This window comes from Callorhinus ursinus, unplaced genomic scaffold (genome assembly GCF_003265705.2).
Source record: "Callorhinus ursinus isolate GAN/ISIS: 27379988/994484 unplaced genomic scaffold, GSC_fseal_2.0 scaffold1, whole genome shotgun sequence".
Lineage (NCBI taxonomy): Eukaryota > Metazoa > Chordata > Mammalia > Carnivora > Otariidae > Callorhinus > Callorhinus ursinus.
The window spans coordinates 37404347-37465294 of NW_027397063.1; the positions used below are offsets into that span (position 1 = coordinate 37404347).

At 37.9% G+C, this 60948-nt stretch overlaps 2 protein-coding genes across 6 annotated transcripts; one reads left to right on the forward strand and one right to left on the reverse strand.

The window, feature by feature from the left end:
* Positions 1 to 25091: 25091 nt before the first annotated feature.
* Positions 25092 to 32998, reverse strand: CLDND1 (claudin domain containing 1). 3 transcript variants are annotated; one of them, XM_025873234.2, is made up of 5 exons: positions 32841 to 32998; positions 31144 to 31453; positions 28964 to 29074; positions 26698 to 26835; positions 25092 to 26541 (listed from the first exon to the last, which is right to left on the reverse strand). In XM_025873234.2, exons 2-5 carry the CDS (start codon positions 31433 to 31435, stop codon positions 26321 to 26323), a joined length of 762 nt encoding a protein of 253 aa, XP_025729019.1. In that variant the 5' UTR covers positions 31436 to 31453; positions 32841 to 32998; the 3' UTR covers positions 25092 to 26320. The 3 variants fall into 3 exon arrangements, with proteins under 3 accessions (XP_025729019.1, XP_073748532.1, XP_073748535.1); XM_073892431.1 differs by having other exon boundaries at positions 28964 to 29095; XM_073892434.1 differs by lacking the exon at positions 32841 to 32998 and adding an exon at positions 31665 to 31836 and having other exon boundaries at positions 28964 to 29095.
* Positions 32999 to 40661: 7663 nt separating this feature from the next.
* GPR15 (G protein-coupled receptor 15) lies at positions 40662 to 60682 on the forward strand. Of its 3 annotated transcripts, none has more exons than XM_025873238.2 (2): positions 40662 to 41618; positions 60426 to 60682. In XM_025873238.2, exons 1-2 carry the CDS (start codon positions 40764 to 40766, stop codon positions 60513 to 60515), a joined length of 945 nt encoding a protein of 314 aa, XP_025729023.1. In that variant the 5' UTR covers positions 40662 to 40763; the 3' UTR covers positions 60516 to 60682. The 3 variants fall into 3 exon arrangements, with proteins under 3 accessions (XP_025729023.1, XP_073748556.1, XP_073748551.1); XM_073892455.1 differs by lacking the exon at positions 60426 to 60682 and adding an exon at positions 59644 to 59696; XM_073892450.1 differs by lacking the exon at positions 60426 to 60682 and adding an exon at positions 56989 to 57082.
* Positions 60683 to 60948: the final 266 nt, after the last annotated feature.

The window sequence follows — 60948 nt, forward strand, 5'->3', positions numbered from 1 at the left end:
TTGTGCTCTCTCTAAAATAAATAAATTTTTAAAAATCTTAAAAAAAATATATAGGGTATCAGAATGGATAAAAAACAAGACCCAGCTATATGCTGCTTATAGGTGCCTGCTATATGCCTACTCATTTTAGACACAATGACACCTCCAGACTGAAAGTGAGTGGATGGAGAACGATTTATCCCATGCTAATGAACATCAAAGGAAAGCTGGAGTAGCCATATTTATATCAGACAAACTAGATTTTAAAACAAAGACTTTTTTATTTCTAAAAAGAGATGAAGTATCCAAAAAGTGAATCTTACAATTATAAATATTTATGCCCCTAATTTGGAAGCAGCTAAATATATAAATCAATTAATAACAAACTTAAAGAAACTCATTGATAATAATACAATAAAAGTAGGGGACTTTAACACCCCGTTTACAACAATGGATAGATCATCCAAGCAGAAGATCAACTAGGAAACAAGGGCTTTGAATGACACACTGGAGCAGATGGACTTAACAGATATATTTACAGCATTTCATCCTAAAGCAGCAGAATAAACATTCTTTTGGGGTGCACATAGAACATTCCCCAGAATAAATCACATACTGCATCACAAACCAGACCTCAACCAGTACAAAACAACTGAGATCATACCATGCATATTTTCTGACCACAATGCTACGAAACTTGAAGTTAACCACGAGAAAAAGTTTGGAAACACCACAAATACATAGAAGTTAAAGAACATCCAACTCAGGAATGAATGGGCTAACCAGAAAATTAAAGAAGAAATAAAAAATACATGGAAGCAAATGAAAATGGACACACGACAATCCAAAACCTTTGGGATGCAGCAAAGATGGTCATAAGAGGGAAATATATAGCAATACAGCCTTCCTCAAGAAGCAAGAAAAGTCTCAAATACACAACCTAACCTTACACCTAAAGGAGCTGAAAAAACAACAGTAAATAAAGCCTAACACCAGCAGAAGAAGGGGAATAGTAAAAATTAGAGCAGAAATAAATGGTATAGAAATTAAAAAAAAAAAGTAGAACAGATCAATGGACTAAGAGCTGGTTCTTTGAAAGAATTAACAAAATTGATAAACGCCTAGCTAGACTTATCAAAAAGGAAAGAGAAAGGACCCAAATAAATAAAATCATGAATGAAAGAGGAGAGATCACAATCAGCACCTCAGAAATACAAACAATTATAAGAGAATATTATGAGCGGGCACCTGGGTGGCTCTGTTGGTTAAGTGACTGCTTTCGACTCAGGTCATGATCCTGGAGTCCCAGGATTGAATCCCACATCAGGCTCCCTACTAAATGGGGAGTCTGCTTCTCCTTCTGACCCTCTCCCTTCTCATGCTCTTTCTCTCTCTCATTGTCTCTCTCTCAAATAAATAAAATAAAATCTAAAAAAAAGAGAGAGAATATTATGAGCAATTATATGCCAACAAATTGGGCAATCTGGAAGAAATGGATAAAGCCCTAGAAATATAGAATCTACCAAAACTGAAACAGGAAGAAATAGAAAATTTGAACAGACTCGTAACCAGCAAAGAAATTGAATCAGTAATCAAAAAATCTCCCGATGAACAAGAGTCCAGGGCCATATGGCTTCCCAGGGGAATTCTACCGAATATTTAAAGAATTGATGCTTATTCTTCTCAAACTGTTCCAAAAAATAGAAATGGAAGGAAAACTTCCAATCTCATTCTATAGACCAGCATTACCTTGATTCCAAAACCAAAGAGCCCACTGAAAAGGACAATTACAGACCAATATTCCTGATGAACATGAATGCAAAAATTCTCAACAAGATACTAGCAAATTGAATCCAACAGTACAAGAATTATTCACCAGGATCAAGTGGGATTTATTCCTGGGCTGCAGGGTGGTCCAATATCTGTAAATCAATCAACTTATACATTACATTAATAAAAGAAAGGATAAAAACCTTATGATCCTGTCAATAGATGCAGAAAAAAACATGTGACAAAACACAACATTCTTTCTTGATAAAAAACCCTCAAGAAAGTAGAGATAGAAGGAACATACCTCAACATCATAAAGGCTATATATGAAAGACCAACAGCTAATATTATCCTCAATGGGAAAAACAGAGCTTTTCCCCTAAGGTCAGGTACATGACGGGGATGTCTGCTATCACCACTATTGTTCAACGTAGTACTATTGGAAGTCCTAGCCTCAGCAATCAGACAACAAAAAGAAATAAAAGGCACCCAAATCAGTAAGGAAGAAGTCAAACTTTCAGTCTTTGCAGACAACATGATACTCTGTGTAGAAAATCCATTACTTTCCATCCAAAACTTGCTAGAACTGATATATGAATTCAGCAAAGTCACAGGATATAAAATCAATGTACAGAAATCTGTTGCATTTCTATACACCAATAATGAAGCAACAGAAAGATAAATCAAGGAATCCATGCCATTTATAATTGTAACAAAGCCCATAAGATACCTAGGAATAAACCTAACCAAAGAGGTAAAAGATCTATAATCTGAAAACTATAGAATACTTATAAAAGAAATTGAAGAAGACACAGAGAAATGGAAAAGCATTCCATGCACATGGATTGCACGAACAAATATTGTTAAAATGTCTAAACTACCCAAAGCAATCTACACATTCATTGCAATCTCTTTCAAAATACCACCAGCATTTTTCACAGATCTAGAATAAACAATCCTAAAATTTGTATGGAAACAGAAAAGACCTTGAATAGCCAAAGGAATGTTGAAAAAGAAAACCAAAGCTGGAGGCATCACAATTTTGGACTTCAAGCTGTATTACAGAGCTGTAATCAATAAGACAGTATGGTACTGGCACAAAAACAGACACATAGATCAAAGGAACAAAATAGAAAACCCAGAAATGGACCTACAACTATATGGCCAACTAATCTTTGACAAAGCAGGAAAGAATATCTAATGGAAACAAGACAGTCTCTTCAACAAATGGTGTTGGGAAAACTGGAGAGCAACGTATAGAAGAATGAAACTGGACCACTTTCTTACTCCATACACAAAAATAAATTCAAAATGGATGAAAGACCTAAGTGTGAGACAGGAAACCATCAGAATCCTAGAGGAGAACATGGGCAGCAACCTCTTTGACATTGGCTGTAGCAACTTTGAACTAGACATGTCTCTGGAGGCAAGGGAAACAAAAGCAAAAATGATATATTGGGACTTCACCAAGATAAAAAGCTTCTGCACAGCAAAAGAAACAATCAACATAACTAAAAGGCAACCTACGGAATAGAAGATATTTGCAATGATATATCAGAAAAAGGGCTAGTATCCAAAATCTATAAAGAATTTATAAAGAATTTATCAAACTCAACACCCAAAAAATGAATAATCCAGTTAAGAAATAGGCAGAAGATGTGAACAGCCATTTCTCTAAAGAAGACATACAGATGGCTAATAGACATATGAAAAGATGCTCAACATGTCTCATCATCAGGGAAATACAAATCAACCATAATGAGATACCATCTCACACCACTCAGAATGGCTAAAATTAACTCAGGAAACAACAAATGTTGGTGAGGATGCTGAGAAAGGAGAAAGGGGAACCATATTGCACTGTTGGTGGGAATGCAAGCTGGTGCAGCCATACTCTGGAAAACAGTATGGAGGTTTCTTAAAAAGTTAAAAATAGAACTACCTTAAGATCCAGCAGATCCAGCAATTGCACTATTAGGTAGCTATCCAAAGGAAGCAAAAATATTGATTCAAAGGGCACATGCACCCCAATGTTTATAGTAGCACTATCAACAATAGCCAAGTCATGGAAAGAGCCCAAATGTTCATCAACTGATAAATTGATAAAGAAGGGGTATACATATACAATGGACTATTACTCAACCATCAAAACCATGAAATCTTGCCATTTGTAATGATGTGGATGGAACTAGAGTGTATTATGCTAACTGAAATAAGTCAGTCAGAGAAAGACAAATACCACATGACTTCATGCATACATGGAATTTAAGAAACAAAACAGATGGACATAGGGGAAGTGAAGGAAAAATAAAATAAGATAAAAACAGAGAGGGAAGCAAACCATAACAGACTCTTAACTATAGGGAACAAACTGAGGGGTGCTGGAGGGGAGTGGGTGGGGGGAAAGGCTAAGTGGGGGATTAACATTAAGGAGGACACTTGTGATGAGCATGGATTTTTATATGGGTTAGTTATATTTAAGTGATGAATCACTAAATTCTACTCTTGAAACCAATACTATACTATATGTTATCTAACTTGAACTTAAAAATCTTGGGAAAAAATAGAAATCATCTGTATCTTGCAAGCAGAAATATTATTTTTAATGAAGTTCAGCTTATCAGTTCTTCCTTTATGGATCATGCCACTGGCATTATATCTAAAAAGTCACTGCCAACCCCAAAGGCATCCAGATTTTCTCCTATGTTTGTTTAGAAATCCAGAAAAACAGTTAAAAGAGTTGACGTGGCTGACGGTTGGGGAAGGCAGGAATTATAGTCCGGTTATAGATATCTTTTTTCACTTTAAGCCACGTAAAATAATATGGTTTCCAAATTCTGCATATGAATTATTTTGATAAAAATAAAAGATAAATTTGAAAACAATGGTAACAATATATTACATTCAGCATCAACATTTTGTTCCTTTCCACTTCTAATGTTTATGGTTGAAAACTAAGTTAGCATTTTTGGGAAAGATCTGTTAGCTTTGACTGAAATTCCAAGCTTCTTTTGGCTTCTGTGTCCACCAAAAATAACAGAAACTCCTTGAGAAAAGTGTCCCATTACAAGAAGTAGCAAGAGAATATGCACCATATTTGCCAAGGCAGGACCTAAAGAAAGGTAAGTGTTGCATACAGGGAGTGAAGGAATTGTTGGCAAAAGGTGAGAGATAGGCTTCGGGTATCTAAAAAAGGTAAGGCTTTATGATGTTCATCTTGAAAAATGCCAGAGCTGGCTTAGGCAGAAGGCAGACAGGGCCCGATCCTGCCACAGGTCCTATAAAATATTGCAACTACGGGACATATTGGCCCCTGTGGAAAGAAAACTTCCTTTCTATCTCACTGTGACTTACGCTCCAGTTAGTTATTGCTATATGGCCCTTAAACTCAGTAACTCAACACAATAATAGTCATTATATTATGACGTCCCATGGTTGAGGGGTTGACTGTACTCACCTAGGCAAATTCTCACTTAGTATACATAGTTGCAGTCAGATGATGCCTGGGCCTGGAATCATCTGAAAGGTTTTTCCACTTACATGACTGGCCATCGTGCTGGCTGCCAGATGGGATCTCAGTCAACATGGGGTGCCTACTTGTGACCCCTTGTTACAGGTTGAATTGTGCCCCTAAGAAGATTTGTTGATGTCCTAACTGCCAGTACCTCAGAATGTGACCTTACTTGGAAATGAGATCTTTAATTAGGTAATCAAGTTAAAATGAGGTCATATGGGTGGGCCTGAATCCAATGTGACTGGTGTCTTATATAAAAGGGGAAATTTGGACACAGAGACAGATATGCAGAAGGAAGACAATGCAGAGAGACAAACGGAGAATGTCATGCGAAGATGGAGGGTTGGAGTGATAGAGCTATGAGCCAAAGAATATCCAAAAATGCCAGCAAACCACCAGAAGCTAGGAAGAGGCAAGGAATGATTCTTCTCTACAGGTTTCAGAGGGAGCGTGGCCCCACCAACACCTTGATTTCAAACTTCTAGGCTCCATATTAGTGAGATGATAAATTACTGTTGTTTCTAAGCCACTCCTCTTGCGATACTTTGTTATGGCAGTCCCAAGAAACAAATACATCTGAGATTCCTTACAGCAGGGCTACTGAGTTCCAAGAATGAGTGTCCCAAAAGAACAAGGCAGAGGTGCATGGCACTTTGAAGGTCCGATTTTGGACGACACATAATGGCACTTCTGCTATCTTTCATCACCGAGACAGTAACAGCATTTTACTTACATTCAAGGAGAGGGGGCAGAGACCCCTTGATGGGAAAAGCATCAGCATCACATTGTAAGAACGTGTGGAATGAGATACAGTGTGTTGGCCATCCCAGCTTACACAGATTATAAGGGTTTAGGAGAATTGAGAAAGATAAGAGAACAGGAGTGAGGATACACCAAGGGCTGAGTTCAGAGACGGAATGTTAAGGACTGCTTGACTCGCTTGTTCTTTGTAAAATTTGTTTTCCCCGGAATAAATGTAAGATGGTTGTTTTGAAACAAAAAGTGAAGCAGTGAACTCTGAGTTTGGCTCTTCAGTTTCTGGGCTCCTCAGATCTTCCCTCACTTCTATCCCCTGAGTAAGCCAAAATACTAAGAGAGAGGTACAATTATTATCCCCATGTGACATGCAAGAAAATAAAGCCCAGTATGGTTTAGTCCCTTGATCAATACCTCACAGTAGTATTTGTGAACTGAACCCCCAGCTAACTACAAAACCCACGTTCTCACTTACCACACAGGAAGTCCCAAATATCCTCCAGGGGTTGCACAGAATTGTTTTAGTTTAGCCCAGACAGTGCAGAAGAGCATAGTACTTTTTAAAAATTAATTGCCAAGATTTAAAAACCAGGAGAACATTTATAAAAGCAAATTTTAACTTCTTTTTAAAAGTTGGGCGATCTGGCAACAATTAGTTCTTTTTATGCCACCTACCTGTCCCCTTTGAACATTTGAATGGGTAATTTTGCATTAAAAAATACTGCCTCTCATCATACTTAATTATTTCAATACTTATTACAGTAAAAACATTTGCCAACTTGCTATTATAAACTATAAAATAGGCTGTTATAATTTCCCACTGTTTCAGCTCAGTTTTTATAGTGAAAACATTAAAAAGAAGAGAAATAACCAAAAAGGCCCACAAGGGAGAATTTATTAATTCACTGATTAATTAATATGTAGTCAGATATATAGTGGGTGATTTAAAAAGCAAAAATAACTAACGATAAATAAATAATCTAAATAAGTTTGTTTTTCAAAAGGAAAATCTTACATAGTAGACAGTTAACTGTTGAACAATACATTATTTTTTTTAATTGTTTCAGTTTTATCGGGCAGGAGGTATAGGTATGAAATTGATAGAAATATGATGGAACAAAGTCAATATAACTCATTTTAAGTAAATATATGTTTTCCTTTTATTAACTGGAACTTATTATTTTACTTAGTTTAAATTATCTTCAACTTTTTGCATTATACTTTTATGTTTGTTTTTGCTGCTGAGTCAATACCAACCCCAGGAGACAGACACAAGACTAGTTAGTCTTGTTTAACATGTTCACAAGGCAATTCTCTTTCATAAAGAAAGGAAAGCCAAATGCTAATGTGGGAAAGAGTGCATTATCAAATTAGTATGCTAATTTTGGAGAAATGAATCATTATACGCTGATATTACTTACAGACACATTTTTTTTTAATACTTTAGAAGGTAAGGATAAAAGACCACATGTGAAATAAAGGAAAACTGACTGAGATAAAAGTCCACACCTTTCTGTGAAGAGAAAAAAACACGGGGAATTTTTTAAAGCAGAACTATACATCTGTGTGGAACTAATTCTTCATAAAAGCAAAGAGGGAACGTGAGAAAAGAACCGCCTTTGGGCTGTGACACTGATGGGCAGGCTAGGCAGGCACTTAGGCTTACAGGAATGTCCTCTCAAAGGAGGCTGTGGGACATATGTTTAGCATATTTGCCATAAACTTGAACCTAGACTAAAAGAGTTACTTGAGGTGACCACAACTGGGTTCAACAGGGCAGAGAAAATTGATTTATTCGTCCCTGGGAGACCACTCCTAGACTAACTCTATGAATGTCAGAGTAATGTAACTGGAGGGGCTCCAAGCTATTCTCCTAGTCAAAGTATGTTTCCATTTTTATAGCAATGACATATTCCACGATTAGAATATTGGGACAAATACAGTGAATAGATTTTATATTTCCTGCCAAATGAGCAAGCAATAGCACAATTAATTCATGAAGAGTATTGTTCATGGACTCAAAAATGAAATATGTTATGTTTCCACATTAGAGAAAATGATTTGTGTTCTGTTTTTAGTGGCAGCCCACATTCCACATGACTTCCAAGAGGGCAGAGGTGTGGTGTGCATTCCCAGGGCTTATTGCAATGCCTGGCACCAGCTGAGGTATTCAAAGACTATATTAAGGAAGAAAGAAAGGCAAGCAAGAAGGGAGAAAGATAAGAAAAAAATTAAGAATAAGGTCTTAGAAGTCCAGGTGTTAAAATGGAAATAACTTACCTGGAAGTTATGACTCATTATCCCAACAGCACAAATCAATTCAATAGGTATTTTGGCAGTGATTCAGAAGAAAACAGTCCAGGGGAATGAGGCACAAACCTAGGAAGCCATTATTCTCACATACCAAAAGCCAGGTAACACCCCAAACGTGTGATTCCTGGAAGGCCAGGGGCAGCCTTGGACAGGAAGAAGCAAAACTAAAAGTCTGCTTCTTCCTGGGGTCCCTGAAACAAATTATCTTCTTAGTTTTATGTTGGCTACACTGGAAGTGTGACTCTCAAAAGGACACATCATCTGAGCACTCTCTTCAACTCATCACAAGAAACAAATGTAATATTGAAATTTATTATGACAAGAATTCTTGCAGAAGCAAGCTATGACCACCGAAGAGAGGAAGTTGTTGACATAATTTCCCCAGTAGCCTGAGGGCTGTCCTCCTTTTTACTGCTCTCCAGTGTCCTCCTCAGCCCCTCCTGTACAGTGAGCCATCTTTCTTCCTGCCGACCCCAGGAAAGCACGTACTGAGCTCCCGTTAGTGCAGGAAATGACACAGGGCTACATACAGTAAAAAGAATTATATAGGCACAATCCCTCCTCCCTAGAAATGTATCTCATGCAGGCTATTTAAAAAGGAAAGAAACGGTACAGGATATTTATAGTGTATTCAATATAATTGACTAAAAGTAGACCAATAGAACTTCATTCTCCACAATGCTTCCCCTCTCATTTGTTTCTTCTACTTAACTAATTTCATAATTAAATATGTAGCCCCTCCTTAGAGAGAAATACTCACTTTCAAGATAGAAGATTTATTACTCTCCTCCTGAGGCAATGTGCACCAAGAAAATAACTTTTATTCATTTGAGGACTGATGAGAGGAAACAGTGAAGCACACAACTTAATAATTATATGTATACCTACATGGTTACATCTGAAAAATGAGGATTGTGGATAACCAGACTTAAAAGATTAGTTCATACAGGGTGAAAAGTCAACTGCATAACTTGCTTATTTATTCAATAAGTACTCATTGAGCATTTCACCAATTAGTGTGCACTGTGCTAAACAGTGGTGTACTATGAGGGAAGTCAGACAAGATTCCTGTTCTTGTGGGTTTTAACTAACCCAGGGGAGGAAGATGATAAACAAAAATTATTACAATTCAGTGTTTAACAGTATTTAAATATAACTTACACTGTCATCTCAGTTTAATCAGAAGCTCCACATTCCAAATTGAGATATTAGACCCCCGTGCAGGATTTGCAGAAAGTAGGTCGAAAAACCTATCTTGGGACTTTCAGGGTCTCGCTCTCCACAAAGATACATAAACACTTTGGGATTAATCAGAGTTTGAAAACTAGGAGAGAGACACCTCTGGGGAGAGGTTTTCTTACAGGTTTTCCCCAAGTCCCACCCACTGTGGTGAGGAGGGAGCTTGCCAGTAGAGAAGGGTTTTACTGAGGGAGCTTACCATGTGCCCCCTGGCATTTGAGAAATCTGTGGAAGAATATTTGACTCATACTTGAAAAGTCTGACAATAAAAGGGGTTGGCCAGATGAGCCTGAAGCATGAGTTGAGTTGAAAGGGACTTAGCTGTTCTTGTTTCTTGGGGACTAAATGCCTCCAAATGTCTCTCTTACAGGAGCTGACCTGGAGTCCTGGTTAAAAAAAGAGAGAGAGAGAGAGAATGAGAGAGAGCTTCTGAACAACCTGAGAGCAATATGACCCCAACAGAGAGAAATCACCCTACCAGGAACCCAGGGACTGAAGGGGGAGTGGTAAGCACACAGCTAAAGGAGAGACATTGATTTCATTTGTTAAAAGTAATATATCCTGCTACTTTACTGAATTCCTGTATGAGTTCTAGCAGTTTTGGGGTGGAGTCTTTTGGGTTTTCCACAAAAAGTATCATATCATCTGCAAAGAGTGAGAGTTTGACTTCTTCTTTGCCGATTTGGATGCCTTTTATTTCTTTTTGTTGTCTGATTGCTGTGGCTAGGACTTCTAATACTATGTTGAATAGCAGTGGTGAGAGTGGACATCCCTGCCGCGTTCCTGACCTTAGGGGGAAAACTCTGTTTTTCCCCTTGAGAATGAAATTCGCTGTGGGTTTTTCATAGGTGGCTTTTATGATATTGAGGTTTGTACCCTCTATCCCTATACTCTGAAGAGTTTTGATCAAGAAAGAATGCTGTACTTTGTCAAATGCTTTTTCTGCATCTATTGAGAGGGTCATATGATTCTTGTTCTTTCTTTTGTTATTGTATTGTATCACGTTGATTGATTTGTGGATGTTGAACCAAACTTGCAGCCCAAGGATAAATCCCACTTGGTCGTGGTGAATAATCCTTTTAATGTACTGTTGTATCCTATTGCCTCGTATTTTGGTGAGAATTTTTGCATCCATGTTCATCAAGGATATTGGTCTGTAATTCTCCTTTTTGATGGGGTCTTTGTCTGGTTTTGGGATCAAGGTAATGGTGGCCTCATAAAACGAGTTTGGAAGTTTTCCTTCCATTTCTATTTTTTGGAACAGTTTCAGAAGAATAGGTATTAATTCTTCTTTAAATGTTTGGTAGAATTCCCCTAGGAAGCGATCTGGCTCTGGGCTTTTGTTGAGCGCTGTGAATTGTGCAAGACTGTTGAATCACAGATCTGTACCTCTGAAACAAATAATACAATATATGTTAAAAAAAAAAAAGAAGAAGAAGAAGAAGAAGAAGATAGCAGGAGGGGAAGAATGAAGGGGGTGAAATCGGAGAGGGAGACGAACCATGAGAGACAATGGACTCTGAAAAACAAACTGAGGGTTCTAGAGGGGAGGGGGGTGGGGGGATGGGTTAGCTTGGTGATGGGTATTAAAGAGGGCACGTTCTGCATGGAGCACTGGGTGCTATACACAAACAACAAATCATGGAACATACATCAAAAACTAATGATGTAATGTATGGTGATTAACATAACAATAAAAATTTTAAAAATAAATAAAAATTTTAAAAAAAAGTAATATAGCCTGAAGGTCTGCAGAGGGAGGGTCTCTGAGAAACTTCCCAAAATGGCTTTTAAAAGAGAAAGAACCAATAATTGTGCTTGAGCTACATGTCCCAACGTCTGATGACAATGGTACCAGCCACATTATACTGTCCTTCTCCCTAACCTACTCTTCCCACGGTTTGACCACAGAGAGCCAGAAAGTCTCTGTCCATGAAGGAGAAAGTGACCGAGGGCAGAGAGAAGCCGACTAAGTCCCCTCCCCTCCCAGCCAGAGACAAGCCTAAGCTAAAAGAGACAGTTTCAACTTTGAATGGCATTTTAGTTTTAATATTTCACTAACTGACCTGGATTATCAGACTGGACTGAACTTTTTTCATGTCCCTCTCAAAAGGACTTCATTATTATTTCTTCCCTTATATTAAGGTATGGGATGATTGGATCCATGGAGTTTAAAAGGAGTGATGACATGTAGAATCACTCCCCAACTTGGACTTTACTACCACATTCAAGAACTTCACGTTGTGGAGAGTGTGTGAAATAATAAGAGGGAGAAAGAGCCCAAGATAGATGGTCAGAGAAAATTTGCTCAATAAGTAAATATTAAGCTTGATTAGGAAAATCAATAGGAGTTAGCCATGCAGAAAAGTGGGAGAGCATGGAATGGGGGGTCAGAGAAAGCCATTCAGGAAGAGAAAAAATCCTTTTGGAAGCCTGTGGTGGGAAAGGAGATTATTCTAGATACTGTGACTGCATAACAAACGACCCCAAAATGTAGCAGCCAAAAACAACAAATTATTTTTATCTCTTACAGTTTTGAGATTGATTAGGCTTAGCTGAGTGGTTCTTGATTGGAGGCTCGTAGGGTTACAGGTCTCTCCATGTGGCCTGGGCTTCACAGCATGGCAGGTAGGTTCTGAGAGGGAATGTTCCACAAGTGAGTATTCTAAAACCAATTGTTTCAAGAGAACCAATCTAAAGCCACATGACCTTTTATGATCTCATTGTATTATTTAAATCAAACTCTATTGGTCAAAGCAATACAAGTTAGCCCAGATTCATGGGAAGGGGACAGAAAACACACCTTTCAATCGGAGGGTGATCAAAGAATTATAGGGTCATGTTTTTAAACTACTGTAGGTATGGCCCATTGAAAAAAAATCAAAAGTCAGTTTGTTTGAAGAATGAAAATTGCCAGCGAGAGTGTAAGGCCATTTTAGGGTCTTGGAAGGTATCCTAAGAATAATGGGACAAAATGAAAAGATTGCTGATAAATAAATTAATTATCAAGAGCAATTTAGGAAACCATAAAAATTATTTGTTGAGCCAAATAACTGACTAATTTCCTTTGAAGGAAATAAATCATTGTTTATTAAATATCTATTAAGATGAGTACTATTTTAGTAATCAAGAGAGAATGGCATAATATTGGGCAGAGTTCTTTGAGAACAGATCCTGATTGGAAATATATGATGAAATTTCCTCCTTATGAAAATTTACCTCTTGATGAATATGCCTTTGAAATGAGGCATTTCATTTTCACATCCATTAAAGTTCTCATACTCCCCTTGATTTACCTATTAAACTTGTAACTTTATTAACAATGCCCTGATTTCATTGTAGAACTTTACTTCATAGTTTAAATATAGATAAGGATTGAACTTTACTTCATAGTTTAAATATAGATAAGGAGGGACTCCATCAAACTTCTCCAACAGTGTTGAGTTCTGAAATTTTTTTATAGTTTAAATATAGATAAGGATAGATAAAGATTGACTCCATCAAACTTCTCCAACAGCGTTATGATTTTTTTATTCATGTGTTATTATTGAATATGTGTTTGTTTTTTTTTAAGATTTTATTTATTTATTTGAGGGACAGAGAGAATGAGAGATAGAGAGCACGAGAGGGAAGAGGGTCAGAGGGAGAAGTAGACTCCCCGCTGAGCAGGGAGCCCGATGTGGGCCTCGATCCCGGGACTCCAGGATCATGACCTGAGCCAAAGGCAGTCGCTTAACCAACAGAGCCACCCAGGCGCCCTATGTGTTTTGATAGTATCTCACAAAAGGAAAATATTACAGTAACATACAGTAAACATTACAATATAAATAACAATTTGTTCATGAAAACTAGTAGTGGAATTGAAAAGGGCTTTTTGGGCAATTAACTTTCTCCCAAAATTTGTTGACTGAATAGTCATTATTCCTCAGCTTTTTCAACAGGTGGCTCTTAGAGCCAATCTGTATACTACTGGTGATGACATTTCTTTAACATTAGGTGGCACCAGGCTCCATTACTTTTTAAAAATTTTAATTCCATTATAATTAACATACACTGTTGTATTAGTTTCAGGTGTACAATATAATGATTCAACAATTCTGTACATTATTCAGTGCTCATTACAACAAGTATATTCTTAATCCCCTTTACCTATTTCACCCTTCCTCCACCCACCTCCCCATTGTTAACCACCAATTTGTTCTCTGTGTTTAAGTCTGTTCTTTTGTTTGTCTCTTTTTTCTGTGCTCATTTGTTTTGTTTCTTAATTTCCACATATAAGTGAAATCATATGGCATTTGTCTTTCTCTGACTTATTTTACTTAGCATTATACCCTCTAGATCCATCCATGTTGTTGCAAATGGCAAGATTTCATTCCTTTTTATGGCTGAGTAATATTCCTGTGTGTGTGTGTGTGTGTGTGTGTGTGTTTACACATGCTACATCTTTATCCATTCATTTATGGATGGGCACTGTGTTCCTTCCGTTATCTGGCTATTATAAATAATGCTGCAATAACCATAGGGGTGCATATTTCTTTTTGAATTAGTGTTTTCATATTCTTTGGGTAAATACCCAGTAGTGAAATTACTGGATCATATGGTAATTTTATTTTTAATTTTCTGAGGAACCTCCATACTGTGTATGTTGGCCTTCTATATGTCTTCTTTGGAGGAATGTCTATTCATGTCATCTGCCCATTTTTAATCAGATTATTTGGTTTTTTTTGGGTGTTCAGTTGTATAAGTTCCTTATATATTTTAGATATTAATCTCTTATCAGATATGTCATTTCCAAATATATTCTTCCATTCAATAGGTTGTCTTTTTGTTTTGCTATTTCTTTTCCTGTGCAGAAGCTTTTTATTATTTATTTATTTATTTATTTTTGGACTTGTAGTTGGTAAAAACTTTAATGCACTTCTTAGGTAAGGACTAAGTGTGGAAGGTTCTTTTTTTTGTTACATTAATCACCATACATTACATCATTAGTTTTTGATGTAGTGTTCCATGATTCATTGTTTGCATATAACACCCAGTGCTCCATGCAGTATGTGCCCTCTTCAATACCCATCACCAGGCTAACCCATCCCCCCAGCCCCCTCCCCTCTAGAACCCTCAGTTAGAAGCTTTTTGTTTTTATGTGGTCCCAATAGTTTGATTTGGTTTTGTTTCCCTTGCCTTAGGAAACATTTCTAGAAAAACATTGCTATGGCCAATGTCAGAAAGTTACTGCCTGTGCTCCCTTCTAGGTTTTTTATGGTTTCAGGTCTCACATTTAGATCTTTAATCCATTTTGAATTTGTTTTTGTATATGATGTAAGAAAGTTCCTCAGTTTATTCTTTTACATGCAGCTGTCCAGTTTTTCCAGCACCATTTATTAAAGTAACTGTCTTTTCATCCAAATGGCCAACAGACACATGAAAAAGTGCTCAACATCGCTCGGCATCAGGGAAATCCAAATCAAAACCTCAATGAGATATCACCTCACACCCGTCAGAATGGCTACAATTAACAAGTCAGGAAATGACAGATGTTGGCGGGGATGTGGAGAAAGGGGAACCCTCCTACACTGTTGGTGGGAATGCAAGCTGGTGCAACCCCTCTGGAAAACAGTATGGAGGTTCCTCAAACAGTTGAAATTAGAGCTACCATTCGATCCAGCAATTGCACTACTGGGTATTTACCCCAAAGATACAAATGTAGGGACCCAAAGGGGTACGTGCACCCCAATGTTTATAGCAGCAATGTCCACAATAGCCAAACTGTGGAAAGAGCCAAGATGTCCATCGACAGATGAATGGATAAAGAAGATGTGGTATATATACACAATGGAATATTATGCAGCCATCAAAAGGAATGAGATCTTGCCATTTGCAACGACGTGGATGGAACTGGAGGGTGTTATGCTGAGTGAAATAAGTCAATCAGAGAAAGACATGTATCCTATGACCTCACTGATATGAGGAATTCTTAATCTCAGGAACAAACTGAGGGTTGCTGGAGTGGTCGGGGGTGGGAGGGATGGGGTGGCTGGGTGATGGACATTGGGGAAGATATGTGCTACAGTGAACGCTGTGAATTGTGTAAGACTGTTGAATCACAGATCTGTACTTCTGAAACAAATAACGCAACATATTTTAAGAAAAAAGAAAAAGAAGAAGATAGCAGGAGAGGAAGAATGAAGGGGAGTAAGTCAGAGGGGGAGACGAACCAGGAGAGATGATGGACTCTGAAAAACAAACTGAGGTTTCTGGAGGGGAGGAGGGTGGGGGGATGGGTTAGCCTGGTGATGGGTATTGAGGAGGGCACATTCTGCATGGAGCACTGGGTGTTATGAACAAACAATGAATCATGGAACAGTACACCAAAACAAATTATGTAATATATGGTGATTAACATAACAATAAAAAAATTTAAAAAAAAGTAACTGTCTTTTTCCTATTGCATATTTTGCTTCCTTTGTCAAAGGTTAATCGACCATATAAATGTAGGTTTATTTCTGGGCTCTCTATTCTGTTCCATAGATCTATATGTCTATTTTTGTGCCAGTACCCTACTGTCTTGATTATTACAGTTTTGTAGTATATCTTGAAATCTGGGATTGTAATACCCCCAGTCTTGTTCTTTTTCAAGATGGCTTTGGTTATTTGGCGTCTCTTGTGGTTCCATACAAATTTTAGGATTATTTGTTCTAGTTCTGTGAAAAAATGCTGTTGGTATTTTGATAGGGATTGCATTAATTCTATAGATTGGACAGTATGGGCATTTTAACAATATTTTTCTTCCAATCCATGAGCATGGAATATCTTTCCATTTGTTTGTGTCATCTTCAATTTTTCATCAATGTTTAATATAGTTCTGAATTGTTCTCTTCTAATCAAGTTGATAAAAACTTTAAACATTTTCTAGAGTAAGCTCTTCCTATGAAATATGCAAAAAATCACAAAAGCCTAAGTGATTAACTTAAATTGTCCACTTGCCATCACAACTGGCAAAGAACTATACCCACATCCTCTTCTAGGTAAGAGAGGGAAGGCTAAATCTAGAAATCTCAAAGTTACCTTGCAGAACCTGTTACAGAGCATTCCCTCCAAAGTGTTAAACTTGAGCTCTTGTCTATTGATTCTAATTCTTTCCTAGATAATGTAATTTCAAGCATATATTTTACAATGGGACTTTCTAATAATTTCAAGGATTATCACTCAGAAACCTCTTATTTCTTGAGTGACTACTCTTTGCAAGGCAATGTGGAAGATGTTGGGAGATACAAAGAATAAATAAGCAATAAGTTCTAGTACAGAAGATTAATGCATATTAACCAGTGTTATGCAAGGTAGAAAGTGACCAAAGTCATTGGGCGCCTGGGTGGCTCAGCTGGTTAAGCGATTGCCTTTGGCTCAGGTCATGATCCCAGGATCCTGGGATCGAGTCCCACATCAGGCCCCCGGCTCAGTGGGGAGCCTGTTTCTCCCTCTGACCCTCTCCCCTCTCATGCTGTTTCTCTTTCTCTCTCTATCTCTCTCTCTCTCTCAAATAAATAAATAAAATCTTTAAAAAAAAAAAACCCTAATGCTTCTCGTCTTTAAAAAAAGAAAGAAAGAAAGAAAGTGACCAAAGTCACAAGAAAGAAGTTACTCAGTGTAATTTGGTTTTGTTTCCCTTGCCTTAGGAAACATTTCTAGAAAAATGTTGCTATGGCCAATGTCAGAGAAATTACTGCCTGGGCTCTCTTCTAGGTTTGCAAAGTTCAAAAGAATAAATATTTTAGATGAGCTTTAAATTATCCTACTTGGTAAAGAAATGGTTATGATTTTTGAAACTGTAATTTCAATAAAGTGATATGGACAGGATTTGAATATGTGGAGAATAGTATTCCAGAAATAAAGGCAGTATAATAAGAAGCATGGACCTAAGAAAGCACAAACTGGGAACAAGAAATAGTGAGTTTGACCAAAGCCAAAAGAGAGGAACAGAAAACACTGCAAAGATAGAAGTAGCTAGTGCTAGAACTTGGATGGGAGACTAAATCTAGACTATTCTAGATTGTTTCTATAAGTAATGGGGGATCATTGAAAGTTTTCTTTTATTTATTTATTTATTTTGTATTATTATGTTATGTTAGTCGCTATACAATACATCATTAGTTTTTGATGTGGTGATCCACGATCCATTGTTCTCGTATAACACCCAGTGCTCCATGCACTACGTGCCCTCCTTAATACCCATCACCAGGCTAACCCATCTCCCCACCCCCTCCTCTCTAAAACCCTGTTTGTTTCTCAGAGTCCATAATCTCTCACAGTTCATCTCTCCCTCCGATTTCCCCCTTCCTTTTCCCTTCCTTCTCCTAATGTCCTCCGTGCTATTCCTTATCTTCCACAAATAAGTGAAACCATATGATAAGTGAATTTCTCTGCTTGACTTTTTTCACTTGGCATAATCTCATACAGTCCCATCCATGTTGATGTAAAAGTTGGGTATTCATCCTTTCTGATGGCTGAGTAATATTCCATTGTATATATGGACCACATCTTCTTTATCCATTCGTCTGTTGAAGGGCATCTCGGCTTTTTCCACAGTTTGGCTATTGCGGACATTGCTGCTATGAACATTGGGGTGCATATGGCTCTTCTTTTCACTACATCTGTGTCTTTGAGAACATAGACAGTAACCTCTTTGACATCGGCCACAGCAACTTCTTTCAAGATACATCTCCAAAAGGTAGTGAAACAAAAGCGAAAATGAACTTTTGGGACTTCATTAAGATAAAAAGCTTCTGCACAGTAAAGGAAACAGTCAACAAAACAAAGAGGCAAGGCAGGGAATGGGAGAAGATATTTGCAAATGACACTACAGATAAAGGGCTGGTATCCAAGATCTATAAAGAACTTCTCAAACTCAACATCTAAAAAACAAATAAGTCAAAAAATGGGCAGAAGACATGAAAAGACACTTCTCTGAAGAAGACATACAAATGGCTAACAGACACATGGAAAAAATGTTCATCATCATTAGCCATCAGGGAAATTCAAATCAAAACCACATTGAGATACCACCTTACACCAGTTAGAATGGCAAAAATGGTCAGGGAAAGAAACAATAACTGTTGGAGAGGTTGTGGAGAAAGGGGGAACCCTCTTATACTGTTGGTGGGAATGCAAGTTGGTACAGCCACTTTGGAAAACAGTGTGGAGGCTCCCCAGCAACTGCACTCCTGGGTATTTACCTGAATGTTTTCTTTTAAAGATTTTATTTATTCATTTGAGAGAGAGAGAGAGAGAGAAAATGAGCAGGGAGGAGGGGAGAGGGAGAAGCAGACTTCCCACTGAGTAGAGAGCCTGACACAGGGCTCAGTCCATCCCAGGATCCCGAGCCATGACCTGAGCCCAAGGCAGACACTTAACTGACTGAACCCCCCAGGCGCCCCTCATTGAAAGTTTTTATTTTATTTTATTTTTTAAAGATTTTATTTATTAGAGAGAGAGAAAGCACATGACATGGGGGTAGGGTCAGAGGGAGAAGCAGACTCCCTGCCGAGCAGGGAGCCCGATGTGGGACTCGATGCAGGGACTCCAGGATCATGACCTGAGCCGAAGGCAGTCGCTTAACCAACTGAGCCACCCAGGCGCCCTCACTGAAAGTTTTTAAATAAAAGGTTGATGTGATCAAATCTATGCTTTTGCGAATTGGACTGGCAGGGTGTGTAAAACGGATTACAGGAGAGAACCTGCAGAGAGGAGACCAGCAGAGAGGCTTCTGTCATCCAGTAGCCTGAACCTGGGTGGCTTAGGAGGGTTTTAGTGACATAAATATCATGGGAGTAGAATCAAAAAGTCTGGATAACCGACTGGATGTATTAGGCACAGAAACAAGAGGAGTTGAAGATGTTTTCACCTTTAAAACTCTAGGTGATGGAAGAAACATAAAGAAAATGGGAACTGGAGAAATTATGAGAAGAAAGATGAGTTTAAATCTGAGCATATTAAGTTTTAGGTATCATGAAAATATTCAAATGGAGCTGTCTTGAAGGCATTTAGAAAGCTTAGACCTAGAGCCTGGGAGAGAAGGCGAGGCTGGGGATCTGAAATCATCTGCAGATTAATTATGGTTACCATTTCTTGAAATCCTAAGATGTGCTGGACACCATGCTAAGTGTTCAGCATGTATTATTCAAGCCTCATAACAAACATGAAGATAGACATTTTTATCCCACTGAGATGTAAAAAAAATTGTTTAAATTGGCAAAGATTCTCAAGCAGTAAAATGGAGAGCTGGGATTTTCAGTAGATCTGTCTAAATCCAAGGCAGTTCTTTGGATGGGAAAGTCTTAAATGAACCAGAGGGTAGCACTGCTCGTCTGCCTAGAATGGTGTGCAGCATGCAGAGGAAGTCCATACCTCCCTGCTGTGGAGGAGAGGAGAAGGCAACAATGTTCTCAACTTAGACACCCAGGCCTCTTCCCTTTTCTCATCTTCTTATTTCAAGGAAGGGGGTGATAGTTGCAGAGTTGGGATGTTAAATTTGTTCTGACACCTCTAAGTAAGGCCTAGAAGGGGTTTATAGCCCTAAGTGTTTGAAGTCTTTCTAGAATTTTTTTGGTTAATTTCTCGTCTTACATGCCCTTGAATGCTCCTTTAGGTCCAGGGCAACAAGAAAAGTGCCACTCTGCAACTTATTATAACTGCTCACGACTAAGACCCAGAGGCTGGACCTATGGTGTGTGTTCCGGAAATCCGTTGCCATGCTTATTTCTTAAAATGAACCATCCGAATCAAACTGCATCGCAGGTGGTAGCAGTTGATTTTAGGAGCCTGAGAATAAGCCATGGAAATCCAAGTTCTTCCTGTTCCCTCAATGGATGTGGATTTAAACAAGATAAAGACAGATTTTTGAGGCAGCTAATCTTAAATCACCAACTGATGCTTAGCAAAATCATTGAAAAACCAAAGATCCCACATTAGTGGGATCTTTTGTTTGAGACAAAAGATAAAAACAGAAGCTTTAAACATTCTTCCACTTTGAGATGCAAGGATGGCTAAAAAGCCCATGTAGTGAATGAAGCACTGTCTGTTAGAAACTGGAACCTGGAAACTGGATTCTCCCCGCTAATGTAGCACCAGCCCCAGCCCTAATCCCTGCTGGACAGAAGTCACAGGACAAGCCACACAGCAGCTCCAACTCCTGCACATCCTAGAGCCTGACCACACAGGACAGGCAAAGGCTGCCTCCGCCCTGTGTGCCGTGTTGGCCTCCAGAAACGAATACCTACCGTTTATTAAGCTCTTGCATTTCAGGATCTATTTAACTGTCACGGTAACCTGTCGAGGCAGATAATATTTTATCCTCATTTTCTACATCCATTCTCAAGCACTTCTGGTTTATGTAGAGGCTAATGTCAATCATTCATGCCTCTGTCCTGTGTGATTCTAACCAAAACAGTAGGAATGCAATGAATTGATAAGCAGACAGGGGTCAAAGTATTCAGTTTATTTATCAAGGCCTAACCACTCCAAAGTACAGGGTCCCTGAAAGGACCAGATTAAAGAAAGTAATTTGGAATTGAAGCCAAAACAAATGAGTTTCCCTATACCTCTTGCCAAATTTGAACCTTAGGATGAGCCACAGGAGGGGTGTATTGGATCTGCAGGCACACTCTTCGTACACATCTCCAACCAGCAGTGGTGGGATGGATTGGGGCCTGTCTCAAAGAGCCAGGTATCAGCAGAAGAGAGTGCTGGAAAGTACAAGAAAAAAAAGGGCTTGGAGAAAGCAGGCACTGTACCAGGTCTGTTTACCTGACAGAGCCCACTCTCAACTTTCTAACAGTCTGCCTAGGAGAGAGGGAATCCCATTTCTTGCTTTTAAACGTAGTTTCAAATACAGTTTTCAAACATGGTTACCCACAGAATCACTTTGAAAGATTTTAAAAAATCATAGTGACCTGGCCACACCCCAGACGGAATAAATCAGAAAATCTCTGGGGCACAAATATTTTTTAAAATTCTCCAGGCAATTCCAATGTGCAGCTGAGGTTGAGAACCACTGCTTTATAGGCTTGGTGACCTCATCCCCTCTTCATGCAGCCAGTCATAACTAGCATTTTTTTTAAAGATTTTTATTTATTTATTTGACAGAGAGAGACACAGCGAGAGAGGGAACACAAGCAGGGGGAGTATGAGAGGGAGAAGCAGACTCCCTGCTGAGCAAGGAGCCTGATGTGGGGCTCGATCCCAGGACCCTGGGATCATGACCTGAGCTGAAGGCAGACGCTTAACCAACTGAGCCACCCAGGTGCCCCCTCTTTTTTAAAAAAAAGATTTTTATTTAAATAACTAGCATTTTTTGACTGACTACTTTATGTTCAGCAATTTACATAATGCTCATTGCAACTGTATGAGGCAGGTATGATAATCATAGCATTCCACAGATGGGGAAAGTGGGGCTTGGAAAGGCTAAGTGACAGACCTGGGATTACAAATTTAGTATTCCAGAATGTCTCCTGAGCTAGATACTTAACCATCACACACTGTGCTGCTTTTTGTGGATGCCATAATCCTAGCAATATCTCCAATCATAATATATTCCTTCTTTTTTAGGGAGGAGTAAAAAATGACTAGAGAAACTGGAAGCGTTCATTCCAGTATTTCCTCACGAAAAAGAACATAAAACTCCCCCTACGTAAGTTGAGGAAGAAGAGTAAGGGTTTCCAACAACTAACTTTTGTAGAGATTTGGAGAATGTGTGGTAGGGAGTAGTAATAAATCAACAGTCAAAGATGGTTTAAATTGTTGAGCAGCTAAAGTCAAAGAGCATAACGTTTTAAACAGAATGAGTTTAATATTTGTGAACAGCCATCCTTGGTGTCTTGAGACTGAGAATAAGAAAACTGGAGAGCACAGTCTATGGAGATAAGCCTTAAGCCTACGGATTGTGAAGGAAGGGGCCGTGGGAGGTTATGGGAACATGGGAGTCCTAGTCGCTCCTGAACATAGCAGTGACAATACAAGCGGCATAGACAGCAACAAGAACAGAAGTCTAGACAGAAGACTGAGAGGGGCGGAAAGGCTGAAGGAGAGCTGGGGTCAAGTTCACACCGAGACACTGAGTGAGAGATGAAAGGTGATGCATTACCCAACAACTCGAGTATTTTAAAAGGTGAAGACAAAACAGAAAAAATTACCTTTTTCTCCTTATTTCGTATTTTGAAAATGCTGCAAAGGTAGAAAGTAATATAAACTGGATCTCACTTTATGTAAGTTTGCAGAAAGTGTGTAAATGTTAATATGTCAAATTACATATTAACTTTGCTAAAAGAATTTTTAGCACTGAAGAGGAATTAAAGGACTTATGGCAATTTCTTCCATAGAGCAAATAATCTAATTTATTCTTTTTGCAATTTAAGTCTCATATAATGAATTCGCAAGGTGCCAGCACCATCATAATTGGATCCAAGGGAAAATCGTCTGTTGGAACACCTGATGAGCAATAGAAAAATAATCCCTATACACAGATGTGTTTCTTTTATTCCTCTCTTTTCAAAGGATGAATCATTATTCCCTTGTGAGTAGAGGGCTGAAAGGACAAGACTCCACCCATGGCGGTCAGCACAGAGCTCCATCAGGCTTGTGAAATTATAATTTGCCTCTTCAAAGCTGAGCCCATTCATCTGCTAGGAAATCTCAAAAAGTGTTCTAACAGGCAAAATCAGGTTAATTCAATAGGCTGTTTTCATTTCTGGTGAAAGTTCACATGAGGATTATTTTTTAAAATGCCCTCACACTATCTTCTCATAGTCAGTTGAACATGACTGGATCTGTTTTAAATAGTGCTAGGCTGCAATTTGGTGGTCTCTAGAATGGATAAACAAACTAAATTGATCTGTTCTACGCTCATCTCGTTTTTCTCCCTGGTGTGACTAATCAGTCCACCTTTAAGTGACTTACCCGCTCTTTCCCTTCCCCCACCCCAACACACACACACACACACACACACAGAGAGAAATACTTTAAGCAGGCAAACGTTAACACATTACTATTACTAGATTATTAAGTTATTGAGACCCTTGAGTATCATGACATACATAGTAGGTGCGGTGTTAACTGAACAAATAAATTCTTCTAGGATTATTTTGCCCTTTTTATTGTGTCAACTTTTACTGTTTTTATGGCCATCTCTAAAAATTTTTGAATCTTTTGCCGAAAAGGATATAAAAGATATTTATTCACATCATTTAATGAGATGAGGAACCATAAAATTAAGATTTTAAAACATGTTTCTTAAAATTGCCACAAAACTCATGTTCTGAAAAATCTGAAAATTAAGTTTTAACTTTGGGGGTTGCTTTCAAAGATTAGGTGAAAAGAGATTAACAAAACTTTACTTGCCACTGATTTTTTATTAGTTTTAAACAAAAATGGTCAAAGATCAGCAATTTCATATGGATCTACCAGATTAGAAACGAGAGAGAGCTGAAAAACTAATTTTCACATCAAATGAAACAATACAGCCCTATATGTTTCCAAGAAAAAAGTCTTCCCGAGAGGATGACTGCAGCTATTTTGAAATGTGCTTGAATTACCAATCCCAACACATATGCAACACCAGGGTTTATGGTGCTGGCTTTCCATGCTTCAGGATGCTACCAGTGAGGCTGGGACTCACAAGGTCCAGTAGTGACTGAGTATCCACAGCGCATATTAAAGACTGCTGTTGGACCGACAGTCACAACTTTGGGGTGACAATAGGCAAGGATGTTTTCCAAAATATGTTCCCAATACAAAAATGTCATGTTGGTCAATAATTTATTTTTTTTAAAGATTTTATTTATTTATTTGAGAGAGAGAGAGAGAGAGAGAGAGAGAGAATGAGAGAGAGCACGAGAGGGAAGAGGGTCAGAGGGAGAAGCACACTCCCCACTGAGCGGGGAGCCCGATGCGGGACTCGATCCCGGGACTCCAGGATCATGACCTGAGCCGAAGGCAGTCGCTTAACCAACTGAGCCACCCAGGCGCCCCAGTCAATAATTTTAAAACCCCATGCCCAAGTGTTTTGTATGACTACTTAGCTTTTCTACCTTCCACAGAAGTTGCTGAAAGACAATGAAACTTCAAGTGAGGAAAGCTGGAAAAGCGAGTAAGCAGCAACTGCATAGGCAATAATCAGGTGCAGAGTAGTGTTGGCTTTGTTTTAAGTCAGAAGCGGACTTGATTATTTCTGTGCTACAGAACATAAATATCCACAGCCATTATACGACTTTTTAAAAATCTAGCCACACTAAATATGACACATAGAGATCACAAAACTACTTTGAAAACATGTTTTTAAAACTCTGAAACATAAGGGATAAAGAGGCTCTTATTTTCTAATGGGGGCAAGGGGTTCCCATATTTTTTGGAAGATAAAACAGAGACCCCAGAAACAAGGCATTTTCCAAAGAACCACAGAAATGCTTGTTCAGAATCCTGTACTTCTTTAACCTAAAATATTGAGATTTAAATCAACTCAGACACTATACACAATTTTCTTCTCATTTTTTATTTTTTAAAAAAAGACAGATTTAGGATATTGTAAGAAATTACTAAGTTACATTTTTTAAAATCTGTCAAGTGCTACAGTAATGGAATAAATAAATAAGATTTTTTAAAGTTCAATGTTTATAGACATATTTATAAAAAATGATTGAATTAGAAGATGTTAAATAATGTTGATACACACCAGGAAGGGATTTAGGCAAGGAAAGGCACATCATTTCACCACAAGAAATAAAGACCATAGTTGGAAGTTAATGACTAGCCAAAGCTTTAGGTCTTGTGGTAGTTTTCCTAGCTCCAGAGGGTCATTATGGTGGAATCTTCTTCATGGTACTGAGCTGGAATAAATAGATAGCAGTTGGAAAATTTTATTCTGTGACCCCAAAGTAGTGTTAAAAAGAAAGCACTCTTAATAAGCCTGATGTGTGAAGAGGCAAGGAGCAAAAATCCAAAATGGTTTAGTTGTACTGAAAATCCTCCTGACATATTGAGAGCTAAAAAAAAAAAAAAAAAAAAAAAAAAAAAAAAAAAAAAGGTAAAGTAAAATAAGGTTAACTCTCTTGTCTGGCTGAATTGGAATTCCTGCAGTTACAAAGTTAAAATTTCAAGTAAACACTGTATTTTTCACTTCCTTTCTTGTAGACAGACACAGTTTGGTTAAACAGATGCCATATTTCATCTTGAATAAAACTATACGCCAATATTTGGGGAAAAGGATCTTAGATAATCTCTTTATTTTATATAGCTTTAGTCTTTGAAAATAGCACTAATGCTCTGGCTGACTGGCTATCTACAGTAGCGAAGTGACCATAAATTCTGACAAAGATGAGAGGTTTCTCAGAGACACTAAAAAGAGTTTCTAGTTCAACAGAGATAGTTATTTACTGAAAAGTCTAACAGATATCAGTAGATGGGTTTGGGTCAATTTCCCACTATCAGTTTTCTTTCACAAATTTATGCCAAGTGTCTACTCATCTCTTGCTGTCTGGACTCTGAACCTAGATTAGTTTGTTTAAAAGATGGAATCATTCAGAATAATCCATATAAATTTTAGTGGTATTAAGAAACAACTGTCTGAATAAATAGAATGGATTTTCAGGATAAAATGGTATATCCACAAAGAAAAAAATTAAATTAAAAAAATGAGAGGAAAACAAGGGGAAATATTAATATTGAAAAATAATTAAAATGGCAATTGCAAAGCAGGCAGCTTCCCACTCATGCCACACGATATGCCTTCATTAAGGTGTACTCTTTCCGGTTGGTATGAGCAGCCCAGATGAAGAGAGCAGAAGCCATGAACTGTAAGGGAGCTGAGACGCAAGCCAGGCAGAAGGACCATCCAAATTCACCAGACACGTTCTCAGGCAGCTCTAGCTTCTGGTGGAGTAGCTCAATTCCAGCAACATAACAACTCACTGAGCCCAGGGTACAGAGACCTTGGAGGAAAACAAAACATAACTAGATAAGAGCATAGTAAGAGATTTTCAGGCAAGAGGACAGGGCAACAATGTATGAATGGTTTAAGAACTACGACTCTTTGTCTCTATGGAAACAGGAAGAAGATAAAAGGTAAGTATAATGACAAGACTCACCTGCAAGGAGATGGAGAATGCCTGTGGCAATGGTGGGATACAAACTCCGGCAAATGCAAGCACAAAGTCCAATCACAGCCCCAAAGCACATCAAACCTAGACTAACAAAAGGTAAAAGGAACTGGCAACGCCAAAGATCTGATTTTGAAAAAGAGAAAAAAAGACATGTTACTACGATTTCAGACAGTTTTTTCACAATAGTAATTTCATTCATGGACTTATTAGATCTTTTCTCAAAAAAGTGAGAAAGGAGGGGCCCCTGGATAGCACAGTCAGTTGAACATCCCACTCTTGGTTTCTGCGCAGGTGGTGATCTCAGGGTCCTGAGATCAAAGCCCTGTGCTAGGCTCCACGCTCAGCAGGGAGTCTGCTTAAGATTCTCTTTCTCCCTCTGCCCCACTCCCCCGCTCATACTACCTCTCTCCCTTTCTCTCTCCTTAAAAGCTTTTTTAAAAAAGTGAGAAAAGGGGGCGACTGGGTGGCTCAGTCGTTAAGCGTCTGCCTTCGGCTCAGGTCATAATCCCAGGGTCCTGGGATCGAGCCCCACATCCGGCTCCCTGTTCCCTGAGAAGCCTGCTTCTCCCTCTCCCACTCCCCCGCTTGTGTTCCTGCTCTCACTATGTCTCTCTCTGTCAAATAAATAAATAAAACCTTTAAAATAAAAAAAAAGTGAGAAAGGAATACTTTAATATTGGGGTTTCTTTTCTAAAGCACTTTGTTCGAAAGGATGCTACCTGATTAAAGTAAAAGGACACTAACAGTCAACAATTACTGAGGGCTCACTGTATGTCAGGCACTGTTCTACACATGCTTTGTGTATTAATCCTCCCCAAATCCCTATGAAGGAGGTACTTATTATCTCCATTTTATAAATGAGGGAACTAAGGCAAGAGGTATAAATAACCTGTACAAGGTAACACAGTATGTGGTAGAGCCAGCTTTTGAAGCAAAACCTTCTGGCTCCACATACAAATGAATCTACATCCTTATAGGATCTCAAGGCAGGAACAGAAGTAAATGAATGTTGATTATAAAAGACCTGTTGAGAGAATATACATAAAGCACAAAGCGGAGGATCTCTGAACTCAATAAATGGCAGTTATAATTATCATAAATTCCCTCAACAACATGGGAAGAAAGCTGATGACTTTAAAAAGCATCCCCTTCCATTTTTACATTATTTTAATTATTAGTAATGTATTAATATCAACTCTAAACCAAATTCTACCCTCTAGTGCTAGTTTTACCTTTTGGAACTACATGAAAATCTTTTCTCCAACTTCCCTTCAAACTCTGTTAGTAATAAACTTTTTCTTATATATTTGCAATACAAAATTGAATACCTTGAATAACACGGGTTTAACTGTGCAGGCTGACATACATGCAGATTTTTAATAGAGCAGTATTGTAAATGTATTTTCTCTTATGATTTTCTTAGTAACATTCTCTTTTCTCTTTTCGTAAGAATACAGCATATAATACATATACAAAAAGTGTCTCAATTGACTGTTTTATGTTATTGGTAAGGATTCTGATCAACTGTAGGCTGTTAGTGGTTATGTTCTGGGGGAGTCAAAAGTTATACGTGGATTTTGACTGTGTGAAAAGGGCGGTGCTCCTAACCCCTGCATTATTCAAGGGTCAACTCTACTTGCCATTTATTCAGTGCTTCCTCTCATGACATGGTCATTTTATGGCAAGCTCCAGTAAGTCTCTATGGCCTGAATATCAGGTCCAAATATGAAGACAGTATTTCCTAGGTAGTCTGACCATCGAATAGAATGCTCCTAAGAAATGTTTTCATTTGTTTTTGATATCTATACTTTTGTTATACTGTATAAAACTGGATTAACATTTTTGGTAGCCCTGACCCTTGACTCGTAAAGAGCTTGTAGTCAACTTTTTTCACATATCCCTATCTGAACTCAGGTAACTGAAATGCTTATCTCAAATACAGGAATTTATTATTTATCCTTATTAAATTTACTCTTTAAAAGGGCCCACTAATAACATCTTTTGGGGAGGTCTAGATTCTGTCATTCAATGTATTCGCTGCTTCTCTCAACTTCGTATTTGCAATCTGGTAAGGATGTATCTAACTTTAAAATACATTATCCACAGAACAGAGTTCACTGGGAAACCATCAGAGATCTTATTCCAAGTTGATGCAATGTACTGACTCATCTTGTTCCAATAACAGAGATCAATAAATGGCAAATTTATTTCCTTTTTCCCCCAAATGTACGGCTGAGATCAATGTACTCACAGGTCCGAAGCAGATCAATCCCACTATTGTGGTTTCCAGGATCAACAAATTTCTCCATGAACTGCTCATTTAGCGTGAAACTCATGCATTTTGTGACCACATCAAATGACTCTGGAACACGAATAACAATGACTGCTTGTTGTTTTAATTATAAACATTTAACAAAAACCCCTTTCAGTAATTATTCTCTGAAATAAAAAGTGATATTGAAAGATGTTCCCAGAGGAGAGCAACCTCTTTGGCCTTGAGTGACACACTGGATTCACTGATGCCCAATGGATGCCAGTGGTTCTCAGCAGGAGGCTTAAGACAGGGGCACAAGGAAGGGGGAAAAAAAAAATAGGAGCATAAAATGAATGAGAATAGATATGCAAAAAGACTAGGAAGGAGGAGAAGACAAAGACTTAAATAAATGGGAACTTTGATTTTCTCTGCCAAATCTACTCCTCTAGCCATCTTCCCATCTCAGGTAATTACAATTCCATCCTTCTAGTTCCTCAGACCAGAAACTTTAGTCATTGTTGCCCACATGCAGCCCACCAGGAAATCCTAGTGAGTTCAAAACCTATCTAAAACCCAGCCACTGCTCAGTGCTACCACCATGGTCTAAGTCACAAACATTTCTCACAAGAATTAGTGCAACAGCCTCCTGGCTTCCACCTTTGTCTGCAGCCTGTTTTCAATACATCTGTCTAGGTGAGCAGATCATTTCTCCTCTGCTCAAAGCTCCACAATGCTCCAACACATTCAGAGTAAAGACCCGAAGCCCTCATCATGCCTACAAAATCCTGCAAAGTTTGCCCTACTCCCAGAGTAATTTCTGACAGCATTTTCAACTCTCCCTCTCTCCCCCTCCACTGCAGCCCAGTGGCTTCCTTGCTGGTCCCTGAATATTTCAGGCATGCTCCCACCATGAGGCCCTTGCAGTTGTTGTTCCTTCCAACTTAAAAGAGTCCCCCTGCAGTTTTCCATATAGTCAACTCCTTCACCTACATCAAGTCTTTACTAAAGTGACATCTTCTTGTTGAAGCCTATCCTGCCTACACTATTAAACATCATAACTTATGTCCCTCAATATCCCCTTCCCTACATGTTCCAAATCCCTTTATTTTGCTGCATTTTCTCATAGCATGCATCATCCTTTAACATACGATATAATTAACTATTGTTTATACCATTATACTTATTTATTCAGTTTACTGCCTCCACCCCTTATTAGAATGTTAGCTCCCCAGGACTAAAGATATTTATATTTTTCCCTGATGTACTATACGGAATATGGAGTCACGTAATAAATATTTGTTGAATGAATGATAAATGATTGGTAAGATTCAAACATCAAGGGCACCCATGCTCTCCGAAGTAGAACTGAACACTTTATAATTTCAACCAATCCCCCCAGCCTCACCCCCCCACCTACTTTCTTTTTTCCATTATATAATCACAACGATTGTCCTTTTGATGTATGGTAATTGTTGTGCTGTTTTCTGAACACAGTGCTTCCCACTAAGTGGTCAAGAGAAGTAGTCGTAAATAGAAACAAATTGTAAAGTTGTTCCTTAGAGCTCTAAAGTTTCCATGTTAAGAACTGGAAATTAAAATGTTTTAATGTTAAGAATGCTTGCAAAATAAATCAGACAATTTCTTATTTTTTTTATTTCTGTAATTCATATTTTTAACCTACACTCTATCACAGACTCAAATATGCACAGGTTTTAATGTAGTGTTGGTCAAATTATATCCTCTAAGATTTACAGGGCAAATGATAGTAACTACCAAAACACAGCTGACACAGAAAAAGACTATCAATTCATATTTGTTGGTTTGATTTGGACACTAACTCTTTTACCAGTTACCAAATATTTAAAGTCTTCCAATGGACTTTTCCAATTATTTCCTCATGACATATGTGAGATTAATAAAAAGAATTTACTAAGTACAAAGATTTAAAATGCTTTCACGCAGTAAGAACAGTAACTTATCCAACCAATACTGACGAGTATCATGGTAATTCATAGAAATTGGGTAGAGAAGGTGGTAGAGAGAGAAGAAACACGTAGATTTATCTCTTTGGAGAGTAAAAACCCACGAACCTGCTTATACATCATTGGGTCATCATCACATAACTTTGTTGATTATTGAGCAGGTAAAGTAGACAGAAGTTAAAATAAGAGAAATACCTGTCCTTTCTGGTGGGCTATACCAGTGTGTGTTTTGAGGTATAGTGATACAACGTCTCCACAATCCCATTGTGCCATTAAATCGGAAAAGTGCATCATTATAAGTCTTTTCATCTGCCTCATCACTAGCGAAGTCAGTCCAGATGCTTTTGTTCAAATCACTGGAATTTTCTTGAACTGGACTTCGATATTCATACCAGAAGTCTGTGCCAATTGAGGCTGCCATGTAGATGGTGGAAATGAGGCTAAGCACACAAGCAATTACAAACGCTGTAGCAAAACGGTTATCCATTCTGGCATTCAGACTGCTCTGTTTAAAAGTTGGAGAAAGAAGAAAGTTAGACTTCAAGGACATAGATTATTTTGAAAGGAATTCTCTCAAAATCACCCTTTATCCTATTCCCCACCCTTGACCCTTAAAGTAATGTATAATCATTAAAGAATAAAAATAAAGGCAAGCATGTTCTTAAGTTCAAAGTAAAATTCATTATCATGAAAGTACTGATTGAATGCTCACATACCCAGGATGCTACGGAGACAGAGGTCTTGTTCTCTAGTCTATCACCTGCACACTAAAACAGACAACACTGAAATGGACATACACATTACAGATACAAACAACAGACATGCTCAGTCAGCAGTGTACCATACATAAATTTTTAATTACAGACTGAATTTTTATTCCAGCTGCAGAGTATTAAGTGTTCTGGGTTTGAGGGTGAAAAGGGCATAGGAAAAGCAAGCAGAGAAAATTGGCTCCTCCCAGATTCCTCTGACGAGGAAAACCTTCTAAAAACAAGGTTAAGAGTCAGGAGCTATTTGGAAGGCAGAGTTGAGATGTTTGTTAACCCAGACAGAAAGGTTGTTCGGGTGCGCAGAAGAGCAAAGAGAACAGCAACATACAATAATGCTAGATAGCAATCTGCTCCTAATCTACTGAAGCTAAGGAAAACTCCCCTACGCTGCCAAATTCTCCACTCCTATCTACTCTCCCCATTCCTTACACTTTTGAATCTTCTCATCTGCAAACTAAATGATTCTTCCTCAGCCAGAAAAAAACTGAATTAGACAAAATATGAACACTCCCCAGGCGTGGACAGGGCTCAACGGCAGTAGTAAATGGCCGCAGTAAAATGACTCAAGGCGGATCAAGCTGAGTCAAATACTGCAAGTATAAACCGTGACCGTACCAAACACCTTACAAAGGCGCACGACAACAGGCTCGCAAACTGGGGTTGCTGAGTTTGGAAGACAGGAAGTGTGACACAGAAGAGATCAGGGCAATTACAGTGATTAACAATAACTCCAGAAGTTGGTTTTGTATTCTTATTTTTTTCTAATCCTCTTTCAACCTGGTGCTCTCAAATGACCTTAAAAGGTCCCGGCACCCTGAGTGGCTGTTTGCCAGGCCGGACAACTGGCGCTGTCACCTCGCAGGGCGCACTACCGAGCCCGGGGAGGTCGAGGCAAGCTGGGGCCGGGGTCTGCCTTCCTGCGCCGCCCCAGGCCAGGGGCCCCAGGTACCGGACCAGGCCCCTCCCCAGACCACTCGACCGAAGCAAAAACCCCGCCGCAGCGCTGCGGCTCGAAACCGGCCCGGCCCCAGGCCCTCCCGGATAGGGGCCCCTCTTCAAACTGCTGGAAACGTCCAACAGCTACGCGACCCCCTCCCAGCGACGCCGACCCCGCTCACTCACCGCCCATCCTCCTGCTCCGCCAGCTTCACCCTCAAGCTCCGACCACAGCACCCTACTCTCCCCGCGCCTTCTCTGACGCACTTCCCTGCAGATCCCGCCCCCTCCATAACTCCCGCGCCTCCGCCTCCGCCTCCACCCGTGGCCCGGCCTAGGCCCGGAGCCGAGGGGGCTTATGGGAGTTGTAGGAGGGACAGAGGGAAAGCTGCGGGAGGCGGCGGACCGCATTTCTGGCACCGCGCGCGGTGCATTGTGGGGGTTGTAGTTCAACTCTGGAGGGAAAGGAAGTGCTGATGGAATCGTATATTTTATGAAGGAAGGAGCAAAGGTCCGCAAAGTAAGGTGACCTGTCTCTGGTCACGGCTAGTCATTGATTGTGACTTATATAACAGGTTTTCTAGTCCTGTGCTTTCCCTGTCACACATCCTACCTCTAAACATGTCAACAGCAATGGGATTATACTTTTGAAATATTAACCTATTTATTTCCTCTCTCACAACCTCACTCCCATTGAAGCAGCTAGTCTTTCTGGTTTTATTGCTTAATTTTAGACTGAGAAGGATGTAACTTGACGGTATCCATGTAGAATGTAATGACATTGTTTGGGTTTCATATAATTTATGTTAGTGGCTGCTTTTTCTTTATGATAAGTGATACTAATTTTCTATTTATTGGGTCAAGTTTCATTTTAAAATCAATTCCAGTTAATTAAAGTACTAATTTATAATAATGCTGAGGATACCAGATATGTCAAAAAACGTGAATTTTAAAAATTGTTTATGTAGTGTGAAAAACACTGAATTTGGGGGAACATGGCCTTGAGCAAATAAGGTAATGGACAGCCTCAGAATTCAAAGATGGCCATGTGTTCACAGCAGTAACAGAATGACTCTAAGCCTTCAAATATTGCACAGAAATTCATTGACAGAGAGCAGAGACATCTTTGCACTCATGTGTGTGGACCCATGAACATACCTAAGACCAGTAAATGATGGATTTCTCAACAGAGACCTACAGAGACAGCTAACTCAAGGACAAGAAAAGCTCTCAGACTCTATGCCATCCCCAGATACCTTGGAATTTAGCTCAAAGTTGATATTAAGTTTCTACCACCCTGACTGATTGAAGGCATGGTATCTGTTTCTCTATAGTTCTATTTCTTTCGCCTGAGTTGGCAAACTGATATTCATATCCAGTACATAAATAAAATAAGGTAATAGCCAAATATAACATTAAAATATGACTGGATTTTCATGTAGAATACCTGATCAAAGGAGAATTTTGTCAGGCACCAACTAGACAATGTGGTGGAAGTACACAGGCAAATTGTTAATGTGCAATTTGACTCCTAAATTCATTTATGCACCAGGCAATATCTTCATCCATTGGCCTTCTTTAGAAATCCCCTACCTCCAGAACTACCTCTGTCATGAAATCACATGGCAAATAAACCCAGGTAAAAGGGAAATCTGAAAAAGGAAGAGAAAGACAACACCTCAATTCATAGTCAAGGAAGCTGAGCCCAGGGTGAATAACTGACTTATCAAGCTTAAATAATGGGGTGCACTGACTAGTTTTGTGACATTAGACAACTTAGTTAACCTCTTAAATCTCAGTTTTCTTTTCTCCAAAATAAGAATGTTGATAATATTCCCTATCCCAAGTGACCATTGTGAGGATTAAATGAAAAAACGCATATAATCTGTCCAGCCCAGGGCCTGGGGCATATATTAAACAATCATTAAATTTTAGTATTTGCAAATATCTGTTGAATATCTATAATGTTTTGTTAGAGTCAGTATAAACAGCATCTAAAACTTCTGATTCCCTTGAAGCTGGAAATAAGCCATTTATAGAGGTAAGCGTCCTGCTCACTTCAGGAGGTTTTTGAACCTCTGGGTCAACTGCAGTTTACTAGGAAAGACTTGCCATGACCAGATTCCCAGGCTGGACTCAGAGCATACATAAATCTTCATGATTCAGGAGGTAGGTGTTTCTGGGGAAACCTGTAAAGGAGGATGACACTTGCATCCATCAAGTCTGCAGAATGCTTAGAAAACACACAAGACACATTTCGTTCACGATTTAGTATGGACCTGGAAGAGTGTGTGTGTTTGAGGTTTTGAAGATCTTGCCCGCTCAGCACAGAGGACTTGAACTGCCTCATGACACCAGTACCACTTCTTCTTTGTCTCTGCATTTTGGGTGTTTTCTGTTTTCTGTTTTGGGTGCTTGCTTGTTGTGTGGGCAAAATAAATCCTTAAAAATTAATGGAGTTAAATTTCTTTTTTTTTTAAGATTTTATTTATGTATTTGACAGAGAGAGACAGCAAGAGAGGGAACACAAGCAAGGGGAGTGGGAGAGGGAGAAGCAGGCTCCCCGCTGAGCAGGGAGCCCGATGCTGGGGCTCAATCCCAGGACCCTGGGATCATGACCTGAGCCAAAGGCAGATGCTTAATGGCTGAGCCACCCAGGTGCCCCTGGAGTTAAATTTCTGTTTCCATTCCTTACTCTGCTCTTTGGGAAACAGTAGCTGGCCTGACATATTTTCACAAGTGTTAAGGATGATTTAGTGCAACCAAGTACAGATTATGAAATTTAGATTTAAAAATAAACTTGAACTAGACCTCTGGCTTAATTTGTTAATGATGGTTCTAGTTTTACCAGGAAGGGGTTATGGTTACAGTACATTTTAATTAAACCCAATAACTGAAAATCTAAATATGCAGGTATTATAACTTGTTTATATTTTGTGTTTATGTGATGACTCCTTGTGTGAGAATTCCCCACAATACCAAATTCCTAATGTACTTAAATATTATTTTTTAGAAACTAAAAATTATCTTATGAAAGATATATCTACATTATGTTTTTCTCATATAATTTTGTCCTGGTTGTTTTCCTTATAAACTTTGGAATGCAAAAAGGGGAAAAATAGAAATATATGCAAGCTGTGGGTTCCAGTCACAGCCTTCCTCAGAAAAATGTATCAATCTTTGAACTTCCTTGTACCAATTCACTATTGGGAACAATGGCGAAATTAATCAAGGACAAGGCAGATAGAAAAGTGCATCTAAAATGGCTTTCCTTTTAGCAATTCCTGTCAAATGCTACACAGAGTAGCAAATTATAGTTGTTTAGATATCCATGGTTCTGAAGGACAGTGAATGGACCAAATGCAGGTGATAAGTTTAAGTTTAAACTGTCCTCTATTTTAATATCATCACAATATCAATGTGAGTCTTTAGTAAGTGATTCTTTCTGAGTCCCAGTGTCCTCGTTCATAAAATGGATAATTATGATCAGTAATATCACTTGCAGCTCTAAAATTTATGATTCATAATTCTGCTGGAAGAAGAGTAACATCACTCTAAAATATGGTTGTCAAAGAGCCACACCTTTAAGTTTCATTAGGAAATTCATATATTCCACACCTCCAGCCTAGGTGATGTACCAGAAGACAGAGATAGTGGGAAATGCAGATGGATAAAGGAAAAGAGGAAGGCTTTATGCTTCTGATTAGAAAAGATACAGTAACACAGGCCTTTGCTGTTTCAACGATAAACAGTAATCATGGAAAATGAAAGCTGTCTAAGAAGTTTGTGAAATGTCCCTATTCACTGGAAATAACAAAAAATTCGAGCAGAATTCAGTCCAGATCTACAAATATTAATTGGCAATCTGTTGTACGCCAGACATTGTGCTGGGTACGGAGGATGCCAATATAAATAAACACAATTTTTGTGATGCACAACCTAAATCTAGGTTAAATCAACTATTAGGAAGAAGCCTAAAGTACATGTGCCTAAAATAGGAACATCACTTTTGTTTATGTCAATATGGGATACCAAAGGAAATAATCTAATAATTGAAGTGGGGGAGGACCCAGATAAGAGCAAATCCATGCCACTTAGTCTGACATGATATATTACTTTACATTACACTACCCTCACCAATAACTGTCCAAATAAAAAAAATCACTGACTCTTAGAATATAAACAGATCTGTTAAACTGGCCTGTTCAAATGGTTATACCCCTTATGATTGATACTCAAGTAAGAGAATGTTTCAAACAAATGAATATATAATCACTGACCAGTAAGATCAATGAAAACCAAATACTTTGCTTCGTAGTCTTTGTCACTTATTCAGGACCGTATCAGTAGAGCATGTGCATAGAGATTTCTTTCTGCTGTGCTATTTGCTATATAATCTGATTAATCCCTAACTAATATGGGGGTCAGAGTGATTGACAGGGAAAAAGCAGATGTAATACGCAGTAATGCCAGTTACAGTTGGCTGTACTCACAAGAAACCCTTAGCCGACCTAGGAAGCACAGTCCACAAATCACAGCTAAGGCTGTGTGACGGATAATTTATTCACTTGAGCAGGTATCTCAGTGAACAACACCTTACTCTTTCCCCGTCTTCAACATTTGACACAATTCTGCATATATCTCAGGAAATGAGATGCAAAATAGGGAGGGCCCAGAAGTCTAAATTAATTCTGAAAATTTTGTGAGATCCAGGCTAGAAAATTGCTAAGAAGTTCGAGGTTTTTTTTGTTTAAATTCAGTTGGCCAACATATAGTACATCATTAGTTTCAGATGTAGAGTTCAATAATTCATCAGTTGCATAGAACAACCAATGCTCATCCCATCATGTGCCCTCCTTAATGCCCACCACCCAATTACCCCATCCCCCCCATCAGAAGTTCAAGTTTAGAGGTAATTTGAAAGAAAGCCAAAATAGTAATGAAGCCTAACATATAAAGTTGGTTAAGATATATAAATTAGAACATGATTCTAAACTTTAGTGTGTGTTTAAGTATCACCTCGGAGGCTTGTTCAGTATAATGTCTTGGAGTACACTCCAAATGATTCTGACTCAGTAGATCTGAGACAGGGTTCAGAAAGCTACAATTTGGGAGTCACCCCAGGTGATTCTAATGGGGAAATGTGACCTGACATCCACTGGTTCAAAACAATGGATTTGAGAGTCCAAAAAAGATTTTAGTTGGGTAACTCCTATGCTAGAGACAATGAAGAGATAATGGATGGTCTCTCCCTTCAAGTTGCTCGTGATCAGCTCAGCAGGTCAGACACCAAAACAACTATGTGAAATGAGCTAATAAGAACTTAATAAGCAGTATTGTAAAAGTTCTTAGAGAACACAAATGTGGAAGCAATTATCTCTGCCAGGGATGGAAAGCATAACATGTAAAGTTGAATATAAAGTGTATCTATGTACCTGTTAATAAAATAAAGGAAAGTTGAGCTTTTTTTTTTCCTGGAAATACAATTCTTAAAAGTGGGCATGTGTGCTGTCATTCAGTTATTAATATTTACATCTTACTGTTTGTTTTTTTTTTTGTCATCACTTTGTTCTTTCTGCCTTTTTGGAGGCTTATGATATCCAGTGTTGTTTCTGAGTTTTGGTCTTGTTATCCTCATGTTTATTTCGAAAAGCATTCAAAGTTCTAAAAATGGCCGTTGCTCTAAGCTTATTTAGAATGATGACTTCCCCTACTTTACCTAGTTGGCTTTTATTGTGGGTTCTGTCATAATAGCTTTGCACTCTGAGTTATTAAAAGTGCAGTACTAATGCTATTTGTTCCCTTTTTGCCTCAAAACAATTTGTTTCCTGACTTGGAGCCCAGGATAGTTTTGATACATGGTAGATATTCTCACATTGCAACATTCTACTACTATCATATTCCAAAGTGCCTATATTATGATAAAGCAAAACATTTGGTCTATAGCTGCTTCAGAATTTAGTGAGGAAGTCAGATTTATTTGAGAGAGTTTACACCAAGCCAACAACTTTTGAATGCTGAAAGAAAATTTAAGGCCTGCAGAATAAATATAAGCCAGACGTTTTCCTCTAGAGTATGAGCATGAACTTTTTTCCATTTTATGACACTTTTCTGTGGAATTCTTGAGACACAAGAAAAATAGTTATGTAGAGAGACATATATAGATATGGTGTTTCAATATTCTATGTTTACTCCACCAATCCTTAGCAAGTAAATATTGTCCTACTTCAAACTATTTGACAAAACGAATTATTCTATTAAATATTTAAGGCTTACTCAGTGGGAAAGATTTCCCAGAAGTGTCAAAGCATTAATTAGTTTCTCTCATCTGCAGCCTATACTTAGGGAAGGATACGCCCCCCCATGAGCAACTCAGAGCTGCCAGGGACACAAAAGGAGGTAGAGTCAAGTCATAAATCAAATTCCAACTGACTTGCTGGGGCTGCCCCAGATCAGGGGAACCCTCATCCTTCCCTGCCCTAGACACACACACCTAAGACCGCTGTAACATTAGAACACATCAGGAAAAAGAGCAAGACCACTCTTTTCAATATGTTAATTATGGGAGAAATAAAAATTCAGTAGAAGGGACTTTATATGTTTAACAACGGTGTTTTTATCCGCTGGCATATATTTTTTGATGCAATAGTAATATCAACCCAAAACTGGAACTTTGGCAATGAAATGAGGTGAAGGGAAAGAGAAAAGGAAAGAGTCTTGAGCTACGTGGGCCAGTAAAAAAATGGAAATAAATGGAGTTGGTTTCAGAATTTGTATTTCATTATAGTTTTCCTAACATAAAAAGGAATAGGTGAGAGAAAATAGGATAGCGTCCTTCTGATGTTAGCCTGTTTCTCAAGTGTTTTGAAGGAACCCCAAATCTTTCTTTTATCATGCCTAAACCAGCAACTCCCTTATAATGTCACTTACTAGAGGTCTGTCTCTTGCTAGGTCAATAATCCCCAGAGTGAGGCTCACTGATGTGTGGAGTTACTCGGAAAAAAAAAAAAAAAAAAAAAAGTCATAGTTCAAAAGCTAAAAAAAATCACTGCTACGAGGTGTGAAGAAGAGAAGATCGGATGGGACCTAGAGTCTGCTGAAGGATAGTTATTTGAAGATTAGTAGGGAGCAGATCTCCAAATCGAGGATTTTAACTCTAACAAAAGGGAACTTGATTGGTTGAATTACAATAGCAGATAAGAGCGTAAAAATAGCAATTTTTAAACCTGTGCCTGTAAGCTACATAACTAACAAAAATGCCTACAGTTGAACCCCACTGAATACATACTTGCTAATTATACTGGACCACGAAACCAAGAGTTTTCCTAATTAATTCAAATAAACTAGCATTTCCAAAGTGCCTACCATGTGCAAGGTACTGTGCTAATGACAGTGGAAAATTTTTACACATAATAATAAAAACAGCACAAGGCATGTTCCCAGTTTCTAGAGGATTTTTAAAAACTTACTTAATGTAACAAGATTAATTATGTATGAACTGAGAGAGCCAAATATGTGGAAAGAATCTCATACCCTAATTGGAATCATTATGTTTGCTGCAGATGTGGACTGGTATGATTTGGGGAATTATTAATTCACTCTTTCTGCAGTGAAAGACTATTTTCCTCACTTCGATGTAAATAAAAGGACTACCTTGTCATCATCACCTTAAGAGTCTAAAAGAAAGTGATACCTTGTATGTGTAATAGAAAGATCAAAAGGATTGTCAGTGTCAGAAAAACAAAGGCTATCTTTTAAAGTAGGTAAGGGGAAAAAGTTAGTGTGTTTTTTAATTTCTGGATTTAAAGAAACAAACAATATCTTCAAGACAGAAGTCAAAAAGCACCCCAGTCTCCAGGGTAAATGCAAATAAAGAAAACCACAACCACAACCACCAAACACCAATCAGGGTGGTGTTCCTTGTAGGCCCTTTCTGAGGATTGGTAGAAACTGCATTTTTTTAATCTCTGTTTTTATGCTTGTCCCAAGATCTTTTAAGGGGTGGGGTGGTGGGGAAGAGGTAGCCACTATATAAAAGAAGCCACCTTGTGATTTTGAAAATTTATACAAAAATAAAGAAATACCAGGTTTGGCAGCTGATCCTTTGCAATGGACCCAGAAGCAACCTCAGTTTATTTGGATTATTTCTATGTTACCAGCAAAAATCCTGATCTTGAGGACACCCACTCCCATGTTCCTTATATGTCGGCCTTCCTTCCGGTCTTTTACACAGCTGTGTTCCTGACTGGAGTGTTGGGGAACCTCGTCCTCATGAGTGCCTTGCATTTCAAACGGGGCAGCCGAAGACTGATTGACATCTTCATCATCAACCTGGCCGCGTCTGACTTTATTTTTCTTGTCACGTTGCCTCTCTGGGTGGATAAAGAAGCATCTTTAGGACTGTGGAGGACAGGCTCCTTCCTGTGCAAAGGCAGCTCCTACATGATCTCAGTCAACATGCACTGCAGTGTCTTCTTGCTCACCTGCATGAGTGTTGACCGCTACCTGGCCATCGTGTGTCCAGCCATATCCAGGAAATTCAGGAGGAGAGATTGTGCATATGGAGTCTGTGCCGGCGTCTGGTTTATCTCCTGCCTTTTAGGTTTGCCTACTCTTCTGTCCAGGGAACTCACCCTGATTGATGATAAGCCATACTGTGCAGAGAAGAGGGCTACATCAATGAAACTGACTTGGGCCCTGGTGGCCTTAATTTTTACCTTCTTTGTCCCTTTGGTGAGCATTGTGACCTGCTACTGTTGCATCACAAGGAAGCTGTGTGCACATTACCAACAGTCAGGAAAACATAACAGAAAGCTGAGGAAATCCATAAAGATCATCTTGATTGTCGTGGCAGCCTTTGTCTTCTCCTGGCTGCCCTTCAATACTTTCAAGCTCCTGGCCATTGTCTCTGGGCTGCAGCAAGAAGTCTACTTTTCCTCGGCTTCTCTCCAGCTGGGCATGGAGGTGAGTGGGCCTTTGGCATTTGCCAACAGCTGTGTCAACCCTTTCATTTACTATATCTTTGACAGCTACATCCGCCGGGCCATCGTGCACTGCTTGTGCCCTTGCATCAAGAACTATGACTTTGGGAGCAGCACGGAGACATCAGATAGTCACCTCTCTAAGGCTCTCTCCAACTTCATTCATGTAGAGGACTTTGCCAGAAGGAGGAAGAGGTCTGTGTCACTCTAAAAGGGACTGTGACATTTCAAGCTCTGTTGGTAGACTGGAGAGTTAATTTGTGTCAGCCACAAAGAAAGAGGAAAAGTATTGCTGATACCATTCATAGTGTTTCATAAATAAATATAAGGAAGAGTTCATTTTTAAAGAGATGACTGAAAAGTCCCTGTATTCATTGGTATGATTGGATCATGTGCTGGTTTGGGGGTGTTGGGTTTTTTGCTTTTTATTTTTTTATTTTTTTTGGCTAAGTGGCCCACTTGTCAATCAAGTTCACCAGGCAAAATATGACTCTTATTGTCCTTGAACTCTGACATAAAGGCTCCTCTTGGACTCCTTTCTTCATGATTGCTTATGTACATTCAGGCCTTTTCCTCTTTCAAGAACAGTGGTACCTTGATCTACACCATCCTTCATATTGGGCTCCAATTGGACTACATCTAAAAGATTCTGCCCACTTCCATTTGGCGAGAAATGTGGTAACAATGCAGGTAGCAAAAAATATACTTGTGCCCTGTAATTAATTGTTACTGAGTAACAAAGTGAGAGTCTGGCCTTAATCTTTAAAAGTTTGTAAGTATACAAACTTTTTGTATACTTTACTGTTTCTTTTGTTTTGTTTCTTTTGTATTCTTTACTGTTTCCAATATTATCTTTCACCCTTTGCCATTCACAATAACTTTGGACTGGCAAAAAACTCACAGGGATAAAATCATTCTGTATTGTGTTTATGATTCAGGACTTACTTTATCACCTGACCTTCTAGAGTATCTTGAAAAGGCAGCGTTGGGCAAAGTTTGACTTTTATTTTCCTTGTAAGATATATTGGTAAAAACGTATCTCATTATAATGGCATAGTAATTATTTTTCAGTAAGGTTTTACTATGCTCTTTTGTTTTCATTGACTTCATAAGTTAGGATATGACTTTGCTTTAATTACATGTTTTTAATTACCCAGTTATTTAGTTAGCAAATGAAAATGTTACTACTAATATAATTGGAGATCATCAAATGCTTAGCTACAGCATCATGTGGATTATCACTTTGTATTTTAATTAAAATGTTAATGCTACATATTCTCTATGGCATTATTTGCTTGGTGTATATAATTTCAAGACTTGATTCAGTAATATAGGAAGACAGGATGCTCTGTATTCAGCTGAAGTTAAAAATCCATAATGAAGATGTTACTGGTATTTTATATATACACATTTTTCCAAACCCAGAGACTTTCCTCAATTCTTTCACCTAATAAATATTTATTAAGTCTATTTGTACCTATATTCCTTTTAAAGACTTTGAAGTGAAAAACGTAATTAGCATCAACCACAAAAGGCTTTGCTACAGAAAACATATTATTGTAAACATCTTTTGATTCAAGAGAAACTGGGTTATGTTTTGACCTTCAGTGTTGACTCAAATGAATTACTATTTTACTTCTAAATATTAGGTTTGAAAATCAGAGAAAGCTTAAAATCTTCAGAGATCAAGTAATTCAAGTTCATCCCATTTATCTTTCACATTAAGAGAAATCTCAAATATTGGGCATATTCTTATAATCTATTTGAAAGTTGAAAATATAGTTTTTGGTTTTATAAATTGGTTAATTTGTTAATTTCTCTTAAACTTTTATTAAATAAAAATATAATTTCCTTATTTAGGTATTCTATATTATATTCATTTCTATCAACACATTGCTATTAATATTGATATCATAACAGCCTTTTAATACTTTGTCATAGATATAGAAAAAAGGACAATAAATCATAAGAAGTAAGTTTTCTTGGAAAACTTCAAAACTGAATTCAAAACAAATAGATCTCCAAACGTTAAACGGAAATAAAATATAGACGGTAGAAGACATCTTCTTTTTAAAAGCAAATCAGCAAAATCACTATTACTAATCAGGAAAATAAGTGTCCTTCAGAAATGCTACTTTAAAAAAATAGCTCAATCAATCAGGTAAAGTATTTGTTAGGAAAAGAAAAAGAAATTGGGTTGTTAGTTTCAGCTTCCTCCTTAATGTTGGGTCATTGAACAAATCATTTTAATCTTTCATACCTAAGGGTAGTTGGTAATATCTACGTCTATAGAATTCTCAAGGGTATTATAAGACTCATAAATATAAAGGTTCTTTAAAATCTTGAGTTAAAAATTATTATAGAAAGCTATTGGGTTTCTACTATTAATTTTTTTAATTGAGTGTTGTTTTAAAATTTCCAAACTAGAAGGGTTCCTGGCTGGCTCAGTCGGTTGAGTGTCTGCCTTCAGTTCAGGTCATGATCTAGGGGTCCTGGGATCAAGCCCAGGGTTGGGCTCCTGCTCAGCAGGGAGTCTGCTTCTCCCTCTCCCTCTGCCCCCCTCGCTACTGCTCCCCAAGTCCCCTGCTCCTGTGTACACACTCTCTCTCTCAAATAAATAAATAAAATCCTAAAAATAAAATAAAATAAAATTTCCAAACTGGAATATCAAGTGACAATCACTCTCATTTAACAAATATTAAGAATCTGTCTTCTGTTTCATCCCTTTAGTTTTTTCTGGAAATATGTAAAATAACATTGAAGATAGATATATTATTGTATTTTTTTAAATTTTTTTAATTAACATATAATGTATTATTTGTTTCAGGGGTACAGGTCTGTGATTCATCAGTCTCACACAATTCACAGCGCTCATCATAGTACTTACCCTCCCCAATGTACTTTTTAATACCTTAAGTAGATAACGCTAATTTTGTACATTAGAAAATCTTAGTGTATTGTATACTCATAATGTTCCAATTATGGAAGAAAAAATAGACATAATTTTACAGATAGAATAACTCTGATAGTAAAAAGTTCAAAACTTGATTAAGTTGGTGTGTCATTATGGATTCTTCTGGTAGGAAATGAAGTTTACATTATAATAGCATTAAAAGTTTTATTATAAATATACGGTTAGATCCCATTTTACATATTTTTAAACCATGATATTTCCACATTTTTAATACAAATTTATTTATATACACATATACATTCAGATACATGTAGAAACATAGTTTATCAAGATCTTTATTACCTCAAACTACTCTGAGGGCTACTTGGGGGTAATTTCATGTCATTATTAAAACAAATCAATACACATTGCCATGAATTTTTCTAGAAAATTAATCTGACATCCTAACAATCATGACTTGCCAGTTATATCTAAAGTTAGAAAAACAAAATAAAACTTAATAAGAGTAAATATATGAGGCAATCACTGCAGAGTAACTTCATTTGTTGTCATTTGTCTAAGTGGTCCAAAGCTACTGCCAGGAATTTAATGACAAATAAAAAAGGATAGTCATCTCCCAAGCATTTCTCAAGCAATTTTTCTTGAACTTACCGCAGAAAAGCTCTCCAAGAAAGTCTGTACAAGATGTCACCAATAACTTATAATTAATTGTAAATTTTTATAATTTTAAATAACTTTTTTAATTTTAAAATCGATGTGCTCAAGGTGCACACAGTCGCAAACACACATTTACTCCATTTAGGCCATACTAAAAGACTTAAAACTGATCTGATGTTTCTGGGAGTCCCATAATTCGTCCACTCTAACAAGTCAAAATCACCTCTGAGTGAGACTAACACTAGTGAGAGTAACGGTCTTAAAGGAAATTTATGTGCGTGACCGGAGGTGGAATATTACTAGGGGTCAACAAGTTAGTTTTTAAATAGATGCAGAAATGCACAGGATGATGGTGAGCTGAGTGAAAGAACTCTTCTCCTATGATTCATCTTGACTCTATACCCCCTGGCAATCTCAAAAGTGAGAAATGACTTGTCAGGTGTGCATGCCACAATGAACAGTAAGTGTCAGTGTTCCTGCAGAGTTCATTCAAAGAAGTTAAGCAATATTAAAACAATTACAAATTTACCTGTAAAAGAGACACTGGTGTAGCCAGCTCGCAAGATGATAGCCTCCAGCACCATGAGAGATAGAAGCATGAGGAAAAAAAGCAGGAGGATAATTCCAACCATCAGAATATCTGTAAACGGTTATTGGATTTTGCCTTCCTCAGAAATTGGTATGGATTGGACTGTCCATTGCAAATGCCGGTTCTTGTTTTAAAAATTCTTTTCTTTGAGTCAACGTTCTTTGTTTTTATCAAGTCTCTGAGTAAACAATTATGACTAGACTTTACATATGTGTACAGGGAAAAACAGTAGTACCAGTCACCTGATTTTATACTGCTGATATAAAAATCCTCCTTAGAATGAATTACTCTTGTAGGTTCTTGTTTTTGTCATCTCCTTAGAAGAGCTACATTTCTTAAACATATTTTAAAAATGGGAATTGTGGGGCGCCAGTGTGGCTCAGTTGGTTAAGCAGTTGCCTTCGGCTCAGGTCATGATCCCAGGGTCCTGGGATCAAGCTCCACATTGGGCTCCCTGCTCAGTGGGAGGCCTGCTTCTCCCTCTCCCACTCCCCCTGCTTGTGTTCCCTCTCTCGCTGTGTCTCTCTCTGTCAAATAAATAAATCAAATCTTTAAATAAATAAATAAATAAATAAAAATGGGAATTGCATCCTAAGATTGCATTCTGCAACATTGAAAAGAAAACAAACCAACCTACTTTTAAATATCCAATGTGTCAAATTGTTAATGAAGTGAAGGCTCTTATGGCAAGTTAAGTCATAGTAAAATATAAACTCACATGAAATGTCCATTTACTAATCTCAAAATAGGGGGAAGTATTCTGTTAGTTGACTGATCTTATTAAACTAAAAGTTTTTGGTTTAAGTATGTGAGTAACAAATTTCTAAGATCCAAAGGTACTTTTACATTATGGTGGAACTTTTTTAAGTTGACCACATGTGATTAAGTTAAATTCTAGTTAACTTAGGCAAGTCGCTCATTTAGAGAATTTATGATAGAATGTTCATAATATTTTTATAATGCTCTACAGACCTAGTAAAGGTCAATCTGAAATCATTCAGCGACTTTCTTATTTGCTACTTAAGATTTAATAATTAGCGAATTTCCTATCACTGCCATGTTAACAAGAGTTAGCTTCATCTGTGAGTACTTCATGATGTCAACACTGAAGAGACAAGACATTTTTATCTGCTAAGTCCTATCAGTTCTGATTGGAAAGATTTCATTTCCATATTACCATTAGTTCAAAACGAAATATAAACGGTTCTCCCTGCTAGAATACTTTATGATCTATACTGTATAAATTCACTCTTCCATTTGCTCTTAATTATATACAAGGCAGAAGATATAAATATTCTTGTGATGTTCTTAGATCAAATAAAATGTTATGCATCAAACAATACATGTGACTAAAGACTATTTTTAATTTTTAAAAAATTTTCTGTGGCAGAGTCTTCAACAAGCAACTTTGCTCTTTTTCTTTTTGGAGGACAGCAAGTATTTAAGAACTTTGTATTGCAAAAGCTCTACAAATCTCTAAATCTGCAAATTCTAAAATAGCATATCATTTACTTCATATAAATTTAATAGAGTGTAACCTGTTCAGAGCTACTGCATGATGTATAGAAAATAAAGCAGAATTGAAAGGTCAATTCTGCATGTTTAACCTTCTGCATATGACTCATTTATTGCTCATCATATCATAGGTCAGTGGCTTAAATTTATGCCTTTTATGCCATAGACTTGTGGAGTTCCTTGAAAATAGTCAATAACTCAAAAATAACACTGTTCTTGCAAAGTGTCTATTGTACTCATTGCACCATGATAGCCCAAAATTTGTTACTATAACTGATGGATTCAAAAACAGGCATATAGGGGCGCCTGGGTGGCTCAGTTGGTTAAGTGACTGCCTTCGGCTCAGGTCATGATCCTGGAGTCCCGGGATCGAGTCCCACATCGGGTTCGCTGCTCAGCAGGGAGTCTGCTTCTCCTTCTGACCCTCCCCCCTCTCATGCTCTCTCTCTCTCAAATAAATAAATAAAATCTTTTTTAAAAAAGGTGGAATAAATAGCTTGTTCCCACAGTCATCTAATATATATATATATGTATATATATATATATATATACATATATATATAGCACTAATAGACTGTAGGATTTAAAGAGGTAAAAGTAGAATTTGTTTCTTTATGAAATTTATAATCCCCATAGTTACTTATTGTTTTGAACCAAGGAATGAAGTACTAACACCCAAGAAGAGCTTGTTATAAAAAAAAAAAGGACAAGTCAAATCACTTTCTTTGATCTTTTACAGTGTTTAGGGAAAGGCCCATGAACAGTCCTTATATAAATCATTCCATTTAACTGCCATTTTGATATGGTTGTTTCCTAAATATTGTCACATTTCCTTAAAGAAATGTTAATATTGGCATCCCCAGAGAAAAATACCTTCGTTGTTTTTAAAGATTCTCAGGCATAAATGATTATTTTAAACACGAGAATGCATATTGAATAGTATGAGGTTTAAATTTATTTTCAAATGACAAACTAAAATAAGATACGCAAAACAGATAACTCTATACAAATCTTGTCCAAAGACATTGATTTAATGAGATGCCCTCTCACTTACCCTTCCTTTTATTTATTTATTTTTTTAAAGATTTTATCTATTTGACAGAGAGAGATAGCGAGAGCAGGAACACAAGCAGGGGAAGTGGGAGAGGGAGAAGCAGGCTTCCTGTGGAGCAGGGAGCCCGGTGCGGGGCTCGATCCCAGGACCCTGGGATCATGACCTGAGCCGAAGGCAGTCGCTTAACGACTGAGCCACCCAGGCGCCCATTTACCCTTCCTTTTAGACCAAAAAACAAAACTGACAACTCAGGTGGAGAAGTGGCAACTGAGAAATGAAACTTGACCCATGGTTTCATGTTTAAAGCAAAAGGAAAAAAGAAAAAAAAAAACAAAACAGATTCAGAACAGTTAAAGGTAGATGGAGATGGCTATCTTAACGAAAAAGATGTCATGCAGTGCAGACCTGACTCGTGTGCACTAATAAAAATAGTTTAAAATTATAAAATTAGTTAAGAATTGAAAAAAAGTAAATGCAGAACTGCATAACTTATACACTGCTTAGGATTATGAACAACAGCAATGTCAATTCTATAATTCAAACATAGAAAAAATACTACCAATAAACTTATGAAACTATTTGGCATGATAATCAAAGACAGCCAAATTAAAATAACAAAATACAATTTTTACTTATTAAATTGGCAAAGATTTAAATGTTAAGTACTGGGCGCCTGGGTGGCTCAGTTGGTTAAGCAACTGCCTTCGGCTCAGGTCATGATCCTGGAGTCCCGGGATCGAGTCCCACATCGGGCTCCCTGCTCAGCAGGGAGTCTGCTTCTCCCTCTGACCCTCTTCCCTCTCGTGCTCTCTATCTCTCATTCTCTCTCTCTCAAATAAACAAATAAAAATCTTTAAAAAAAATAATAAATGTTAAGTACTGAAGTTGACCAGGATTGGAGGTGTGAGGTGTGGGCAAGACTCCCTGGACTGCCGATGGGGTGTAAGTTTATTAAGCTAGAGAAAACTTAGAAACATGTATAGAAAGCAGTTCTGCTTCTAGGAGTTTAATGTAATCATGGAACATAATTGTATATGTAATTATGGCTCTGTGAAAAAATATATGTGCATGCATTTTTATTTCAGCATTGCTTGCAAGAGTAGAAACATGAAAATAACTTAAATGTCCACTGATAGGGAATTGATTGAATAAATTAAAGTTCCTATACATCCTTACAATGGAAAACTACATAGCCTTTAAAAGTACTGTACCATGTACTGACATGAAAGAAATCTTCATAATAAATTAAATTAAATTAAGTAAAAAAAAAAGAGCAAGCTAAAAAACAGTATCTATTGTATAATCACACGTCTGTGACTACTTCATTTATATAACAACACAGGAATTCCAGAACCCTATACAGCAAAATGTTAACTTTGTTCCTCACTATGTAGTGAGGTAACAGGTAATTTTTATTTTTGTTATTCCCCGTATTTTCCAAAAAGAATATGCATTAATTTTGTGGTAAGAAAAAAGCTGAATTTAGTTCAATTTTTTTTAAATGAAGTACACAGGTACAAATAGTAGCTAAAAGCAAATTTGCTGTAAAACATCAGTTCTGCATCATAGGCCCTCCAATTCTTCATTGTACTATATTTCTGATTTCTGAGTGAGTATAACCCCTACATTGGCCTTGAAACCTTCCCTAATAATCTAATGATTCTTTTCAAGAGGACCTCTCTGTTATCTGTACAAATACCTGACTCCTTAAGAGCAACAATTTCAGGGCTGTTACACGTTTAAAATTTTTAAATGGTGCTGAGGGGTTGACCATCCCAACATTCATTCCCGGTTTCCCAGTGCCCTCCCGTAGCACAGCAACATTGCGACCTGCCTATGGAGTCACCGGTGGTCTGTTGCCTGGCTAGGGAGGGGGGAGAGCCATGCCTTCATTTTTGTATATCTATATCCTTGTTCCAAATCAGGCCCTCACGATTGTTGAACTAGGCTGAACATTCTAGGAACATCACACCTTTGGCTAACGTTAAAATGAAGAATTTTTATAAATGTTAAATATTCCAATTTTTTAATTTTTACTTCTTTTGTTTCTAATATGATGTAACTATGAGGACCTGGAAGGCTGTACCAGTTATGCTTCCTTTAGGAGCACGCATCTTGCCACTCTCCTTTAACTTTTTAGGTCATTCTAGTTGTATTATGATTAGAGAAATAAGTGGTGTAGTAACTTTTACTTAATTCCTACTCGGTTCTTTCTCTCTGTGACACTGATTTCCTGTTTAAATGGAAGGGTTTTCTTTGGTGCAAATTCAATACGATTTGTAATAAAAAATAGTGATTAGCAGTTATAATCATGTGATAGTCAAGAGTTCCTCCAGCTATTGCCAGGATGCTGTGATACAAACTCCAAGCCTATATTCCATATTAGATAGTAAATAATGTATATGACTCTGCACTTTTGAGAGGAAATGAGAAGAGTATTATGGGCAAGTAAATGGAAGATAAACTCTATAAAAAACTAAGGAAAATGCTACAGAGGTTAATAGTCTGTTTCTGGCACTACCTGGAAAGAGCAGAGCTAACTCAAATACCATGATATAAAACATTTAAATCATTAGCTTATAGTATTCACTATGATACAGCTATGACCACGGGAGGGTGGTATAGCATTGGGGCTAAAGAACACAGATCCAAACTCCACCATCTATTATCTATGAAAGGTGAGCAAGTTTCTTAACATTCCTGAGTCTATTTCTCTCCATAAAACGTGGACAGTTATACTTGCTTTAGGTCACGTCAGCTCTAATTAATTAAAGTAAGAATGTAAGGAATTTGGCACAGTATCTGGTACACATTAAGAGCTGGATGAGGGGCACCTGGGTGGCTCAGTCGTTAAGCGTCTGCCTTCGGCTCAGGTCATGATCCCAGGGTCCTGGGATCAAGGCCCGCGTAGGGCTCCCTGCTCAGCGGGGAGTCTGTTTCTCCCTCTACCCCTCACCCTGCTTGTGTTCTCTCTCTCAAATAAATAAATAAATTCTTAAAGAAAAAAAAGCTTGATAAATGACCATTGAGAAACAGTTCCATTTTATAGATAAAGGAAATAGGATTCAAAGAAATCAGATTTCACATCATTCTTAAAGCAGTTATTTTTTTAAGATTTTATTTATTTATTTGACATCATTCTTAATGAACTGGACCAAAAATGAAACTTTGGATTTCATGAAACCCAGGCCTACCTATGTGATTCCAAAATTCATGCTTTTTCCACTTCATATTTTTTCCCTCTGATTCCCAGTTTCTTTAATAGACTCTGTTAACACCACACCCTTCCCTTGCTTTAGTTGATTCTTTCTATCTCTAATTACTTTTCAAATTCAAACTCTCTTTCTTATTTTTTCTAGTGCAAATATCTCAAACCCCCAAACCCTATGCCTATTTATGGCTAACATAATAAAGATACTGCTCAAGGGAAGAGGAAGTTTGCTTTATTGAAAATACAATCTCAAAAGAATAATACTTTCTTGTAACATGTTTCCCTTGTAATGTGAAATCCCTTAATTGTGATTGATCAGAAATGACATCTTCTATCCCTTCCAGCGGGTCACTAAAAATCTTATATAGACAATCCAACGTACGCTGCATATAAGGAAGGGACAGCTGTCTCTTTTCTTCCCTCTCACACCCAACCCCACATTAAAGGACAGTAGCATCTAAGACAGTAGCATCTCACTACATCTCACAGGAAAACATTTTTTTTTTTTTACAGAGCATACACATACCAGGTAAGAATTATAGTCTCATTTCCTTTCTTAAATTTTTTCCAGTCACAGATTTCTTATGATATTCCCAAGGCAAGAAGAAAAGATAAATCCAGTGCCAAAGCTCCCACTATAGACTATGTGCCTATGGGTTATGTCACCAGAATTGGTATCAGACACTGAAAGTTTTACCATCTTTCTTATGAAATGCTGTTTGTTATGACAAGAAGCTGCACTCACTGTTCTACGTGCAGAAAATTTCAATAGACAAGATTCTTGTCCTCCAGGAACCTCATTTATACTTTTCAGAAAGCGTATGTATAAATTTGCATAAATGACTCCCTAATACTAATAAGGATTCCCAACTGGAGCTTTAAAAAACATCAGGGTTTTTCACATTGTATACTGCCCCAAACATGTAAAATCTTGACTTAAATTTACTTTAAATAAGAAATAATATTTTCCATGCAGCATTTTTAGGAGGGGCAGTTAAGAGTGTTCTGAAGTAAGATGATAATAAGGTCAATAATCCAAAGACCACAATCAAGGAGAAAAGGAAACATAATTTTTAAGAATAAGAGAGCATAGTACTCAAGTATTAAACCTGCTATTTATTTTATGAATATATACTTTTGAGAATAATTACCTCAACTTGCTTTATTTTGGAAGTATATTAAAATGTTAACAATAGTTGTTTTAGGTAGTAGAACCAAAGACAATTTTATTTTTAATTTTAAATATTTTTAGGAATGTTTTACATTTTTTCTAATGAACATGTATTTCTTTCTTAAACGTTAAAATAAAGGATGTTGAAATAAATGTTACATGTGGCATAAAGCATGCATTAATATTTCAGCCCAATTTTGCTTCTTCCTCTAAAGTCAAAATAAGATTTTTTTAAATGTCATGTTCAATTTTAAGTTTAATTTCCATAACTTTGAATGAAGCATTAATAAAACTCAACCAAATCAAATGTGCTCTCATATCATGTGTAGCAAGTCATTGTTTGGTTCAAGGCTTCCAATTTACTTTTATTAAATTGGCTTGTCCATGAAGTCAAAGGTCAGGCTAGTTTGTGTATGTAGATGCAGTTTTTTAGTCTTATTTTAAAATATTTCAACTTTTTAGTTAAGTGCAAATTAGAATTGGCTGGATAATAGTTGACCATGAGTTTTGCCATTTAGTCCAAATGTTCTATTTTTAAATATTTGCAAACAACATACTTCTCAAAAAGTCCAAATATTTCCAAGTGAAAGATTTCTAAAATAAAAGTAACGGTTTTTTTTTTAATTGAGCAATCATATGAGGAAGAATGTTGACTTTTAACATTTTTCTCTGTCACGGACTTACCCAGAAACCTTTCTAGCTTTCAGGATGTCTAAACATTGTTCGGAAGGAGAAACACTGGCTTGACATCAATTTTCCATTGTAATGGTACAGCTCTGTTACCAAGAAAAATGCACAGGGCAGATGACTTGTAACAAGTTATCTACAGTTCTTGAGGTGCCTGGGTGGCTCAGTCAGTTAAGCATCTGCCTTCAGTTCATGTCATGATCCCAAAGTCCCGGGATGGAGTCCTGAGTCAGGCTTCCGTCTCAGCGGGGAGTCTGCTTCTCCCTCTGCCCCTCCCCCCAACTCATGCGTGCTGTCTCTCTCTCTCTCTCTCACTCGGTCTCTCTCTCAAATAAATAAATATAATTTTTAAAAAAACAAGTATCTACAGTTCTCATTGCAACGATTTTTTAAAATGTAGATTAGGAATGAGATCTGTTTATGGAGTATTCATTTAGCTCCAAGGAACTGTTAAATGGTTCACATATGTTATTACGTTTAATCCATCAACCAACCTGTGAAAAAAACCTATTTAGTCCTCCCTCCTTTTCTCTCTTTTTCCACAGTGGTCAGAGCTTCTTTTCAGTCTGAAGCCTTCTCCCCACCTTCTCTAGCTTCTTCTCTCAATAAATCTCTTTCCTACTCCCTGGAGTAGGAGAAGCAGACCTCAAGAGGTCTTGAACTAACATATAAAGAAAAAAAATTCTAAGAGAATATAAATTTCTAGGGTTAAAGAACCCTTTTGGAAAATACTTTCTTTCAGACATGTCAAAGATGGAGTGTGTTATACATTGGAATAACAAGCATTTTGTACATTTTCATACAGCTAAAGTCCTATGTTGGGCAGAGAATTGTAAAAATGTGCCTCTGAGAAGTATCTTGATTAGCTGTCTTAAGAAAAGTCCTCAATGACACCTCAGGTAATAGGTAAAAATTCTCAGCACTATAGTGATAGCCACCATCGTAGTCATCGTTACAGTTTATCTATTTGTACCTTTCTACTCTTTTCAACCTTTCACCCACATCCTTAGAAAATTAAAATGAGGAATGTCTTCAAATAATGGAGTAAAAAAAACATGGTCTGATGTAGTGGAAAACATAAAGGCTTTAGAATCAGCAAAATATGAGTTGGAAACCACAACAAACCATGAAGGAAGTCTGTGTAACCTTGGACAAGTTATTGACATTCTCTGGTTCAGTTTTCACACCTGTGAAATGTGGGTAATGCTGTTCCTTGAAGGTTACTGAGAACTAAATAGATGAGCAAACTTATGTAGGTGATGAGAGTAATGTTTGTTTTGTCTTTAAGTTCTGTATGAATCCTGTATGTACGAACACTGTTACATATATATTTCAAAAACAAATTTTAATTTAAAATAATTTAATTGTGGACACTTAAGAGTATATATAAACTATATATAACATTAAATATTAGGCAGATTACATACTTATCCAAACATGCAGACCCCAAAAAACAGGATCCTCATTCATAGTTAATAAATTTATTGTAGCCTCTGGGTGGCAAATTTTATAAATTATATTTGAGAGTTATTTTGTTCAAAGCATTATAATATATTTATTATTTAGCTCTAGTTAGTACTGTAACAGAAAATACCTTTAAAGGGATAAGATGATCAGTCCTTGTCCCTGTGACTCTATGTGTTTTCTTAGAAGTCTCTCTAAGATTTTTCATCTGGATTAATTAAATCAGATGTGTGTATGCCTATAACTCTATCAGAAATTATGTATAAAGAAGGAGAGAGGGGCCTACGGATCTACCAAATCAGGATAGCTTTTTGCTCTGAAGATAGGAGAAAATGTTGGCTATAGTCAAAAAGTTCTCTCTTTGAAAGTCCAAACCTTTCTCAGCTTTGACATTTGGATGACTTAAAGTACAGAAAAAAATCTACAAAAATAGATCCGCAAATATTTTAAATGCTCCTCAGACAGACTGAAAATTCAAAATATCACAAACATTTTATGCATGTCTCTATGTAGAAAAAAAATAGGAAATAGATATAATATTCTTCCCACCCGCAGTTCTGGTGCCTACACACAACACCGCCTTCTGGAATAATTAACTCCGTGGGGCAAGGGACTGGGTGGGGAGGTAGAAGGGACAGGGAGGAGGCTGGGAAATGGGAAAAAGGATCGTCACTGTTACTGATTTTCCATTTATTTTAGGGAAAAAAAAAATTCCTTCCCTGTGTTTTTTTGTATCTGAGAAGACTGGCCAGTTGAGGACCTAGGAGGTTGGGAAGTCTTCTCTGGGAGTGAGAGAGCAGGAGGCAAAGCCCTCGAGAAAAACTCAAGTTTTCAAAATTGCGTATCAGCTCTGCCCTGAGGGCACTGACACAGTGAGAGAGGAAATGACCTATGGCTACTGCCTTTAAACCGTACCCCCCCCACCCCCCCCAACCTCACCAACAGCGGCCATGAATGAATGATGTCAGCCACTGAACCATCCACTTGAATGCACGGCTTCCTTCTTAACTCCAATTTTTCTTTAGCCATCTCTGTTTTTGTGCCTCTCTGCTTTCTGTTAAGGTCAAAACAACACTAATGGTTTTTAACATGTTAAATGGTTGTTTTCCCCCACCTTGTTTTACTGTAAAACACAGAAAATGAGAAATAAGAAACCCCCCATGAGCTTTAGAAATAGTGCATTTGAAAATTTCAACATAAAGATTTAGTTAAAGTCAGACTTAATTCGGTTAAATTTAATGTGCCAAGTTTTAAATGAAAATTTGGTTCTCTGCATTTTAAGATGCATGTTTACTATATTCTATTTAATTCAGACATATCACAATGTGCATGATAGATAAAATTAAAGGCTTATTTATATAAATTTTATAGAGTACAGCACAAACATTGTTGTCAAAGGAGTTGTAAAATCATCTAATTAACCCACTCATTTTTCAAATAAGGAATTAAGTGAAGAATCTTATTCAGAAGCAAAAATTTTTTGCAGTTTTTAAAAAAATCATTGAGCTAGGGGCACCTGGGTGGCTCAATCGGTTAAGCGTGTGCCTTCGACTCAGGTCATGATCTCAGGGTCCTGGGATCGAGCCCCACATTGGGCTCCCTGCTCAGTGGAGCCGGCTTCTCCCTCTCCCTCTGCTGCTCCCCCTGCTTGTTCTCTCTTGCTCTCTCTCTCTAATAAATAAATAAAATTAAAAAAAAAATCATTGAGCTGGTATGCATGGGTACAATTATAAATGTTGTTAAATTAAGACAATGTTGTATTTCTGTTTCAGTTGAGAAATAGCTAATGCCCTGAGTCCTCTGGATGCCCACCTATCATAGCCCTCTGTCACCTTCCTTAGGAGCTCTTGGACCCTTCAACATCAAGCAACTAAAGGGTTAATACTCTGCAAGCAAGAGGCCTTTGGGAGCCAGGCTGGCTGGTGCCCAAGAGGGTGCAGGCTGTTGACAGTTTTGAATACTGCCCTTGCATGCATCGATGGCAGCAACATAAATTCCCAACTGTACTGGACATTTGTTGGTTGACCCAGCATCCATTCTCACGCTCTACCCTCACCCCTGGCTGTCATCTATCTGTTCTTTCCCACACAGCTCCTGTGTTTGGTAAAAGCTGAACCCACTCTCAGCCCCATGGAAAAGCCTGGATAAACTTCAGGTCCTCGGTAACTTCCAGCCTCTGGCTACAGGCACCACAGGGTGAGCAGGTGACTGGCCAACCAGGCTATCGGGAATGCTAGGACAATATTGCTCTCTCCCTTCCCAGGCCCTGTTGAAATTTGCAACCATCTTATTAAGAGCAAGGAATCCGGTCTTGGAGTAAAATTAACATTGTTGACAGTAAAGAGATAAGACAGAAAAACAAAGCAACACAAAGCAAAACAAAATGAACCGCGTCCTTACTGGCATAGCTGAGCTGCTAGACCAACCATTCCTGAAGTCCTCCTTAATTTGGACTTTCCAGTCACCTGAACCTAAACATTTCTTTTGTTGTTTAAGCCCTTCTGAATTGGGGTTTTTGTTTTTTTTTTACCTGAAAGCTTTTGGGACCACATATGTTAATAAAGTGGCCCCCCAACAAAATTCTCCAGTACAGCCCTTTAATTATACCACAAATTTATAAAACAAAACAGAATTTCTCAAAATGTGTTCTGAAGAATGGCTAAAATAAAAAATACAAGAAGCAAGTGTTGGTGAAGGTGTGGAGAAAAAAGAACCCTCTTGCACTGTTGGTGGGAATGTAAATTGGTGCAGCCACTGTGGAAAACTGTATAGAGGTTCCTCAAAAAATTAAAAATAGAGCTCTATGGTTTAGCAATTATACTACTAAGTATTTGCCCCAAAAATACAAAAACACTAATTCAAAGGGATAGATTCACCCCTATGTTTAGAGCAACATTATTTGCCACAGCAAACTATGGAAGCAGCCCAAGTGTTCATCAACAGATGAACGGATAAAGAAGATGAGGTATATATATTAAACCATATCTGTTATACTCCTCACTCTCTCTCCATATATATATATATATATATATATATATATATATATATATATGAAATATTACTCAGCCATAAAAAGGATGAAATTTTTCCATTTGCAATGACATGGATGGAGTTAGAGAGTATTATTCTGAACAAAATAAGTCAGTCAGAGAAAGAAAAATACCATATGATCTTACTCATATGTGGAATTTAAGAAACAAAACAAATGAGCAAAGAAAAAAAAGAGAGAAAGTGACAAACCAAAAAACAGACTCTTAACTATAGAGAACAAACTGATGGTTACCAGAGGGGAGGTAGGTGGGGGGATGGGAGAAATAAGGGATGGAGATTAAAGAGTACATTTATCATGATGAAATAAACCAAAATCAAATACAACGATAAAAAAATGTGTTCTGAAGAGCACAACGTCCAAGAGAAGTTGATAGTTAGGTCCTGGAGAGGAACAGCTCAATACACAAAGTCAAGTTGATAGACCTGGATCATCTAACAAAGAAGATTTGTGGTATACTCAAAATACAATTTAATTTTTTTACTCGCATTCAACTCTTTTCAGATTTATTCAGTAGAGCAATGATTCCCTGCCCGTGCCTGAGGGCCTTGGCAGGTCTATCAATTTTCTACTTATTCTTTGGGAAGATCTTTAAATCTCTTTAAATAATATTAATTCAGAAAACAGAACAACTTCTGTTCTTTCCTTCCCCTCACCATTCACCTACTCACCAGCTGCTAGGGGGAAGGTGGGGTAGAGGTAAGCTTACCAGAGTTTGTAGATAAAAATACAGGATGCCTAGTTAATTTGAATTTCAGATGAATAACAAATAATTTTTAATATAAGTATGTCCCAAATGTTGCATAGGATATACTTATAAGAAAAATTGGTCATCGTTCATCTGAAATTCAAATTAACTGAGCATCTTGTCTTTTAACTGGCAGCCCTAGGTGAGCACAGGGAAAGGAGGGGAGGGGAGTTATAGTGCTTACTTTCCCCAGTGAAAGTGAGCATGGCAGATGGTGCCATTTGGAGCATTCTTTGGACATTCTATCCTAGGAGACCTCTCTAGCATCGCCTGTCAAGACTTGAGGGATACTCCTCATTCCCTTCGGATGTCCACCCCATTTAGCCCCTAGTCCACCAGCTGCAGGGCCCCACAAGGGTTCCCACCCTCTTTAATGTCTTATAGGAAGCAGTGAGACATCTTTGCCCCCATGCAGCAGCAAGCTCCTCGACTGACCACCAAAATGCTCATGAGCCAACTTTTGCATCTACATTTCCGAGGAGGGAATCAACTTCAGTCTGCAGTGTCCCTGACATATGGGAACACACATTAATCTCCTTAACTAGGCCCAATGAAGCCACTGGGCTTGGTGTAGGAGGCAGCAACTTTCCCAAGGGTTAAAGGTGGGGGCCCCATAGCACAGCAACCAGTCGTTCCTAAGAAAATCTCACAAAAACCTCTCTGCTCTCTCAAAGGAGCCAAAAATTGTGGACTAGGTCCCCAGACATTATGCTTGTAGAGTCTGCACATGGTGACTTAGCAACTCACTTGGGAATTTAGCATTTATTTTATTTTGATGCCTAGTTGAAATTTCAATTTTACATTCTGTTATATAGGTTTCTTTTCTGGGAAAATTCTCACAACTTTCAATATAGCCTACATTATGAGTCTACACGAAGGGGTGGTAGTTTGCAGTAGTTCCAAATGTGTTTAATTACATAAACTTTTTTTTTCTTTTTTCTTTTTTCAGGAGATTTGAATAAAATTGGTCTTCCATGGCACAGACTTTGGAATGTATTGCCCTAGAATATTTTTTGTTTGGCAATTAAGAGCAAGATTAAGAGGTCTGTGTCCAGATTTGAATTCTGGCTCTGCCACTTAGTGTGTAACTTTAGGCTCTGTGCCTCAGTTTCTTTAATTAGAGAGAATGGTATCTACCACACTGAGTTGATGTGGAAGTAAAATTAGTCAAAACATGGCCAAGCACTTGGAACAGTGCCTGGCACAGAACATGTGCTCAATAAACATCAGCTGCTATTAGTAGTAATAGTGTCGGTGGCAGTCAAAGTAGGAGTAGTGGGGCTGCTTAGGTGATCGTTATGAAATGGCAGTCTTAAATGCTTTGAGACGCTGTGTCAGTTTGCAAATCCACCTGTTTCTACTTTTACAGATCTGAAAAAGCAAATATTTCCATGCATTGGAATATGGCTAAGTGAATCAAAATGCCCCAAGAGTCCTTTAAATAATACTGTTAATTTTTTAATCCTCTCGTGTGTAAAAATACAAAACTTCTTTGAAATGTTGGACCTCATTTTCACAGAGCTAGAAGATTATATAATTAGGAATTACCCTTACTGTTATCATTAGGTAATTTTTAGAGAAAGGAGAGAACTTCATCTCAAAGAAAAAAAAAAACATCCTTAGCCACTTTGGGTAAGAATAATAACTGCAAAACACAGAGTGGTCTAGTTCATAACCAAATTTCTAAAAACGTGCAACCATTCCTGCCATGTGATTTTTCATCGCTTGCAGCTCTGCCTGAAGCCCCCGTGCCCTGACCGAGAGGACCAGCCAAGCACACCGCTGTCCTTGCTTTTCGAGCAGTGTCTCCCTCACATGTGAAACTCAGCAAGGGCAGAAGGAAAACACCAGAAACACCAAGCCCAGCCAGCACACGCCCCAAGACCACTCGCTGGAGAGACACGGTTGTGTCCTAACTTGCGGTAAGCAACACAGGCCAAGCTGGAGACGCCGGTGAGAAGTCGCAATCAGGCCGTCAGGTTCTGAGTAGCACAGAAAGCTTGAGTAGCTATGTAGCTATTTCATTCCCAGTTTTGACAGACTGGACTGTTTTGGGATGAAGTGCCAAATAAAACAAGGATGTGTTGAAGTCCTAACTGCTAGCCCCTTAGAATGTGACCTTATTTGAAGACAGGGATTTCCCAGAGGTAATCAAGTTAAAATGAGGTCTTTAGAGTGGGGTCTCTCCCAATAGGACTGATGTTCTTATCCAATGGGGACATTTGGACACAGGTTGCCACAATTAAAAAGAAAA

What these genes read in the sequence shown, in the direction of transcription:
- CLDND1 (XM_073892431.1), bottom strand. Translation starts at nt 31,435, where the DNA reads ATGGATAACCGTTTTGCTACAGCGTTTGTAATTGCTTGTGTGCTTAGC. An exon ending in TAGCCCACCAGAAAGGACAG is followed by an intron (nt 29,096 to 31,143) that starts GTATTTCTCTTA and finishes AACAACAAGCAG; the next exon opens with TCATTGTTATTCGTGTTCCA. An exon ending in CATTCTCCATCTCCTTGCAG is followed by an intron (nt 26,542 to 26,697) that starts GTGAGTCTTGTC and finishes TTTTCCTCCAAG; the next exon opens with GTCTCTGTACCCTGGGCTCA.
- GPR15 (XM_025873238.2), top strand. Translation starts at nt 40,764, where the DNA reads ATGGACCCAGAAGCAACCTCAGTTTATTTGGATTATTTCTATGTTACC. An exon ending in CTCTCCAGCTGGGCATGGAG is followed by an intron (nt 41,619 to 60,425) that starts GTGAGTGGGCCT and finishes CATCGCTTGCAG; the next exon opens with CTCTGCCTGAAGCCCCCGTG.